The sequence below is a fragment of the Astatotilapia calliptera genome, chromosome 5 (assembly GCF_964374335.1).
Source record: "Astatotilapia calliptera chromosome 5, fAstCal68.1, whole genome shotgun sequence".
NCBI lineage: Eukaryota > Metazoa > Chordata > Actinopteri > Cichliformes > Cichlidae > Astatotilapia > Astatotilapia calliptera.
The window spans coordinates 30624880-30686534 of record NC_137426.1 but is presented as its reverse complement, the minus strand read 5'-3'; the positions used below and the strand labels follow the sequence as shown (position 1 = coordinate 30686534).

At 41.6% G+C, this 61655-nt stretch overlaps 3 protein-coding genes and 3 long non-coding RNA genes across 9 annotated transcripts in view; 1 reads left to right on the top strand and 5 right to left on the bottom strand.

The window, feature by feature from the left end:
* Positions 1–953: 953 nt before the first annotated feature.
* cxxc1b (CXXC finger protein 1b) lies at positions 954–8589 on the bottom strand. Its single transcript, XM_026168833.2, has 14 exons — positions 8275–8589; positions 6870–6985; positions 4518–4618; positions 4265–4401; positions 3926–4081; positions 3618–3764; positions 3282–3389; positions 3011–3189; positions 2689–2896; positions 2486–2596; positions 2355–2404; positions 2170–2266; positions 1901–2053; positions 954–1556 (listed from the first exon to the last, which is right to left on the bottom strand). The coding sequence occupies exons 1-14, from the start codon at positions 8275–8277 to the stop codon at positions 1410–1412; spliced, it is 1713 nt and encodes a 570-aa protein (XP_026024618.1). The 5' UTR covers positions 8278–8589; the 3' UTR covers positions 954–1409.
* Positions 8590–10407: 1818 nt separating this feature from the next.
* LOC113022907 (uncharacterized) lies at positions 10408–12759 on the bottom strand. The gene is made up of 3 exons (XR_013909067.1): positions 12618–12759; positions 12270–12538; positions 10408–11475 (listed from the first exon to the last, which is right to left on the bottom strand). It is a non-coding gene; the product is annotated as an uncharacterized LOC113022907 (long non-coding RNA).
* A 2829-nt stretch (positions 12760–15588) lies between these two features.
* LOC145428754 (uncharacterized) lies at positions 15589–20549 on the bottom strand. Its single transcript, XR_013909068.1, has 3 exons — positions 20408–20549; positions 20184–20328; positions 15589–16134 (listed from the first exon to the last, which is right to left on the bottom strand). It is a non-coding gene; the product is annotated as an uncharacterized LOC145428754 (long non-coding RNA).
* Positions 20550–23388: 2839 nt separating this feature from the next.
* On the bottom strand, positions 23389–25641 carry LOC113022908 (uncharacterized). The gene is made up of 2 exons (XR_003272467.2): positions 24968–25641; positions 23389–23934 (listed from the first exon to the last, which is right to left on the bottom strand). It is a non-coding gene; the product is annotated as an uncharacterized LOC113022908 (long non-coding RNA).
* A 28265-nt stretch (positions 25642–53906) lies between these two features.
* On the top strand, positions 53907–56453 carry LOC145428753 (uncharacterized). Of its 2 annotated transcripts, XM_080301437.1 has the most exons (5): positions 53907–54728; positions 55368–55538; positions 55617–55721; positions 55804–56037; positions 56141–56453. In XM_080301437.1, exons 2-5 carry the CDS (start codon positions 55403–55405, stop codon positions 56413–56415), a joined length of 750 nt encoding a protein of 249 aa, XP_080157563.1. In that variant the 5' UTR covers positions 53907–54728; positions 55368–55402; the 3' UTR covers positions 56416–56453. The 2 variants fall into 2 exon arrangements, with proteins under 2 accessions (XP_080157563.1, XP_080157564.1); XM_080301438.1 differs by lacking the exon at positions 53907–54728 and having other exon boundaries at positions 55343–55538.
* Positions 56454–57820: 1367 nt separating this feature from the next.
* The window catches only part of tfe3b (transcription factor binding to IGHM enhancer 3b), a 10309-nt gene continuing 6474 nt past the window's right edge, over positions 57821–61655 (bottom strand). For 2 of the 3 annotated variants that reach the window (XM_026168823.2, XM_080301435.1), the window contains exons 4-9: positions 61537–61632; positions 60749–60860; positions 60584–60640; positions 60316–60391; positions 60018–60165; positions 57821–58780 (exon numbers count right to left, since the gene is read on the bottom strand). In XM_026168823.2, coding sequence (XP_026024608.1) covers positions 58322–58780; positions 60018–60165; positions 60316–60391; positions 60584–60640; positions 60749–60860; positions 61537–61632 — 948 coding nt within the window. In that variant the 3' untranslated portion in view covers positions 57821–58321. The remainder of the gene's footprint in view (positions 58781–60017; positions 60166–60315; positions 60392–60583; positions 60641–60748; positions 60861–61536; positions 61633–61655) is intronic. The other variant, XM_080301436.1, reaches the window with a different exon arrangement.

Genomic DNA, 61655 nt, shown 5'->3' with positions numbered 1-61655 from the left:
TTGTTTAAAGCGTATTGCACACCGCTATATACTGCCCCCTTGTGGTCATCCTACAAACAATGTAGCATGCAGAAGCTGCATGTTGCATATAATGATGCGATGAGAATCCTTTGCAGGATACCTAGAAGTGGTAGTGCCAGCCAGATGTTTGTAGCTGTGGGTGTTTGGACTTTTAAAGCACTTTTAAGAAAGCTAATGTTCAATTTTAGAGAACGACTGGATGGTTCGAGTAACAGTATAATTTTAGCACTTACAGATCCGACACTGAGTGGTTCCCGTTACTCACCCAGTCTCAGAAAGCACTGGTTAAAGTGTTTGATGTTTTAGATACTTATTTATATACATATATATATTTAATGGTTTATACCTTGTGTTGGGGGGGTTGTGTGTGTGTGTTTTTTGTCTTGTTTTTTGTTTTTATGGACATGAAGTCTGCCAATAAAGATTGAATTGAATTGAAATAAAGTTGGATTGGATTTCAACATCTTCTGGCCTGAAGTAGGATTTCAGAAGGAAAACCTAAATGCAAAAACTTTGTAAAAGGAATTGTGCTATGCACACAACCACAAAAAAATTGGGTATTTCCTTAAAAGAAATACACAACATAAAATGTGTACAATTACAAAAATGGTGCTTGTTTTTGTCCAGTGTGAAAAAGTTGGCACACGTAAAAAAACTGAGGTGAGTCGTTAGTGTGAGTACTCTTCTTAAAGGACACGATCTGCATTGCAGTACCCTGAGTTTCAGTTCCCAATGCAGTCTTTCTGCAGCTTTTATTTTCCTCTCATTATATCCATTTATTTATGTATGTATGTGTTACTTCACACTACATAAACATTCTCAGTGAAGCTACATTAATATAATTATATCATTCTTATAAACCTTGATAGTCACATTCATAAAGTATGGAAATGAAGGAACAAGTAACACATAACTCTTACACACACACCTCATACACAACAGGTTTCAGGTGTTTATTCAGGGTAAACATAAAAAGAAAAGAAAAGAGCAGTTTTCAATCAGCAGTACTTCATCTACTACTATCAGGAAAATATATATTATCATACACACATTTTTAAAATAATTATCTAGTTAGAAAATCAGCCTCCATAAAATTGGTTGTTAATGTTTATACCCCTTACTTCTCAAAACTCGTGTTATGTAAAGTACGGGTGCACCAACATGTTAATTCCAGCTGTTCTGCCTGGCAAATGACACATTTACTGATTGCGGTGGATGATGTTTTTGTTTAAAATTTAAAGAAAAAGAAAGCGTGAAGATTTCTTTGTTTCCCTGAAACACATTATGGAATCAAATGTAAAAAAAAAAAAACACAAGAAGTCGTAAATTTCACAATCGGTGTATCCCAAACATACAGTGATCCACAGATCCAACAGTAGCAGAGCTGACTACCTATCCTTGTTGCTACGGAGATCGGTCGTCAACGGGTCGTGCTGAATAGTTTGGTGCAACATCAGAGCGAGGAGACCAGCTCTGTTGGTCATAGCAGTCCTGACATTACGTTCCTGTTCAAAGAGCTCGTCCAGCTTGTACCACTGTGTGGGGGGGAAGGAAAAGAAACAGACCAGTGTGGAAGAGCCAGTGTTAGTTATTTAAAATGACAAAGTCACAAAGAGATTTCCGTCTCATCCCGGGATTGAGCTGCTCTGCCTACTTTAAATCCTTTAATTTGCACAGGTGAATGTAAAGGCGACCCCCCACCCATTTCTACTACTCAGCCGATACAAATCTGCTGTAACCAGACCGTTTTTGGTCCACTACCTGCATTCCCCAGAAAGCTGCCCAACATCTCACCTGATCTGACACATGACTTTCTTTGACTTTGTTTGAACTGTGCAAGCTTTCCAAACTACCGCATCAATCGTGAAGTTGGACTCACCACCCTGACGCGCTCCAAGTCCACCTCGGCTCTCCTGAGCTTTTCCCAGTTGTAATGTTTGTTGCACTTTCTTTTGGAGACTCTGCAATATTCTCCTGTCGGCTCAAACACATTCTTCACTAGAGGGCACCCACACACCTCATCCACAGGCACCTGTGGACCGATCAAAAGAAAGACAGATTAAAGTCTCCACATTGACTGCACTTTATGCTTAGTGGCTTCCCGCTGCCACTTCTTTGCTTTTACACCAAGAAAGCTGTTTTTCTGACCTTTGGATCTCTAGAATGCTCTGGACACAAAACCTGAAGCCTCTTGCAATATGTCTTGCTTTGTGGATTGTACACGTCACAGAAGAGCCTGGTTGCGCTGCAAGAAAAAAAAAACATCATCTTAGTAAATCATCCAACTACAGAAACATTCAAAAAACCTAAAGGCAGCAATGAACTTCACTAACCCTTCTATCCTTGTAGGGTACATTGACCCGAAGGAAGTCTGGCTCTCATACTGTTAAATAATCAGAAAAATAAGTGTTTAGGAAAAGAATGAGCTTGCAGCAGTATCAAGAGAAATGAAAGAAATGATCACCTTTGCATAGCATCTCTCCATATGTCTGAGTGCCACTTTTGGATTGATCGGGTGACTGCAAGACACGCAGAAGATCTGCAGATCTGTGTCCTCGCTGTCGCCTTCATTTACCTGCAAACAGGAACCAAACCAAATCTAGGTGTTCCTTCTGTTCTTCATCTCCAGGTTCAAATAAACAATCAATGCCTGAGACGTGCGCTCACCTCCTCGTCCTGCTGAACCGCCTGCTGCTTCGCTTTGGCGATGATGCCCTCCAGTTCGTGGAAGCGTCGCTCCATCTCGGTGAGGCGGAGCCGGGCGTTCTGCTGTTCCCGGCGTATCCGCTCCAGCTGCTTCTTACCGTGTTCCTCGGCAATGCAGGGGCTCTGCTGCCACTGCTGGATACGCTGAGGGAGGATCTCATAGATCCGGCTGACAAGAACAAAGATTTTAAAACTTTAAAAAAGTGAAGTAAAGATGTCAAAGAAAATTCCAAACGCTTTTCCAGTAAGTTGAGACAAAACAAAAGCAAAAAGAAAGTCTTACTTGGCGGCCAACTTCATGCCGCAGTCCTCAGAGCAGTATTTGGAGTTGGGTCTTGCTCCCGCCACACAGTTCGGTCCCAGGCACTGACGCTGACCTCCGCTATCTCGCAAATCCCCCCTCTCACTGTGCCTGCTTCGGTCTTTGTGCTTCTGCTTCTGCTTGTGGCGACGTGACTCCTTCTGAATGTTTTTTTTCCAAAAACAGATGTTACCATTTTAACACGCGGCAGCTCTTAAAATATCATCATTTTCTATGAGAAAACCAGCCTTACTTTCTTCTCAAACTTCTTTTCTCGTCTCTTGACATGCTTCACCTTTATAGCTTTCTTACGCATGACAGGACTGAAGGGCACCTCGTCTTCGTCCTCACTGGCCCACGCCTGCATAAGAGGAGTGATTGAGTGAGTGCATGTAAAAGTGAGTTTTTTCTTCTCACTGTCGCCAAGTGCTCGCTCATATGGGGCTAACTGTTGGAGTTTTCTCTTTAATATTTACCTTACAGTATGAATCGCCTTCAGGCAACTATTGTTGTGATTTGGCACTATATAAATACAATGGAGTTGAACTGAATTGAACATGCAACAGCGTAATGTGAATCGTTCTCCTACCATGCTGTCGTCCAGTCCTGCCGTCTTGTACTGCTGGTAGAGTTCTGCCTCGCTGTCGTAGTCCTCAGAGTACCGCCTCCGTCTGTGGTGGGAATTGTCCCTCCTTTCTCTCAGAGAGAATTCCTCATCCTTCACACGCAGCATTTTCTGAACACAAGATTTATAGGAATTTAGAAAAACAAACAAACAAAAAACAACCTTTTGATTTACACCCTAGTTTTGATGTCCCTTGCACGTTAATGTGTAACTACTATACTATTACACTCTATGAGGCACTGTTAACACATTATGGAGCTAAAGGGACTTACCCTGGCTCGCACTTCACATTGCCTGAACCTGCACTTCTGTCTGATTTTGTTGGGGCCTCCAAACTTCTTCATGTCCTTGCAGAAATCACACTGAGCACAGTCTTCAGTCCTCCTGCAAGGCTCACATTCCCCGCACATCCTCACTGAACGCTTTACCTGGGGGAAATTAACAAGAGGCAATAAGAGCCAGGACATCCTGGAAAACAAAAAATGAAATCCAAAGCAAAAAATGTACAGACTTTACTAAATTACATAAGACTATGAGGAAGATCAGCCAACCCCAGCCATGCATGTAGCGAATCCACCTCTGCTTATAATGACCACAATAATACAACTTACTTTGGATCCACGCCGCCTTTCACTTCTATAGTCTGGAGTACTTGGAGTGCTGTACTGTCTTTCACCTCTGTCAGAGTCTGGTTCCTTGTCACGATTTTTCTTTGATCTGTATTTTACTTCCAACAAGGGGTTTTCTTCTGGTGATCACAAATACAAGGAAGAGGGATCTTGTTCATTTCCAGGTAAATAAAGAACCAGAGTGAATTTTATTTTATTTAAAAAAGCAAAAAATAAATAAATAAATTATCGTCACCTCTGCATCTCATGCAGTACCATTCCTGGATTGCCTTCGCTATTTTCTCAGTGATGTTAATGCAGTGGCCATGGAACCACTCATTACAGTTGTCACAGCCACTGTCGCCGAGAAACAAATGCATTTAATGAACAAGCATTTAATGTATGAAATACTTCTTCTGTGCCATATTAAACATGACAATAGGGGTATAAATTTTGAGGTGACATAAAAATGTCATATCATGTATGAGACCAAGACAAATTTAGATCTAAAAAGACAATGTTCAAGATAGCAACACACACACAAAAAACATAAGAAAACTTTTTCCAATAAAAGTGGGAACAACAAACATGTTTTCACCGCATAAGAGCGAAAAGAACCCACATCACGTACAACAAGGCTATGGAGGAGGAGATACTAGCAGCTGGTGGTGTGTGGCCCAGATGTAAAGAATTGACTCCCCCCAGGCCTCACTCGCACACTCACTAGTTTTGTACCGTCTGTCAGGAACAGGAAACAGTGGTTGGAAATTACCGTTGGTGTTACATGAGGGAAAAGAAAGGCTTTAAGCATCTGGGTAAAAACTAGAGATGGATCGATCCGATATTACGTATCGGTCCGATACTGACCTAAATCATTGGATTGGATATCGGAGAGAAATAAAAAATGTAACCCGATCCATTAAATATCACAAAAGCATCTAACAAAACTTGCGACATGGCGTGACCCACCTCTTGACCATAGCACGTCGGAGGAGTGCTAAGGTCGGAGGAGCGGCTGTGGTGTGCGAGACCTGTCGGTGGTCTGGTTGAGCATTTGGAGCCGCTATGAGCACCCAAAGCGGCATTTCATCTCCGAGAAAGTTATCCCAGAGAAGTAAAGCAAGTGTGTAAGTTAATTTCTGAAAGTTTGTAAAGAATTCCCACGCTAAGCTTCACAACCGATATATGGAGCGACCGCCTCTTCTTCTCTCCTCCTCCCTCTCCTGTTGTTACTTGAAATCATAAAACTGATCAATGATAGGCTGATCGGCTTTTCTGTTGCAAACTCCTGCAAACATCCCAGCCCTGACATCACTTCAGGGTTTCCGTAGTGTAGTGGTTGTCATGTTCACCTCACAGTCGAAAGGTCCCCGGTCCGTAACCGGGCGGAAACATGGGTCTTTGGGGCAGGGATAGCTCAGTAGGTAAAGTGTTGGCCCTGTGATCGGAAGGTCAGGGGTTCAATTCCCCTCAACGGCTATGGTACCGTCCCTACACACTGCTCAATAGCAGCCCGTTGCTTCACTGAGTGAATGTGTTAAATGCAGAGAGGAATTTCCCCACGGGGGAACAACCAAAGTTTTCATCTGATGTAAAATGTATAGAAATACATTATTGTATCTAGAAACTATTATTCTAATAGTTAGTAGGCTTGTCCTTTTTTCTTTGGGAAAGTACCATCTGTGCAGTCTGCAATTCTGTTGAAGAAAGATGTCAAATCTATTTAATTATTGTGGAAATATAATTGACGTCTGTGCATTTGTTTTACACATGCATTAAATTAAAGTCGATTACATTGATTAAGCATTATGAGATGGAGGGTGGGAGGGTGGTTCCCTATGTTTTTTGCTGCGAGTTGGCAACCCTATTAGTTAGGGGAAATATTAAACAACCTAAGTACTCTTTAAAATACCAGAATAGGGAGGATGGTGTAGGTTTAAGTTTATTAGAATGATCAGTATTGCTGAACTATGAAATATGGGTGCAGTGGATTTTTTGCATACAGGTATAACAGAATAGCTTTAGTTTTATTTTTTAAAACTTGAGTATGAGTTTTATTGATTATAAAACACACTATATCAGATTCATTTCGGTATCGGCAGATATCCAAATTTATTATATTGGTATCGGTCATTAAAAAGTGGTATCGTGCAATCTCTAGTAAAAACTGGACCCATGATGAAACACTACAACAAGTAAAAAATATTCTTCATTTTTAATATATGACAATACTGTGCAGACTGCTGATGAGTTACACTGCCTTGGCTACTTTTGTGCTTACATTTGATCTATGCTGGGTCACTACTTTTGCACTATAATGCTGCTGCTGACACCTTGGTTCACACTGACAATTAGAAAAAAGCTGATAGGAAAAGAAGGATGGAAAATGCCTGGAATTTAGTTACACTTGCAAATACTGCTGCCTCCAAACTGCAAGCATCAATAAAATGTTACAGTATTGTTTTCTAGATCTGTGCATATATCCTTATTGGTAGTTTTCTCGAAATAGAAGATCTTCATTTTTTTTTAAAAATCTCTGATAACATTGCTGAAGCTAGCGCCCACCCCTACTGCGCATACTGCAAATATAAAACTGATATATACTTACATCATGAAGCAGTTGATGTCTGGTTTCCGACAAATACAGTAAAGAGGTGCGTTCTCCCCCTCCATACCAGTGTTCTCAGGCACTGGTACATGGTCAGTGTCAGACACTTCACTGTCCTACAACATACCACATAGGACCACATTAGAAATGACATGTATGTAGACATGCTAATTATACCTGGCTAAATGGATGCAGTAACAAAATGTTACTAACTACTCTAGTTATTAGTTTCCAGATGTGTGCAGTTGCTCCAGTCTTACTGACAGTATACTGTTTCAAACACCAGTGCCAACATTTTATTTTTTAAATCTTAGTATGATTCTGCACCAAGACTTGTGGCCTGTTGCTCGGTAACTTATTGTCTGACTACATTAACTACAGTTCATAAACATCATTCATTTTCTCCTACTTATTTTATTCAGGTTGTATTTCAGCTGTCATAGGGCAAAAGTACACCCTGGACAGGTCGCCAGTCTGTTGGAGGGTTATTAGAGAGACTCAGACAACCACTCACACCAACAGCAACTAACCTAACCCCGCGCATGTCTTTGGAGTTCAACACCAGTCTGGCCGAATCACAGATAAGCAGGGTGTCTGTGCTGCAGAGCACAGCTGTGTCAGAGACTCTCGACATCAATGTAGCGTTAAGGATGCGGAGCGATGGGTGCACTAACACAATGTAAATATTAAAGTTCTCGCCATTGTCAATATGCTGTTGCGCTCTTGTTCGTATTATTGCAACCACATCTCGAGTCTAGCTTACCCTAAAAGTTTGGAGAGAATTGGTCTGTTAATAAACGCGATCGATTGTTTGGGACTGCTCTAGCCATCACGTCGCATAAACAACTCTACTTCCGGTGGGAAAACTAATTAAGGGTAAAGTCGCACTAATAACACCTACCACTCACGTTCATAAGCATACACTATGATCACTTCCACGCAGTAACGTTGTAATAAATATAATCCCCGGTAAAGTCAATTAGCGAACACTACTGGCATGTAATGCCAATGGCGACCATTTCACAAACTGTAGAAAATGCTCAAAATGTGGTCGGCACCAAAAGTGAAGGGCTGACAGTTGTGTTTATATACGAACCGTAAGCGCTAATGTTGGTTAGCATCAGCTAAAGCGAGGAAGTTTGACACTTGCAGAGGCAGTGAACGCAGAGAGAGCTTAAAAACGCATTGTGTTTTTGTTTTTTGTTTTTTGCATTAAGACGTTGCACACAAAATTACAGATATAACGGTGACTTAGCTGCTCGTTGGATAAACCCATGGACCTTAGAAAAGATCAACACTACTCGGATGTAAGCACCCGTGTATAACACAATAGGCAAAATTACGCTTGCTAACCTTTCCACATCACAGGCTTCACATTAAATAAACATTTTTTTCAAATACTCACCATGATCTGAGACCGTTTAAATATTTTGTTACTCTGCAAATATGGCAGTATGAAGCTAAACCTTTAGCTTGACGGCTAAAGCAATGCTAAGATTTACACGGAAACGATCAGCGGACATCGTCAAAGTACTATTGGTCTACATTCTTCTTCTATGGTAGCAGACTGGGCAGAGTAACAGCCAACTTTAAACTGCGCCATCTGTTGGCACCAATTACAGTAGAAAACATGATTGCGACAACACGTTTTTTGGGGAAAATAACAGAGATTGAAACTTTATTGATAATTTGTCCAAGTTGAAAAATGCCCTCCTCCAAAAGTATCACGTGACAACCTCATTGCCTTACAGAATTATGACGTCACACACGTAGAATCTTACCACCATTCTTTCCTTTGATCCAAAAACCTATAAATAGGGGTGAAGAGCAACGACTTTTAGTCCGTTTCTCGCAGCCTTGATGTGTGCAGCATTGAACCGTTTGCCAGAAAAGCCTTTTGAAATATTTGGATCCTTTGCAGTTGTAACTGTATCCAGAACCAACATGTCTCAAGCAAATCCAAAGGGACAAGAAGTTGACCCATACGCTCTTCCCTGGGATGAGCCACTAGACTCTTCCCTTTCCTCTCTTCCCTGGTGTGACCAAGTGGAACTAGAGGAAAAGCGTTTGGAAGAAATGGAGGATGAAGCGCTCAGAAACGCAGAGAAGATTAAGTTCTTGATGGAGGAAAATGAGCGAAAGAGCGCTGAAGTAAAAAAGTTGTCATACCAGCTTCAAGAAAAGGAAGCTATTATTGAGGAGAAACAACAGGATCTCCATGACATGGACAAAAAGAACCAGGAGCTCCAAGGAAAACTTGATGAAGCCCTGCAACAAAATAAAAAACTTGTCCAAGAGAAGAAACAAGACGGCATGAAGAAGAGAGGGCTGCACAGCAATCTCCAAGAAATGGAGCTAATGTACAGTGTAGACAAAAAAAGGCTTGATCGCACACTGCAAGAAAATGAAAAGCTTCTCAAAGAGAAAAGGCAAAAGGAGTTAAAAGAGAAAGAAATGCATTCCAAGCTTCAGAGCATCAAGCAACACATTGAAAGCTTGCAAGGAAAGCTTGATCAAGCTCTGCGACAAAATAGAAAACTCCTCCAAGAGAAGATGCAAGACAGCACGAAGAAGAGAGGGCTGCACTCCAAGCTCCGAGACATGGAGCTAATGTACAATGTTGACAAAAAAAGGCTTGATCGCACAGAGCAAGCAAATGAGAAGCTTCTCCAAGAGAAAAGGGAACAAGAAATCAAACAAAAAGAAATGGATTCCAATCTGCAGAGCATCAAGCAACAAAATGAAAGCTTGCAAGGAAAGCTTGATGAAGCTCTGCGACAGAATAAAGAAATCCTTCAAGAGAAAGAGCAGCTGGACAGAAAGCAGGGAGACATGGAGTGCCAACTCCAGCTCATGGAGGGAAACAACAGGATGCTGCAGGTAAAGTTCGAAGAGACACTGCACAAATATCAAGACCTGCTTCAAGAGAGAGAACAGCTGGTCAGTAAGCAGAGAGAAGAAAAACTTCTTCTCCAGGAGTTTGAGAAACAGGAGGCAACATCTAAAGTGCTGAAAGAAAGGTTGGAAGAAAAACAAGCTGAAATAGAAGAAGTGGAGAAAAAATGCAACAAGCTGCAGAAGCAAAACACCGAAACAATCGAGGAGCTGAAAATCCTCATCCTCGAGAAAAAGGTGCTCGTGGAAGAGCAGCTGAAGAAAAAGAAAAAACGCTTCTGCTTCTTCTGGAGGAGGAACACTCCTTCTTTCAGTACTGCCAATGTCACCTCTTCTTCCCCCACCTCTGTTCCAGCTTAATCCCCCCCCCCCCCCCCTTAACTACTAACACCTCTCCCATCTCCCTCCCCTCTTTTCACAATCACCCCCCAACCAGTCCCGACAGTTGACTGCCCCCTCTAGAGCCTGGTTCTGTCATAGGTTTCTTCCTTTAAAGGGAGTTTTTCCTATCCACTGTCGCCTAGTGCTTGCTCAGAGGGGATTGTTGGGGTTTTCTCTCCTCTCTCCCTTTACTTTCCATCCCACCCACCCCCACCTTTTCTTTTTTCTTAATAATTGAACAATAAAAACAATTGGCCGCTAATTAAATGTGTCAAATCAATGTCTTTATTCAAGAATACAAGAAATGGGTAATAGCTGCATGTGTGTTTGTGTGTGTGCATAATATGCATACTTTACGTGTTGGATCCAAATCCCACAAGGAATTAAATAAAACAAGAAGACAAACAAAAACAAATATTTCTCTCCCTTCCCAGGTCAGGAATCAGGATGAGGAAGAAATGAGGTCAGATCAGTGCAGGTTTTTGCACTACTGACATAAAGTTTCTGCTGATTAAAAAAAGTATGTCGATATTTCTGAAATACATTTGCAAACAAATAACTTTGACAACTTGTGTTTTTTCATAAAAGAAAAAAGAAAAATCAGAGAGCAGAGCTGGTAAAACAGCTTAGCTCCGCAGGTTACAGGAGATCAGATGCCAAATACTTTTCATGACAGTCTTCGTTATTGCATAAATCTCCCCTTTTATCATTGATCAGTAAATCACTGCATATACATTCATCTAACCGTTATAATTTCATGAGTAAAGATTCTCAGATGACTGAATGGCGGTTTTAGTAAATGTTGAACTTTATTGTGATTTCTATTTTTAGAATCAATAGCACACATTTTGATTTCGTTTTGCAAGCTGCTGATTTCACACAGATCCACTGCCCAAACGTGCCTTTGAGTTTTTCATCATTTAACAAGAATAGGCTCAGGCAATCATTGTGGAATTAGGCTTTGGGAAGGTCTGGGGACAGGTATGATGGTGGTGGTTTTAAAGCACTGTGGCACAACAGCTTGACTCAGGGAGATGTTAAAGATGCCCGCTAGGACATCAGTCAGCTGGTCAGCACGGGCTCCGAGCACGCGTCCAGGTATATTGTCTGGTCCAGCAGCTTTGTGTGGGTTGACTTTAGTGAGAGTCCTTCTCACACTGGCCGTGGACAGGGACAGCACTTGGTTGTCTGGCAAGCGGGTGGCCCTCTATAGTCCGTCTTGCGTCCCATTTAAGCAAGTGCGTGTTCACACTGCCCCTGGATGTCCTGGCCTCTGAGGTTAAGGTGTACGGCTCCTGGTTGTCAACTGACCAATTTATCATGGCAAAGCCTGTGGTGGACAAAAGATAAGAGGCTGATTATAAAAATGATCCATGCACGCCTTATGACCTACAGCATGTACAGTTAACACAGCTAAATGGCTGTGAAATTGTAAAATTACTTTTGAAATAAAGCTATTCAAAGTCAATTAACTGTGACTATAATAATAGCAATGTTAGCCAGCAAACAAAACGTTAGCACTAATTAAAATAAGCTGCTAGGTGATGTTACTGTTTCAAGTTCTCTCATTGTTTGACATGTAGGGCAGATATTTTGGTGACACTGAGATCAGCCAGACACTAAACAGCAGTGTAATATCAACGCTAGATTAGATGTTTTCTAATCCGATAAAATGACATTATTCCTGTTTATAGAAGATGTTTGTCGTCTGTTTGTTTGACTGACAGGAACAGGAAATAGTGGTTGGAAATTACTGTTGGTGTTACATGAGGGTAAAGAAGGGCTTTAAGCACCTGGGTAAAAACTGGACCCATGATGAAACACTACAACAAGTACAACATATTCTTCAGTTTTAATATGTGACCATACTGTGCAGACTGCTGATGAGTTACACGGTTACATTTCATTAATCATTGTTAAACTAAAGTGGTAAGCAGTTACTTTATCCTTTCACTTAAAATTTCCAGGAAAAACACTACCTTGGCTACTTTTGTGCTTACATTTGATCTATGCTGGGTCACTACTTTTGCACTATAATGCTGCTGCTGACACCTTGGTTCACACTGACAACTAGAAAAAAGCTGATAGGAAAAGAAGGATGGAAAATGCCTGGAATTTAGTTACACTTGCAAATACTGCTTCCTCCAAACTGCAAGCATCAATTGTCAGGCTCAGGAGAGACTCGGAGGCAGACCGTCACTTAAGTTCACAATTTATTTACACACAGACACCAGGTGCGGATATATACAGGTGAGGGGGCACAGGAAGAGGGTCTCCGGGGAACACAGGCACGGGAAGGGGATGGCTATGTACACAATCCTTCACTGGAGCTCAGGTAGCTCGGACTCCGGCTTTTAGCTCACCAAACGGCGGTCCTCAGGCTGGCGAGAAATCTGACACAGGGAGGAAAAACAGGTAAGTTGCGGCACGAAAGAAACTCGGGAAAAAGCTCAGATTGGCGATGACACTGACGAGTGTTACACAATAATCCAGCGAAGAAGCACTCTCAGCAGCCGCCTTAAGAAGTGGATGAGATGATTGTTTGCAGGTGTCCGAGCCAGGGGCTGGAGCCGTCATGACTCCGCCCCGGTAGAGCGCAGTGCGCGGGAGGGGAGAGAGATGCAGCACAACAAAAACACTTGTAGCCATACAGAGTCAGCCGAGAAGGCACAGGCTCATGACATCAATAAAATGTTACAGTATTGTTTTCTAGATCTGTGCATATATCCTTATTGGTAGTTTTCTCGAAATAGAAGATCTTCATTTTAAAAGAAAACCTCTGATAACATTGCTGAAGCTAGCGCCCACCCCTACTGCGCATACTGCAAATAGAAAACTGATATATACTTACATCATGGAGCAGTTGATGTCTGGTTTCCGACAAATACAGTAAAGAGGTGCGTTCTCCCCCTCCATACCAGTGTTCTCAGGCACTGGTACATGGTCAGTGTCAGACACTTCACTGTCCTACAACATACCACATAGGACCACATTAGAAATGACATATTACAGTAGAAAACATTATTGCGACAACACGTTTTTTGGGGAAAATAACAGAGATTGAAACTTTATTGATAATTTGTCCAAGTTGAAAAATGCCCTCCTCCAAAAGTATCACGTGACAACCTCATTGCCTTACAGAATTATGACGTCACACACGTAGAATCTTACCACCATTCTTTCCTTTGATCCAAAAACCTATAAATAGGGGTGAAGCGCAACGACTTTTAGTCCGTTTCTCGCAGCCTTGATGTGTGCAGCATTGAACCGTTTGCCAGAAAAGCCTTTTGAAATATTTGGATCCTTTGCAGTTGTAACTGTATCCAGAACCAACATGTCTCAAGCAAATCCAAAGGGACAAGAAGTTGACCCATACGCTCTTCCTTGGGATGAGCCACTAGACTCTTCCCTTTCCTCTCTTCCCTGGTGTGACCAAGTGGAACTAGAGGAAAAGCGTTTGGAAGAACTGGAGGATGAAGCGCTCAGAAACGCAGAGAAGATTAAGTTCTTGATGGAGGAAAATGAGCGAAAGAGCGCTGAAGTAAAAAAGTTGTCATACCAGCTTCAAGAAAAGGAAGCTATTATTGAGGAGAAACAACAGGATCTCCATGACATGGACAAAAAGAACCAGGAGCTCCAAGGAAAACTTGATGAAGCCCTGCAACAAAATGAAAAACTTGTCCAAGAGAAGAAACAAGACGGCATGAAGAAGAGAGGGCTGCACAGCAATCTCCAAGAAATGGAGCTAATGTACAATGTAGACAAAAAAAGGCTTGATCGCACACTGCAAGAAAATGAAAAGCTTCTCAAAGAGAAAAGGCAAAAGGAGTTAAAAGAGAAAGAAATGCATTCCAAGCTTCAGAGCATCAAGCAACACATTGAAAGCTTGCAAGGAAAGCTTGATCAAGCTCTGCGACAAAATAGAAAACTCCTCCAAGAGAAGATGCAAGACAGCACGAAGAAGAGAGGGCTGCACTCCAAGCTCCGAGACATGGAGCTAATGTACAATGTTGACAAAAAAAGGCTTGATCGCACAGAGCAAGCAAATGAGAAGCTTCTCCAAGAGAAAAGGGAACAAGAAATCAAACAAAAAGAAATGGATTCCAATCTGCAGAGCATCAAGCAACAAAATGAAAGCTTGCAAGGAAAGCTTGATGAAGCTCTGCGACAGAATAAAGAAATCCTTCAAGAGAAAGAGCAGCTGGACAGAAAGCAGGGAGACATGGAGTGCCAACTCCAGCTCATGGAGGGAAACAACAGGATGCTGCAGGTAAAGTTCGAAGAGACACTGCACAAATATCAAGACCTGCTTCAAGAGAGAGAACAGCTGGTCAGTAAGCAGAGAGAAGAAAAACTTCTTCTCCAGGAGTTTGAGAAACAGGAGGCAACATCTAAAGTGCTGAAAGAAAGGTTGGAAGAAAAACAAGCTGAAATAGAAGAAGTGGAGAAAAAATGCAACAAGCTGCAGAAGCAAAACACCGAAACAATCGAGGAGCTGAAAATCCTCATCCTCGAGAAAAAGGTGCTCGTGGAAAAGCAGCTGAAGAAAAAGAAAAAACGCTTCTGCTTCTTCTGGAGGAGGAACACTCCTTCTTTCAGTACTGCCAATGTCACCTCTTCTTCCCCCACCTCTGCTCCAGCTTAATTCCCCCCCCCCTCCCCTTAACTACTAACACCTCTCCCATCTCCCTCCCCTCTTTTCACAGTCACCCCCCAACCAGTCCCGACAGTTGACTGCCCCCTCTAGAGCCTGGTTCTGTCATAGGTTTCTTCCTTTAAAGGGAGTTTTTCCTATCCACTGTCGCCTAGTGCTTGCTCAGAGGGGATTGTTGGGGTTTTCTCTCCTCTCTCCCTTTACTTTCCATCCCACCCACCCCCACCTTTTCTTTTTTCTTAATAATTGAACAATAAAAACAATTGGCCGCTAATTAAATGTGTCAAATCAATGTCTTTATTCAAGAATACAAGAAATGGGTAATAGCTGCATGTGTGTTTGTGTGTGTGCATAATATGCATACTTTACGTGTTGGATCCAAATCCCACAAGGAATTAAATAAAACAAGAAGACAAACAAAAACAAATATTTCTCTCCCTTCCCAGGTCAGGAATCAGGATGAGGAAGAAATGAGGTCAGATCAGTGCAGGTTTTTGCACTACTGACATAAAGTTTCTGCTGATTAAAAAAAGTATGTCGATATTTCTGAAATACATTTGCAAACAAATAACTTTGACAACTTGTCTTTTTTCATAAAAGAAAAATCAGAGAGCAGAGCTGGTAAAACAGCTTAGCTCCGCAGGTTACAGGAGATCAGATGCCAAATACTTTTCATGACAGTCTTCGTTATTGCATAAATCTCCCCTTTTATCATTGATCAGTAAATCACTGCATATACATTCATCTAACCGTTATAATTTCATGAGTAAAGATTCTCAGATGACTGAATGGCGGTTTTAGTAAATGTTGAACTTTATTGTGATTTCTATTTTTAGAATCAATTGCACACATTTTGATTTCGTTTTGCAAGCTGCTGATTTCACACAGATCCACTGCCCAAACGTGCCTTTGAGTTTTTCATCATTTAACAAGAATAGGCTCAGGCAATCATTGTGGAATTAGGCTTTGGGAAGGTCTGGGGACAGGTATGATGGTGGTGGTTTTAAAGCACTGTGGCACAACAGCTTGACTCAGGGAGATGTTAAAGATGCCCGCTAGGACATCAGTCAGCTGGTCAGCACGGGCTCCGAGCACGCGTCCAGGTATATTGTCTGGTCCAGCAGCTTTGTGTGGGTTGACTTTAGTGAGAGTCCTTCTCACACTGGCCGTGGACAGGGACAGCACTTGGTTGTCTGGCAAGCGGGTGGCCCTCTATAGTCCGTCTTGCGTCCCATTTAAGCAAGTGCGTGTTCACACTGCCCCTGGATGTCCTGGCCTCTGAGGTTAAGGTGTACGGCTCCTGGTTGTCAACTGACCAATTTATCATGGCAAAGCCTGTGGTGGACAAAAGATAAGAGGCTGATTATAAAAATGATCCATGCACGCCTTATGACCTACAGCATGTACAGTTAACACAGCTAAATGGCTGTGAAATTGTAAAATTACTTTTGAAATAAAGCTATTCAAAGTCAATTAACTGTGACTATAATAATAGCAATGTTAGCCAGCAAACAAAACGTTAGCACTAATTAAAACTAGAAAGTGCATTTTCTGAAGAAACTGCAGTGTGAATGCTTGAATCTGAATGTATGCACTGAAATGAATTAATTGCTGAATTTTGAGTTAAAAATATTGAATGAGATTTAAAAAAAACAACAAAAAAAAATGAATTTAACCTGAAAACAAAGGTGCTGAACTGCTAAAAGCTGAAGGTTACACAGAAGAAGGAGTTGGAAAAAAACTGAAAATGTTTTAATTGTAAATTAGAAAAACCTAAGAAATGAGAAAAGAACATTTAGAGTCAGAAAACATCTGAAAGAATATTAAAAGGTCATATTCTTTGAATCACTGAATGACTAAAATGTGATCCCTCCACTTGGACCCACACAGTTTAAAAAGTTTACATCTCTGAGCTTTGAAAGACAAGATGTTGGAAAAAGAACAACGATGGCGACGTTTTGAGGGTAAAATGATGGCTGTAACACTGTGGACACAGCAGCAGTTGAAAGAGAAGTGCTTAAGATGAATCTTGGTACAGTGGCAGAGAGAGCTCGTTAAGCAGGCAGGTGTGAGCCTGGTTGCTATAGTGACCGCACCCAATGGCTCCATACACACGGACACAGACATGCACCTCACTTTTGCTGCTTAAAATGAACAGAAAAGTCAGGCCGAAACAAATCGTTCCCAAATGAAAAGTAAAAGTCGTATTGACAAAATTCTTTCACTGTGAGCGACAGCCATGTCTAGTCTACCAAATTCTCAGTTTTCATGCCTGTGGAGTTTATTATATGGACGTGGTGACAGTGGAAAGACACCATGCTCTTCTGATTTTCAAACGAACCTTCTGAGCCATTTTAACATTAGAGTCTATGGAAGAGTTGGAGGGAGGAGGCTGTGCATTGGTGACATTTATGAAAGAACCATAACACCTAGTACAATAGTAAACACATTGGATGAAAGAGGACAGCCATGGCTACGTTTTGAGGGTAAAATCATACCTGTAGAGCAAACGCTGCGGACACAGCAGCAGTTTTAAAAAAGATTTTAAGATTATTTTTTTTGCTCCTCTCACTCTAGCAGTTGAGCTGCCTCACTCTAGCCCCAACATTCCGTCCCATACACACCCATTATAAACTCTGAAACGGGTGAAAAAACATCATGAAACTTAAACTGGAACTGAAGAAAAAGTATAATAGATATTGAAAAGATAAATGCAAGTTGAATAGTTGAATGTCTTGTCTTCGTTTTAAAGTTTGAATGGTGGCTCTATGTCAATGTATGTGGAAGTAGTAAGAGTTTAAAAATGAGTAAGTTGAATGAGGATTTGAAGGGTCTCCCCATTGAAATACATTATAAATTTTTGTTGAATAAAGTTGAATAAAATTAAAAATATAAATGTTAAAAATATGAAAAATGGAAGCAGTGTTGTCCAAAAGAATAGGAATCTAACGGTGTTGGAATGGTTTTTCTAAGTTGAACGGTTTTGAAGGAGTAGGATTACAAAAAACGTACGGAATACAGAATAAAATATAATAATAATAATAATAATAATAATAATAACTAGAAAGTGCATTTTCTGAAGAAACTGCAGTGTGAATGCTTGAATCTGAATGTATGCACTGAAATGAATTAATTGCTGAATTTTGAGTTAAAAATATTGAATGAGATTAAAAAAAAACAAAAAAAAAAAACGAATTTAACCTGAAAACAAAGGTGCTGAACTGCTAAAAGCTGAAGGTTACACAGAAGAAGGAGTTGGAAAAAAACTGAAAATGTTTTAATTGTAAATTAGAAAAACCTAAGAAATGAGAAAAGAACATTTAGAGTCAGAAAACATCTGAATGAATATTAAAAGGTCATATTCTTTGAATCACTGAATGACTCAAATGTGATCCCTCCACTTTGATCCACACAGTTTAAAAAGTTTACATCTCTGAGCTTTGAAAGACAAGATGTTGGAAAAAGAACAACGATGGCGACGTTTTGAGGGTAAAATGATGGCTGTAACACTGTGGACACAGCAGCAGTTGAAAGAGAAGTGCTTAAGATGAATCTTGGTACAGTGGCAGGCAGAGCTCGTTAAGCAGGCAGGTGTGAGCCTGGTTGCTATAGTGACCGCACCCAATGGCTCCATACACACGACACAGACATGCACCTCACTTTTGCTGCTTAAAATGAACAGAAAAGTCAGGCCGAAACAAATCGTTCCCAAATTAAAAGTACAAGTCGTATTGACAAAATTCTTTCACCGTGAGCGACAGCAGCTTCTAGTCTACCGAATTCTCAGTTTTCATGCCTGTGGAGTTTATTATATGGACGTGGTGACAGTGGAAAGACACCATGCTCTTCTGATTTTCAAACGAACCTTCTGAGCCATTTTAACATTAGAGTCTATGGAAGAGTTGGAGGGAGGAGGCTGTGCATTGGTGACATTTATGAAAGAACCATAACACCTAGTACAATAGTAAACACATTGGATGAAAGAGGACCGCCATGGCTACGTTTTGAGGGTAAAATCATACCTGTAGAGCAAACGCTGCGGACACAGCAGCAGTTTTAAAAAAGATTTTAAGATTAATTTTTTTGCTCCTCTCACTCTAGCAGTTGAGCTGTCTCACTCTAGCCCCAACATTCCGTCCCATACACACCCATTATAAACTCTGAAACGGGTGAAAAAACATCATGAAACTTAAACTGGAACTGAAGAAAAAGTATAATAGATATTGAAAAGATAAATGCAAGTTGAATAGTTGAATGTCTTGTCTTCGTTTTAAAGTTTGAATGGTGGCTCTATGTCAATGTATGTGGAAGTAGTAAGAGTTTAAAAATGAGTAAGTTGAATGAGGATTTGAAGGGTCTCCCCATTGAAATACATTATAAATTTTTGTTGAATAAAGTTGAATAAAATTAAAAATATAAATGTTAAAAATATGAAAAATGGAAGCAGTGTTGTCCAAAAGAATAGGAATCTAACGGTGTTTGAATGGTTTTTCTAAGTTGAACGGTTTTGAAGGAGTAGGATTACAAAAAACGTACGGAATACAGAATAAAATATAATAATAATAATAAAGATTACAACAACAATACTGTGAATGCTTTTCAAGCATTCACACTAATAAAGATTACAACAACAATACTGTGAATGCTTTTCAAGCATTCACACTAATAAGCTGCTAGGTGATGTTACTGTTTCAAGTTCTCTCATTGTTTGACATGTAGGGCAGATATTTTGGTGACACTGAGATCAGCCAGACACTAAACAGCAGTGTAATATCAACGCTAGATTAGATGTTTTCTAATCCGATAAAATGACATTATTCCTGTTTATAGAAGATGTTTGTCGTCTGTTTGTTTGACTGACAGGAACAGGAAATAGTGGTTGGAAATTACTGTTGGTGTTACATGAGGGTAAAGAAGGGCTTTAAGCACCTGGGTAAAAACTGGACCCATGATGAAACACTACAACAAGTACAACATATTCTTCAGTTTTAATATGTGACCATACTGTGCAGACTGCTGATGAGTTACACGGTTACATTTCATTAATCATTGTTAAACTAAAGTGGTAAGCAGTTACTTTATCCTTTCACTTAAAATTTCCAGGAAAAACACTACCTTGGCTACTTTTGTGCTTACATTTGATCTATGCTGGGTCACTACTTTTGCACTATAATGCTGCTGCTGACACCTTGGTTCACACTGACAACTAGAAAAAAGCTGATAGGAAAAGAAGGATGGAAAATGCCTGGAATTTAGTTACACTTGCAAATACTGCTTCCTCCAAACTGCAAGCATCAATTGTCAGGCTCAGGAGAGACTCGGAGGCAGACCGTCACTTAAGTTCACAATTTATTTACACACAGACACCAGGTGCGGATATATACAGGTGAGGGGGCACAGGAAGAGGGTCTCCGGGGAACACAGGCACGGGAAGGGGATGGCTATGTACACAATCCTTCACTGGAGCTCAGGTAGCTCGGACTCCGGCTTTTAGCTCACCAAACGGCGGTCCTCAGGCTGGCGAGAAATCTGACACAGGGAGGAAAAACAGGTAAGTTGCGGCACGAAAGAAACTCGGGAAAAAGCTCAGATTGGCGATGACACTGACGAGTGTTACACAATAATCCAGCGAAGAAGCACTCTCAGCAGCCGCCTTAAGAAGTGGATGAGATGATTGTTTGCAGGTGTCCGAGCCAGGGGCTGGAGCCGTCATGACTCCGCCCCGGTAGAGCGCAGTGCGCGGGAGGGGAGAGAGATGCAGCACAACAAAAACACTTGTAGCCATACAGAGTCAGCCGAGAAGGCACAGGCTCATGACATCAATAAAATGTTACAGTATTGTTTTCTAGATCTGTGCATATATCCTTATTGGTAGTTTTCTCGAAATAGAAGATCTTCATTTTAAAAGAAAACCTCTGATAACATTGCTGAAGCTAGCGCCCACCCCTACTGCGCATACTGCAAATAGAAAACTGATATATACTTACATCATGGAGCAGTTGATGTCTGGTTTCCGACAAATACAGTAAAGAGGTGCGTTCTCCCCCTCCATACCAGTGTTCTCAGGCACTGGTACATGGTCAGTGTCAGACACTTCACTGTCCTACAACATACCACATAGGACCACATTAGAAATGACATATTACAGTAGAAAACATTATTGCGACAACACGTTTTTTGGGGAAAATAACAGAGATTGAAACTTTATTGATAATTTGTCCAAGTTGAAAAATGCCCTCCTCCAAAAGTATCACGTGACAACCTCATTGCCTTACAGAATTATGACGTCACACACGTAGAATCTTACCACCATTCTTTCCTTTGATCCAAAAACCTATAAATAGGGGTGAAGCGCAACGACTTTTAGTCCGTTTCTCGCAGCCTTGATGTGTGCAGCATTGAACCGTTTGCCAGAAAAGCCTTTTGAAATATTTGGATCCTTTGCAGTTGTAACTGTATCCAGAACCAACATGTCTCAAGCAAATCCAAAGGGACAAGAAGTTGACCCATACGCTCTTCCTTGGGATGAGCCACTAGACTCTTCCCTTTCCTCTCTTCCCTGGTGTGACCAAGTGGAACTAGAGGAAAAGCGTTTGGAAGAACTGGAGGATGAAGCGCTCAGAAACGCAGAGAAGATTAAGTTCTTGATGGAGGAAAATGAGCGAAAGAGCGCTGAAGTAAAAAAGTTGTCATACCAGCTTCAAGAAAAGGAAGCTATTATTGAGGAGAAACAACAGGATCTCCATGACATGGACAAAAAGAACCAGGAGCTCCAAGGAAAACTTGATGAAGCCCTGCAACAAAATAAAAAACTTGTCCAAGAGAAGAAACAAGACGGCATGAAGAAGAGAGGGCTGCACAGCAATCTCCAAGAAATGGAGCTAATGTACAGTGTAGACAAAAAAAGGCTTGATCGCACACTGCAAGAAAATGAAAAGCTTCTCAAAGAGAAAAGGCAAAAGGAGTTAAAAGAGAAAGAAATGCATTCCAAGCTTCAGAGCATCAAGCAACACATTGAAAGCTTGCAAGGAAAGCTTGATCAAGCTCTGCGACAAAATAGAAAACTCCTCCAAGAGAAGATGCAAGACAGCACGAAGAAGAGAGGGCTGCACTCCAAGCTCCGAGACATGGAGCTAATGTACAATGTTGACAAAAAAAGGCTTGATCGCACAGAGCAAGCAAATGAGAAGCTTCTCCAAGAGAAAAGGGAACAAGAAATCAAACAAAAAGAAATGGATTCCAATCTGCAGAGCATCAAGCAACAAAATGAAAGCTTGCAAGGAAAGCTTGATGAAGCTCTGCGACAGAATAAAGAAATCCTTCAAGAGAAAGAGCAGCTGGACAGAAAGCAGGGAGACATGGAGTGCCAACTCCAGCTCATGGAGGGAAACAACAGGATGCTGCAGGTAAAGTTCGAAGAGACACTGCACAAATATCAAGACCTGCTTCAAGAGAGAGAACAGCTGGTCAGTAAGCAGAGAGAAGAAAAACTTCTTCTCCAGGAGTTTGAGAAACAGGAGGCAACATCTAAAGTGCTGAAAGAAAGGTTGGAAGAAAAACAAGCTGAAATAGAAGAAGTGGAGAAAAAATGCAACAAGCTGCAGAAGCAAAACACCGAAACAATCGAGGAGCTGAAAATCCTCATCCTCGAGAAAAAGGTGCTCGTGGAAAAGCAGCTGAAGAAAAAGAAAAAACGCTTCTGCTTCTTCTGGAGGAGGAACACTCCTTCTTTCAGTACTGCCAATGTCACCTCTTCTTCCCCCACCTCTGCTCCAGCTTAATTCCCCCCCCCCTCCCCTTAACTACTAACACCTCTCCCATCTCCCTCCCCTCTTTTCACAGTCACCCCCCAACCAGTCCCGACAGTTGACTGCCCTCTCTAGAGCCTGGTTCTGTCATAGGTTTCTTCCTTTAAAGGGAGTTTTTCCTATCCACTGTCGCCTAGTGCTTGCTCAGAGGGGATTGTTGGGGTTTTCTCTCCTCTCTCCCTTTACTTTCCATCCCACCCACCCCCACCTTTTCTTTTTTCTTAATAATTGAACAATAAAAACAATTGGCCGCTAATTAAATGTGTCAAATCAATGTCTTTATTCAAGAATACAAGAAATGGGTAATAATAGCTGCATGTGTGTTTGTGTGTGTGCATAATATGCATACTTTACGTGTTGGATCCAAATCCCACAAGGAATTAAATAAAACAAGAAGACAAACAAAAACAAATATTTCTCTCCCTTCCCAGGTCAGGAATCAGGATGAGGAAGAAATGAGGTCAGATCAGTGCAGGTTTTTGCACTACTGACATAAAGTTTCTGCTGATTAAAAAAAGTATGTCGATATTTCTGAAATACATTTGCAAACAAATAACTTTGACAACTTGTGTTTTTTCATAAAAGAAAAAAGAAAAATCAGAGAGCAGAGCTGGTAAAACAGCTTAGCTCCGCAGGTTACAGGAGATCAGATGCCAAATACTTTTCATGACAGTCTTCGTTATTGCATAAATCTCCCCTTTTATCATTGATCAGTAAATCACTGCATATACATTCATCTAACCGTTATAATTTCATGAGTAAAGATTCTCAGATGACTGAATGGCGGTTTTAGTAAATGTTGAACTTTATTGTGATTTCTATTTTTAGAATCAATAGCACACATTTTGATTTCGTTTTGCAAGCTGCTGATTTCACACAGATCCACTGCCCAAACGTGCCTTTGAGTTTTTCATCATTTAACAAGAATAGGCTCAGGCAATCATTGTGGAATTAGGCTTTGGGAAGGTCTGGGGACAGGTATGATGGTGGTGGTTTTAAAGCACTGTGGCACAACAGCTTGACTCAGGGAGATGTTAAAGATGCCCGCTAGGACATCAGTCAGCTGGTCAGCACGGGCTCCGAGCACGCGTCCAGGTATATTGTCTGGTCCAGCAGCTTTGTGTGGGTTGACTTTAGTGAGAGTCCTTCTCACACTGGCCGTGGACAGGGACAGCACTTGGTTGTCTGGCAAGCGGGTGGCCCTCTATAGTCCGTCTTGCGTCCCATTTAAGCAAGTGCGTGTTCACACTGCCCCTGGATGTCCTGGCCTCTGAGGTTAAGGTGTACGGCTCCTGGTTGTCAACTGACCAATTTATCATGGCAAAGCCTGTGGTGGACAAAAGATAAGAGGCTGATTATAAAAATGATCCATGCACGCCTTATGACCTACAGCATGTACAGTTAACACAGCTAAATGGCTGTGAAATTGTAAAATTACTTTTGAAATAAAGCTATTCAAAGTCAATTAACTGTGACTATAATAATAGCAATGTTAGCCAGCAAACAAAACGTTAGCACTAATTAAAATAAGCTGCTAGGTGATGTTACTGTTTCAAGTTCTCTCATTGTTTGACATGTAGGGCAGATATTTTGGTGACACTGAGATCAGCCAGACACTAAACAGCAGTGTAATATCAACGCTAGATTAGATGTTTTCTAATCCGATAAAATGACATTATTCCTGTTTATAGAAGATGTTTGTCGTCTGTTTGTTTGACTGACAGGAACAGGAAATAGTGGTTGGAAATTACTGTTGGTGTTACATGAGGGTAAAGAAGGGCTTTAAGCACCTGGGTAAAAACTGGACCCATGATGAAACACTACAACAAGTACAACATATTCTTCAGTTTTAATATGTGACCATACTGTGCAGACTGCTGATGAGTTACACGGTTACATTTCATTAATCATTGTTAAACTAAAGTGGTAAGCAGTTACTTTATCCTTTCACTTAAAATTTCCAGGAAAAACACTACCTTGGCTACTTTTGTGCTTACATTTGATCTATGCTGGGTCACTACTTTTGCACTATAATGCTGCTGCTGACACCTTGGTTCACACTGACAACTAGAAAAAAGCTGATAGGAAAAGAAGGATGGAAAATGCCTGGAATTTAGTTACACTTGCAAATACTGCTTCCTCCAAACTGCAAGCATCAATTGTCAGGTTCAGGAGAGACTCGGAGGCAGACCGTCACTTAAGTTCACAATTTATTTACACACAGACACCAGGTGCGGATATATACAGGTGAGGGGGCACAGGAAGAGGGTCTCCGGGGAACACAGGCACGGGAAGGGGATGGCTATGTACACAATCCTTCACTGGAGCTCAGGTAGCTCGGACTCCGGCTTTTAGCTCACCAAACGGCGGTCCTCAGGCTGGCGAGAAATCTGACACAGGGAGGAAAAACAGGTAAGTTGCGGCACGAAAGAAACTCGGGAAAAAGCTCAGATTGGCGATGACACTGACGAGTGTTACACAATAATCCAGCGAAGAAGCACTCTCAGCAGCCGCCTTAAGAAGTGGATGAGATGATTGTTTGCAGGTGTCCGAGCCAGGGGCTGGAGCCGTCATGACTCCGCCCCGGTAGAGCGCAGTGCGCGGGAGGGGAGAGAGATGCAGCACAACAAAAACACTTGTAGCCATACAGAGTCAGCCGAGAAGGCACAGGCTCATGACATCAATAAAATGTTACAGTATTGTTTTCTAGATCTGTGCATATATCCTTATTGGTAGTTTTCTCGAAATAGAAGATCTTCATTTTAAAAGAAAACCTCTGATAACATTGCTGAAGCTAGCGCCCACCCCTACTGCGCATACTGCAAATAGAAAACTGATATATACTTACATCATGGAGCAGTTGATGTCTGGTTTCCGACAAATACAGTAAAGAGGTGCGTTCTCCCCCTCCATACCAGTGTTCTCAGGCACTGGTACATGGTCAGTGTCAGACACTTCACTGTCCTACAACATACCACATAGGACCACATTAGAAATGACATATTACAGTAGAAAACATTATTGCGACAACACGTTTTTTGGGGAAAATAACAGAGATTGAAACTTTATTGATAATTTGTCCAAGTTGAAAAATGCCCTCCTCCAAAAGTATCACGTGACAACCTCATTGCCTTACAGAATTATGACGTCACACACGTAGAATCTTACCACCATTCTTTCCTTTGATCCAAAAACCTATAAATAGGGGTGAAGAGCAACGACTTTTAGTCCGTTTCTCGCAGCCTTGATGTGTGCAGCATTGAACCGTTTGCCAGAAAAGCCTTTTGAAATATTTGGATCCTTTGCAGTTGTAACTGTATCCAGAACCAACATGTCTCAAGCAAATCCAAAGGGACAAGAAGTTGACCCATACGCTCTTCCCTGGGATGAGCCACTAGACTCTTCCCTTTCCTCTCTTCCCTGGTGTGACCAAGTGGAACTAGAGGAAAAGCGTTTGGAAGAACTGGAGGATGAAGCGCTCAGAAACGCAGAGAAGATTAAGTTCTTGATGGAGGAAAATGAGCGAAAGAGCGCTGAAGTAAAAAAGTTGTCATACCAGCTTCAAGAAAAGGAAGCTATTATTGAGGAGAAACAACAGGATCTCCATGACATGGACAAAAAGAACCAGGAGCTCCAAGGAAAACTTGATGAAGCCCTGCAACAAAATAAAAAACTTGTCCAAGAGAAGAAACAAGACGGCATGAAGAAGAGAGGGCTGCACAGCAATCTCCAAGAAATGGAGCTAATGTACAGTGTAGACAAAAAAAGGCTTGATCGCACACTGCAAGAAAATGAAAAGCTTCTCAAAGAGAAAAGGCAAAAGGAGTTAAAAGAGAAAGAAATGCATTCCAAGCTTCAGAGCATCAAGCAACACATTGAAAGCTTGCAAGGAAAGCTTGATCAAGCTCTGCGACAAAATAGAAAACTCCTCCAAGAGAAGATGCAAGACAGCACGAAGAAGAGAGGGCTGCACTCCAAGCTCCGAGACATGGAGCTAATGTACAATGTTGACAAAAAAAGGCTTGATCGCACAGAGCAAGCAAATGAGAAGCTTCTCCAAGAGAAAAGGGAACAAGAAATCAAACAAAAAGAAATGGATTCCAATCTGCAGAGCATCAAGCAACAAAATGAAAGCTTGCAAGGAAAGCTTGATGAAGCTCTGCGACAGAATAAAGAAATCCTTCAAGAGAAAGAGCAGCTGGACAGAAAGCAGGGAGACATGGAGTGCCAACTCCAGCTCATGGAGGGAAACAACAGGATGCTGCAGGTAAAGTTCGAAGAGACACTGCACAAATATCAAGACCTGCTTCAAGAGAGAGAACAGCTGGTCAGTAAGCAGAGAGAAGAAAAACTTCTTCTCCAGGAGTTTGAGAAACAGGAGGCAACATCTAAAGTGCTGAAAGAAAGGTTGGAAGAAAAACAAGCTGAAATAGAAGAAGTGGAGAAAAAATGCAACAAGCTGCAGAAGCAAAACACCGAAACAATCGAGGAGCTGAAAATCCTCATCCTCGAGAAAAAGGTGCTCGTGGAAAAGCAGCTGAAGAAACAGAAAAAACGCTTCTGCTTCTTCTGGAGGAGGAACACTCCTTCTTTCAGTACTGCCAATGTCGCCTCTTCCTCTCCCACCTCTGCTCCAGCTTAATTCCCCCCCCCCTCCCCTTAACTACTAACACCTCTCCCATCTCCCTCCCCTCTTTTCACAATCACCCCCCAACCAGTCCCGACAGTTGACTGCCCCCTCTAGAGCCTGGTTCTGTCATAGGTTTCTTCCTTTAAAGGGAGTTTTTCCTATCCACTGTCGCCTAGTGCTTGCTCAGAGGGGATTGTTGGGGTTTTCTCTCCTCTCTCCCTTTACTTTCCATCCCACCCACCCCCACCTTTTCTTTTTTCTTAATAATTGAACAATAAAAACAATTGGCCGCTAATTAAATGTGTCAAATCAATGTCTTTATTCAAGAATACAAGAAATGGGTAATAGCTGCATGTGTGTTTGTGTGTGTGCATAATATGCATACTTTACGTGTTGGATCCAAATCCCACAAGGAATTAAATAAAACAAGAAGACAAACAAAAACAAATATTTCTCTCCCTTCCCAGGTCAGGAATCAGGATGAGGAAGAAATGAGGTCAGATCAGTGCAGGTTTTTGCACTACTGACATAAAGTTTCTGCTGATTAAAAAAAGTATGTCGATATTTCTGAAATACATTTGCAAACAAATAACTTTGACAACTTGTGTTTTTTCATAAAAGAAAAAAGAAAAATCAGAGAGCAGAGCTGGTAAAACAGCTTAGCTCCGCAGGTTACAGGAGATCAGATGCCAAATACTTTTCATGACAGTCTTCGTTATTGCATAAATCTCCCCTTTTATCATTGATCAGTAAATCACTGCATATACATTCATCTAACCGTTATAATTTCATGAGTAAAGATTCTCAGATGACTGAATGGCGGTTTTAGTAAATGTTGAACTTTATTGTGATTTCTATTTTTAGAATCAATAGCACACATTTTGATTTCGTTTTGCAAGCTGCTGATTTCACACAGATCCACTGCCCAAACGTGCCTTTGAGTTTTTCATCATTTAACAAGAATAGGCTCAGGCAATCATTGTGGAATTAGGCTTTGGGAAGGTCTGGGGACAGGTATGATGGTGGTGGTTTTAAAGCACTGTGGCACAACAGCTTGACTCAGGGAGATGTTAAAGATGCCCGCTAGGACATCAGTCAGCTGGTCAGCACGGGCTCCGAGCACGCGTCCAGGTATATTGTCTGGTCCAGCAGCTTTGTGTGGGTTGACTTTAGTGAGAGTCCTTCTCACACTGGCCGTGGACAGGGACAGCACTTGGTTGTCTGGCAAGCGGGTGGCCCTCTATAGTCCGTCTTGCGTCCCATTTAAGCAAGTGCGTGTTCACACTGCCCCTGGATGTCCTGGCCTCTGAGGTTAAGGTGTACGGCTCCTGGTTGTCAACTGACCAATTTATCATGGCAAAGCCTGTGGTGGACAAAAGATAAGAGGCTGATTATAAAAATGATCCATGCACGCCTTATGACCTACAGCATGTACAGTTAACACAGCTAAATGGCTGTGAAATTGTAAAATTACTTTTGAAATAAAGCTATTCAAAGTCAATTAACTGTGACTATAATAATAGCAATGTTAGCCAGCAAACAAAACGTTAGCACTAATTAAAATAAGCTGCTAGGTGATGTTACTGTTTCAAGTTCTCTCATTGTTTGACATGTAGGGCAGATATTTTGGTGACACTGAGATCAGCCAGACACTAAACAGCAGTGTAATATCAACGCTAGATTAGATGTTTTCTAATCCGATAAAATGACATTATTCCTGTTTATAGAAGATGTTTGTCGTCTGTTTGTTTGACTGACAGGAACAGGAAATAGTGGTTGGAAATTACTGTTGGTGTTACATGAGGGTAAAGAAGGGCTTTAAGCACCTGGGTAAAAACTGGACCCATGATGAAACACTACAACAAGTACAACATATTCTTCAGTTTTAATATGTGACCATACTGTGCAGACTGCTGATGAGTTACACGGTTACATTTCATTAATCATTGTTAAACTAAAGTGGTAAGCAGTTACTTTATCCTTTCACTTAAAATTTCCAGGAAAAACACTACCTTGGCTACTTTTGTGCTTACATTTGATCTATGCTGGGTCACTACTTTTGCACTATAATGCTGCTGCTGACACCTTGGTTCACACTGACAACTAGAAAAAAGCTGATAGGAAAAGAAGGATGGAAAATGCCTGGAATTTAGTTACACTTGCAAATACTGCTTCCTCCAAACTGCAAGCATCAATTGTCAGGCTCAGGAGAGACTCGGAGGCAGACCGTCACTTAAGTTCACAATTTATTTACACACAGACACCAGGTGCGGATATATACAGGTGAGGGGGCACAGGAAGAGGGTCTCCGGGGAACACAGGCACGGGAAGGGGATGGCTATGTACACAATCCTTCACTGGAGCTCAGGTAGCTCGGACTCCGGCTTTTAGCTCACCAAACGGCGGTCCTCAGGCTGGCGAGAAATCTGACACAGGGAGGAAAAACAGGTAAGTTGCGGCACGAAATAAACTCGGGAAAAAGCTCAGATTGGCGATGACACTGACGAGTGTTACACAATAATCCAGCGAAGAAGCACTCTCAGCAGCCGCCTTAAGAAGTGGATGAGATGATTGTTTGCAGGTGTCCGAGCCAGGGGCTGGAGCCGTCATGACTCCGCCCCGGTAGAGCGCAGTGCGCGGGAGGGGAGAGAGATGCAGCACAACAAAAACACTTGTAGCCATACAGAGTCAGCCGAGAAGGCACAGGCTCATGACATCAATAAAATGTTACAGTATTGTTTTCTAGATCTGTGCATATATCCTTATTGGTAGTTTTCTCGAAATAGAAGATCTTCATTTTAAAAGAAAACCTCTGATAACATTGCTGAAGCTAGCGCCCACCCCTACTGCGCATACTGCAAATAGAAAACTGATATATACTTACATCATGGAGCAGTTGATGTCTGGTTTCCGACAAATACAGTAAAGAGGTGCGTTCTCCCCCTCCATACCAGTGTTCTCAGGCACTGCTACATGGTCAGTGTCAGACACTTCACTGTCCTACAACATACCACATAGGACCACATTAGAAATGACATATTACAGTAGAAAACATTATTGCGACAACACGTTTTTTGGGGAAAATAACAGAGATTGAAACTTTATTGATAATTTGTCCAAGTTGAAAAATGCCCTCCTCCAAAAGTATCACGTGACAACCTCATTGCCTTACAGAATTATGACGTCACACACGTAGAATCTTACCACCATTCTTTCCTTTGATCCAAAAACCTATAAATAGGGGTGAAGAGCAACGACTTTTAGTCCGTTTCTCGCAGCCTTGATGTGTGCAGCATTGAACCGTTTGCCAGAAAAGCCTTTTGAAATATTTGGATCCTTTGCAGTTGTAACTGTATCCAGAACCAACATGTCTCAAGCAAATCCAAAGGGACAAGAAGTTGACCCATACGCTCTTCCCTGGGATGAGCCACTAGACTCTTCCCTTTCCTCTCTTCCCTGGTGTGACCAAGTGGAACTAGAGGAAAAGCGTTTGGAAGAACTGGAGGATGAAGCGCTCAGAAACGCAGAGAAGATTAAGTTCTTGATGGAGGAAAATGAGCGAAAGAGCGCTGAAGTAAAAAAGTTGTCATACCAGCTTCAAGAAAAGGAAGCTATTATTGAGGAGAAACAACAGGATCTCCATGACATGGACAAAAAGAACCAGGAGCTCCAAGGAAAACTTGATGAAGCCCTGCAACAAAATAAAAAACTTGTCCAAGAGAAGAAACAAGACGGCATGAAGAAGAGAGGGCTGCACAGCAATCTCCAAGAAATGGAGCTAATGTACAGTGTAGACAAAAAAAGGCTTGATCGCACACTGCAAGAAAATGAAAAGCTTCTCAAAGAGAAAAGGCAAAAGGAGTTAAAAGAGAAAGAAATGCATTCCAAGCTTCAGAGCATCAAGCAACACATTGAAAGCTTGCAAGGAAAGCTTGATCAAGCTCTGCGACAAAATAGAAAACTCCTCCAAGAGAAGATGCAAGACAGCACGAAGAAGAGAGGGCTGCACTCCAAGCTCCGAGACATGGAGCTAATGTACAATGTTGACAAAAAAAGGCTTGATCGCACAGAGCAAGCAAATGAGAAGCTTCTCCAAGAGAAAAGGGAACAAGAAATCAAACAAAAAGAAATGGATTCCAATCTGCAGAGCATCAAGCAACAAAATGAAAGCTTGCAACGAAAGCTTGATGAAGCTCTGCGACAGAATAAAGAAATCCTTCAAGAGAAAGAGCAGCTGGACAGAAAGCAGGGAGACATGGAGTGCCAACTCCAGCTCATGGAGGGAAACAACAGGATGCTGCAGGTAAAGTTCGAAGAGACACTGCACAAATATCAAGACCTGCTTCAAGAGAGAGAACAGCTGGTCAGTAAGCAGAGAGAAGAAAAACTTCTTCTCCAGGAGTTTGAGAAACAGGAGGCAACATCTAAAGTGCTGAAAGAAAGGTTGGAAGAAAAACAAGCTGAAATAGAAGAAGTGGAGAAAAAATGCAACAAGCTGCAGAAGCAAAACACCGAAACAATCGAGGAGCTGAAAATCCTCATCCTCGAGAAAAAGGTGCTCGTGGAAAAGCAGCTGAAGAAACAGAAAAAACGCTTCTGCTTCTTCTGGAGGAGGAACACTCCTTCTTTCAGTACTGCCAATGTCACCTCTTCTTCCCCCACCTCTGCTCCAGCTTAATTCCCCCCCCCCTCCCCTTAACTACTAACACCTCTCCCATCTCCCTCCCCTCTTTTCACAATCACCCCCCAACCAGTCCCGACAGTTGACTGCCCCCTCTAGAGCCTGGTTCTGTCATAGGTTTCTTCCTTTAAAGGGAGTTTTTCCTATCCACTGTCGCCTAGTGCTTGCTCAGAGGGGATTGTTGGGGTTTTCTCTCCTCTCTCCCTTTACTTTCCATCCCACCCACCCCCACCTTTTCTTTTTTCTTAATAATTGAACAATAAAAACAATTGGCCGCTAATTAAATGTGTCAAATCAATGTCTTTATTCAAGAATACAAGAAATGGGTAATAGCTGCATGTGTGTTTGTGTGTGTGCATAATATGCATACTTTACGTGTTGGATCCAAATCCCACAAGGAATTAAATAAAACAAGAAGACAAACAAAAACAAATATTTCTCTCCCTTCCCAGGTCAGGAATCAGGATGAGGAAGAAATGAGGTCAGATCAGTGCAGGTTTTTGCACTACTGACATAAAGTTTCTGCTGATTAAAAAAAGTATGTCGATATTTCTGAAATACATTTGCAAACAAATAACTTTGACAACTTGTGTTTTTTCATAAAAGAAAAAAGAAAAATCAGAGAGCAGAGCTGGTAAAACAGCTTAGCTCCGCAGGTTACAGGAGATCAGATGCCAAATACTTTTCATGACAGTCTTCGTTATTGCATAAATCTCCCCTTTTATCATTGATCAGTAAATCACTGCATATACATTCATCTAACCGTTATAATTTCATGAGTAAAGACTCTCAGATGACTGAATGGCGGTTTTAGTAAATGTTGAACTTTATTGTGATTTCTATTTTTAGAATCAATAGCACACATTTTGATTTCGTTTTGCAAGCTGCTGATTTCACACAGATCCACTGCCCAAACGTGCCTTTGAGTTTTTCATCATTTAACAAGAATAGGCTCAGGCAATCATTGTGGAATTAGGCTTTGGGAAGGTCTGGGGACAGGTATGATGGTGGTGGTTTTAAAGCACTGTGGCACAACAGCTTGACTCAGGGAGATGTTAAAGATGCCCGCTAGGACATCAGTCAGCTGGTCAGCACGGGCTCCGAGCACGCGTCCAGGTATATTGTCTGGTCCAGCAGCTTTGTGTGGGTTGACTTTAGTGAGAGTCCTTCTCACACTGGCCGTGGACAGGGACAGCACTTGGTTGTCTGGCAAGCGGGTGGCCCTCTATAGTCCGTCTTGCGTCCCATTTAAGCAAGTGCGTGTTCACACTGCCCCTGGATGTCCTGGCCTCTGAGGTTAAGGTGTACGGCTCCTGGTTGTCAACTGACCAATTTATCATGGCAAAGCCTGTGGTGGACAAAAGATAAGAGGCTGATTATAAAAATGATCCATGCACGCCTTATGACCTACAGCATGTACAGTTAACACAGCTAAATGGCTGTGAAATTGTAAAATTACTTTTGAAATAAAGCTATTCAAAGTCAATTAACTGTGACTATAATAATAGCAATGTTAGCCAGCAAACAAAACGTTAGCACTAATTAAAATAAGCTGCTAGGTGATGTTACTGTTTCAAGTTCTCTCATTGTTTGACATGTAGGGCAGATATTTTGGTGACACTGAGATCAGCCAGACACTAAACAGCAGTGTAATATCAACGCTAGATTAGATGTTTTCTAATCCGATAAAATGACATTATTCCTGTTTATAGAAGATGTTTGTCGTCTGTTTGTTTGACTGACAGGAACAGGAAATAGTGGTTGGAAATTACTGTTGGTGTTACATGAGGGTAAAGAAGGGCTTTAAGCACCTGGGTAAAAACTGGACCCATGATGAAACACTACAACAAGTACAACATATTCTTCAGTTTTAATATGTGACCATACTGTGCAGACTGCTGATGAGTTACACGGTTACATTTCATTAATCATTGTTAAACTAAAGTGGTAAGCAGTTACTTTATCCTTTCACTTAAAATTTCCAGGAAAAACACTACCTTGGCTACTTTTGTGCTTACATTTGATCTATGCTGGGTCACTACTTTTGCACTATAATGCTGCTGCTGACACCTTGGTTCACACTGACAACTAGAAAAAAGCTGATAGGAAAAGAAGGATGGAAAATGCCTGGAATTTAGTTACACTTGCAAATACTGCTTCCTCCAAACTGCAAGCATCAATTGTCAGGCTCAGGAGAGACTCGGAGGCAGACCGTCACTTAAGTTCACAATTTATTTACACACAGACACCAGGTGCGGATATATACAGGTGAGGGGGCACAGGAAGAGGGTCTCCGGGGAACACAGGCACGGGAAGGGGATGGCTATGTACACAATCCTTCACTGGAGCTCAGGTAGCTCGGACTCCGGCTTTTAGCTCACCAAACGGCGGTCCTCAGGCTGGCGAGAAATCTGACACAGGGAGGAAAAACAGGTAAGTTGCGGCACGAAAGAAACTCGGGAAAAAGCTCAGATTGGCGATGACACTGACGAGTGTTACACAATAATCCAGCGAAGAAGCACTCTCAGCAGCCGCCTTAAGAAGTGGATGAGATGATTGTTTGCAGGTGTCCGAGCCAGGGGCTGGAGCCGTCATGACTCCGCCCCGGTAGAGCGCAGTGCGCGGGAGGGGAGAGAGATGCAGCACAACAAAAACACTTGTAGCCATACAGAGTCAGCCGAGAAGGCACAGGCTCATGACATCAATAAAATGTTACAGTATTGTTTTCTAGATCTGTGCATATATCCTTATTGGTAGTTTTCTCGAAATAGAAGATCTTCATTTTAAAAGAAAACCTCTGATAACATTGCTGAAGCTAGCGCCCACCCCTACTGCGCATACTGCAAATAGAAAACTGATATATACTTACATCATGGAGCAGTTGATGTCTGGTTTCCGACAAATACAGTAAAGAGGTGCGTTCTCCCCCTCCATACCAGTGTTCTCAGGCACTGGTACATGGTCAGTGTCAGACACTTCACTGTCCTACAACATACCACATAGGACCACATTAGAAATGACATATTACAGTAGAAAACATTATTGCGACAACACGTTTTTTGGGGAAAATAACAGAGATTGAAACTTTATTGATAATTTGTCCAAGTTGAAAAATGCCCTCCTCCAAAAGTATCACGTGACAACCTCATTGCCTTACAGAATTATGACGTCACACACGTAGAATCTTACCACCATTCTTTCCTTTGATCCAAAAACCTATAAATAGGGGTGAAGAGCAACGACTTTTAGTCCGTTTCTCGCAGCCTTGATGTGTGCAGCATTGAACCGTTTGCCAGAAAAGCCTTTTGAAATATTTGGATCCTTTGCAGTTGTAACTGTATCCAGAACCAACATGTCTCAAGCAAATCCAAAGGGACAAGAAGTTGACCCATACGCTCTTCCCTGGGATGAGCCACTAGACTCTTCCCTTTCCTCTCTTCCCTGGTGTGACCAAGTGGAACTAGAGGAAAAGCGTTTGGAAGAACTGGAGGATGAAGCGCTCAGAAACGCAGAGAAGATTAAGTTCTTGATGGAGGAAAATGAGCGAAAGAGCGCTGAAGTAAAAAAGTTGTCATACCAGCTTCAAGAAAAGGAAGCTATTATTGAGGAGAAACAACAGGATCTCCATGACATGGACAAAAAGAACCAGGAGCTCCAAGGAAAACTTGATGAAGCCCTGCAACAAAATAAAAAACTTGTCCAAGAGAAGAAACAAGACGGCATGAAGAAGAGAGGGCTGCACAGCAATCTCCAAGAAATGGAGCTAATGTACAGTGTAGACAAAAAAAGGCTTGATCGCACACTGCAAGAAAATGAAAAGCTTCTCAAAGAGAAAAGGCAAAAGGAGTTAAAAGAGAAAGAAATGCATTCCAAGCTTCAGAGCATCAAGCAACACATTGAAAGCTTGCAAGGAAAGCTTGATCAAGCTCTGCGACAAAATAGAAAACTCCTCCAAGAGAAGATGCAAGACAGCACGAAGAAGAGAGGGCTGCACTCCAAGCTCCGAGACATGGAGCTAATGTACAATGTTGACAAAAAAAGGCTTGATCGCACAGAGCAAGCAAATGAGAAGCTTCTCCAAGAGAAAAGGGAACAAGAAATCAAACAAAAAGAAATGGATTCCAATCTGCAGAGCATCAAGCAACAAAATGAAAGCTTGCAAGGAAAGCTTGATGAAGCTCTGCGACAGAATAAAGAAATCCTTCAAGAGAAAGAGCAGCTGGACAGAAAGCAGGGAGACATGGAGTGCCAACTCCAGCTCATGGAGGGAAACAACAGGATGCTGCAGGTAAAGTTCGAAGAGACACTGCACAAATATCAAGACCTGCTTCAAGAGAGAGAACAGCTGGTCAGTAAGCAGAGAGAAGAAAAACTTCTTCTCCAGGAGTTTGAGAAACAGGAGGCAACATCTAAAGTGCTGAAAGAAAGGTTGGAAGAAAAACAAGCTGAAATAGAAGAAGTGGAGAAAAAATGCAACAAGCTGCAGAAGCAAAACACCGAAACAATCGAGGAGCTGAAAATCCTCATCCTCGAGAAAAAGGTGCTCGTGGAAGAGCAGCTGAAGAAAAAGAAAAAACGCTTCTGCTTCTTCTGGAGGAGGAACACTCCTTCTTTCAGTACTGCCAATGTCACCTCTTCTTCCCCCACCTCTGCTCCAGCTTAATTCCCCCCCCCCTCCCCTTAACTACTAACACCTCTCCCATCTCCCTCCCCTCTTTTCACAATCACCCCCCAACCAGTCCCGACAGTTGACTGCCCCCTCTAGAGCCTGGTTCTGTCATAGGTTTCTTCCTTTAAAGGGAGTTTTTCCTATCCACTGTCGCCTAGTGCTTGCTCAGAGGGGATTGTTGGGGTTTTCTCTCCTCTCTCCCTTTACTTTCCATCCCACCCACCCCCACCTTTTCTTTTTTCTTAATAATTGAACAATAAAAACAATTGGCCGCTAATTAAATGTGTCAAATCAATGTCTTTATTCAAGAATACAAGAAATGGGTAATAGCTGCATGTGTGTTTGTGTGTGTGCATAATATGCATACTTTACGTGTTGGATCCAAATCCCACAAGGAATTAAATAAAACAAGAAGACAAACAAAAACAAATATTTCTCTCCCTTCCCAGGTCAGGAATCAGGATGAGGAAGAAATGAGGTCAGATCAGTGCAGGTTTTTGCACTACTGACATAAAGTTTCTGCTGATTAAAAAAAGTATGTCGATATTTCTGAAATACATTTGCAAACAAATAACTTTGACAACTTGTGTTTTTTCATAAAAGAAAAAAGAAAAATCAGAGAGCAGAGCTGGTAAAACAGCTTAGCTCCGCAGGTTACAGGAGATCAGATGCCAAATACTTTTCATGACAGTCTTCGTTATTGCATAAATCTCCCCTTTTATCATTGATCAGTAAATCACTGCATATACATTCATCTAACCGTTATAATTTCATGAGTAAAGATTCTCAGATGACTGAATGGCGGTTTTAGTAAATGTTGAACTTTATTGTGATTTCTATTTTTAGAATCAATAGCACACATTTTGATTTCGTTTTGCAAGCTGCTGATTTCACACAGATCCACTGCCCAAACGTGCCTTTGAGTTTTTCATCATTTAACAAGAATAGGCTCAGGCAATCATTGTGGAATTAGGCTTTGGGAAGGTCTGGGGACAGGTATGATGGTGGTGGTTTTAAAGCACTGTGGCACAACAGCTTGACTCAGGGAGATGTTAAAGATGCCCGCTAGGACATCAGTCAGCTGGTCAGCACGGGCTCCGAGCACGCGTCCAGGTATATTGTCTGGTCCAGCAGCTTTGTGTGGGTTGACTTTAGTGAGAGTCCTTCTCACACTGGCCGTGGACAGGGACAGCACTTGGTTGTCTGGCAAGCGGGTGGCCCTCTATAGTCCGTCTTGCGTCCCATTTAAGCAAGTGCGTGTTCACACTGCCCCTGGATGTCCTGGCCTCTGAGGTTAAGGTGTACGGCTCCTGGTTGTCAACTGACCAATTTATCATGGCAAAGCCTGTGGTGGACAAAAGATAAGAGGCTGATTATAAAAATGATCCATGCACGCCTTATGACCTACAGCATGTACAGTTAACACAGCTAAATGGCTGTGAAATTGTAAAATTACTTTTGAAATAAAGCTATTCAAAGTCAATTAACTGTGACTATAATAATAGCAATGTTAGCCAGCAAACAAAACGTTAGCACTAATTAAAATAAGCTGCTAGGTGATGTTACTGTTTCAAGTTCTCTCATTGTTTGACATGTAGGGCAGATATTTTGGTGACACTGAGATCAGCCAGACACTAAACAGCAGTGTAATATCAACGCTAGATTAGATGTTTTCTAATCCGATAAAATGACATTATTCCTGTTTATAGAAGATGTTTGTCGTCTGTTTGTTTGACTGACAGGAACAGGAAATAGTGGTTGGAAATTACTGTTGGTGTTACATGAGGGTAAAGAAGGGCTTTAAGCACCTGGGTAAAAACTGGACCCATGATGAAACACTACAACAAGTACAACATATTCTTCAGTTTTAATATGTGACCATACTGTGCAGACTGCTGATGAGTTACACGGTTACATTTCATTAATCATTGTTAAACTAAAGTGGTAAGCAGTTACTTTATCCTTTCACTTAAAATTTCCAGGAAAAACACTACCTTGGCTACTTTTGTGCTTACATTTGATCTATGCTGGGTCACTACTTTTGCACTATAATGCTGCTGCTGACACCTTGGTTCACACTGACAACTAGAAAAAAGCTGATAGGAAAAGAAGGATGGAAAATGCCTGGAATTTAGTTACACTTGCAAATACTGCTTCCTCCAAACTGCAAGCATCAATTGTCAGGCTCAGGAGAGACTCGGAGGCAGACCGTCACTTAAGTTCACAATTTATTTACACACAGACACCAGGTGCGGATATATACAGGTGAGGGGGCACAGGAAGAGGGTCTCCGGGGAACACAGGCACGGGAAGGGGATGGCTATGTACACAATCCTTCACTGGAGCTCAGGTAGCTCGGACTCCGGCTTTTAGCTCACCAAACGGCGGTCCTCAGGCTGGCGAGAAATCTGACACAGGGAGGAAAAACAGGTAAGTTGCGGCACGAAAGAAACTCGGGAAAAAGCTCAGATTGGCGATGACACTGACGAGTGTTACACAATAATCCAGCGAAGAAGCACTCTCAGCAGCCGCCTTAAGAAGTGGATGAGATGATTGTTTGCAGGTGTCCGAGCCAGGGGCTGGAGCCGTCATGACTCCGCCCCGGTAGAGCGCAGTGCGCGGGAGGGGAGAGAGATGCAGCACAACAAAAACACTTGTAGCCATACAGAGTCAGCCGAGAAGGCACAGGCTCATGACATCAATAAAATGTTACAGTATTGTTTTCTAGATCTGTGCATATATCCTTATTGGTAGTTTTCTCGAAATAGAAGATCTTCATTTTAAAAGAAAACCTCTGATAACATTGCTGAAGCTAGCGCCCACCCCTACTGCGCATACTGCAAATAGAAAACTGATATATACTTACATCATGGAGCAGTTGATGTCTGGTTTCCGACAAATACAGTAAAGAGGTGCGTTCTCCCCCTCCATACCAGTGTTCTCAGGCACTGCTACATGGTCAGTGTCAGACACTTCACTGTCCTACAACATACCACATAGGACCACATTAGAAATGACATATTACAGTAGAAAACATTATTGCGACAACACGTTTTTTGGGGAAAATAACAGAGATTGAAACTTTATTGATAATTTGTCCAAGTTGAAAAATGCCCTCCTCCAAAAGTATCACGTGACAACCTCATTGCCTTACAGAATTATGACGTCACACACGTAGAATCTTACCACCATTCTTTCCTTTGATCCAAAAACCTATAAATAGGGGTGAAGCGCAACGACTTTTAGTCCGTTTCTCGCAGCCTTGATGTGTGCAGCATTGAACCGTTTGCCAGAAAAGCCTTTTGAAATATTTGGATCCTTTGCAGTTGTAACTGTATCCAGAACCAACATGTCTCAAGCAAATCCAAAGGGACAAGAAGTTGACCCATACGCTCTTCCTTGGGATGAGCCACTAGACTCTTCCCTTTCCTCTCTTCCCTGGTGTGACCAAGTGGAACTAGAGGAAAAGCGTTTGGAAGAACTGGAGGATGAAGCGCTCAGAAACGCAGAGAAGATTAAGTTCTTGATGGAGGAAAATGAGCGAAAGAGCGCTGAAGTAAAAAAGTTGTCATACCAGCTTCAAGAAAAGGAAGCTATTATTGAGGAGAAACAACAGGATCTCCATGACATGGACAAAAAGAACCAGGAGCTCCAAGGAAAACTTGATGAAGCCCTGCAACAAAATAAAAAACTTGTCCAAGAGAAGAAACAAGACGGCATGAAGAAGAGAGGGCTGCACAGCAATCTCCAAGAAATGGAGCTAATGTACAGTGTAGACAAAAAAAGGCTTGATCGCACACTGCAAGAAAATGAAAAGCTTCTCAAAGAGAAAAGGCAAAAGGAGTTAAAAGAGAAAGAAATGCATTCCAAGCTTCAGAGCATCAAGCAACACATTGAAAGCTTGCAAGGAAAGCTTGATCAAGCTCTGCGACAAAATAGAAAACTCCTCCAAGAGAAGATGCAAGACAGCACGAAGAAGAGAGGGCTGCACTCCAAGCTCCGAGACATGGAGCTAATGTACAATGTTGACAAAAAAAGGCTTGATCGCACAGAGCAAGCAAATGAGAAGCTTCTCCAAGAGAAAAGGGAACAAGAAATCAAACAAAAAGAAATGGATTCCAATCTGCAGAGCATCAAGCAACAAAATGAAAGCTTGCAACGAAAGCTTGATGAAGCTCTGCGACAGAATAAAGAAATCCTTCAAGAGAAAGAGCAGCTGGACAGAAAGCAGGGAGACATGGAGTGCCAACTCCAGCTCATGGACGGAAACAACAGGATGCTGCAGGTAAAGTTCGAAGAGACACTGCACAAATATCAAGACCTGCTTCAAGAGAGAGAACAGCTGGTCAGTAAGCAGAGAGAAGAAAAACTTCTTCTCCAGGAGTTTGAGAAACAGGAGGCAACATCTAAAGTGCTGAAAGAAAGGTTGGAAGAAAAACAAGCTGAAATAGAAGAAGTGGAGAAAAAATGCAACAAGCTGCAGAAGCAAAACACCGAAACAATCGAGGAGCTGAAAATCCTCATCCTCGAGAAAAAGGTGCTCGTGGAAAAGCAGCTGAAGAAACAGAAAAAACGCTTCTGCTTCTTCTGGAGGAGGAACACTCCTTCTTTCAGTACTGCCAATGTCACCTCTTCTTCCCCCACCTCTGCTCCAGCTTAATTCCCCCCCCCCTCCCCTTAACTACTAACACCTCTCCCATCTCCCTCCCCTCTTTTCACAATCACCCCCCAACCAGTCCCGACAGTTGACTGCCCCCTCTAGAGCCTGGTTCTGTCATAGGTTTCTTCCTTTAAAGGGAGTTTTTCCTATCCACTGTCGCCTAGTGCTTGCTCAGAGGGGATTGTTGGGGTTTTCTCTCCTCTCTCCCTTTACTTTCCATCCCACCCACCCCCACCTTTTCTTTTTTCTTAATAATTGAACAATAAAAACAATTGGCCGCTAATTAAATGTGTCAAATCAATGTCTTTATTCAAGAATACAAGAAATGGGTAATAGCTGCATGTGTGTTTGTGTGTGTGCATAATATGCATACTTTACGTGTTGGATCCAAATCCCACAAGGAATTAAATAAAACAAGAAGACAAACAAAAACAAATATTTCTCTCCCTTCCCAGGTCAGGAATCAGGATGAGGAAGAAATGAGGTCAGATCAGTGCAGGTTTTTGCACTACTGACATAAAGTTTCTGCTGATTAAAAAAAGTATGTCGATATTTCTGAAATACATTTGCAAACAAATAACTTTGACAACTTGTGTTTTTTCATAAAAGAAAAAAGAAAAATCAGAGAGCAGAGCTGGTAAAACAGCTTAGCTCCGCAGGTTACAGGAGATCAGATGCCAAATACTTTTCATGACAGTCTTCGTTATTGCATAAATCTCCCCTTTTATCATTGATCAGTAAATCACTGCATATACATTCATCTAACCGTTATAATTTCATGAGTAAAGACTCTCAGATGACTGAATGGCGGTTTTAGTAAATGTTGAACTTTATTGTGATTTCTATTTTTAGAATCAATAGCACACATTTTGATTTCGTTTTGCAAGCTGCTGATTTCACACAGATCCACTGCCCAAACGTGCCTTTGAGTTTTTCATCATTTAACAAGAATAGGCTCAGGCAATCATTGTGGAATTAGGCTTTGGGAAGGTCTGGGGACAGGTATGATGGTGGTGGTTTTAAAGCACTGTGGCACAACAGCTTGACTCAGGGAGATGTTAAAGATGCCCGCTAGGACATCAGTCAGCTGGTCAGCACGGGCTCCGAGCACGCGTCCAGGTATATTGTCTGGTCCAGCAGCTTTGTGTGGGTTGACTTTAGTGAGAGTCCTTCTCACACTGGCCGTGGACAGGGACAGCACTTGGTTGTCTGGCAAGCGGGTGGCCCTCTATAGTCCGTCTTGCGTCCCATTTAAGCAAGTGCGTGTTCACACTGCCCCTGGATGTCCTGGCCTCTGAGGTTAAGGTGTACGGCTCCTGGTTGTCAACTGACCAATTTATCATGGCAAAGCCTGTGGTGGACAAAAGATAAGAGGCTGATTATAAAAATGATCCATGCACGCCTTATGACCTACAGCATGTACAGTTAACACAGCTAAATGGCTGTGAAATTGTAAAATTACTTTTGAAATAAAGCTATTCAAAGTCAATTAACTGTGACTATAATAATAGCAATGTTAGCCAGCAAACAAAACGTTAGCACTAATTAAAATAAGCTGCTAGGTGATGTTACTGTTTCAAGTTCTCTCATTGTTTGACATGTAGGGCAGATATTTTGGTGACACTGAGATCAGCCAGACACTAAACAGCAGTGTAATATCAACGCTAGATTAGATGTTTTCTAATCCGATAAAATGACATTATTCCTGTTTATAGAAGATGTTTGTCGTCTGTTTGTTTGACTGACAGGAACAGGAAATAGTGGTTGGAAATTACTGTTGGTGTTACATGAGGGTAAAGAAGGGCTTTAAGCACCTGGGTAAAAACTGGACCCATGATGAAACACTACAACAAGTACAACATATTCTTCAGTTTTAATATGTGACCATACTGTGCAGACTGCTGATGAGTTACACGGTTACATTTCATTAATCATTGTTAAACTAAAGTGGTAAGCAGTTACTTTATCCTTTCACTTAAAATTTCCAGGAAAAACACTACCTTGGCTACTTTTGTGCTTACATTTGATCTATGCTGGGTCACTACTTTTGCACTATAATGCTGCTGCTGACACCTTGGTTCACACTGACAACTAGAAAAAAGCTGATAGGAAAAGAAGGATGGAAAATGCCTGGAATTTAGTTACACTTGCAAATACTGCTTCCTCCAAACTGCAAGCATCAATTGTCAGGCTCAGGAGAGACTCGGAGGCAGACCGTCACTTAAGTTCACAATTTATTTACACACAGACACCAGGTGCGGATATATACAGGTGAGGGGGCACAGGAAGAGGGTCTCCGGGGAACACAGGCACGGGAAGGGGATGGCTATGTACACAATCCTTCACTGGAGCTCAGGTAGCTCGGACTCCGGCTTTTAGCTCACCAAACGGCGGTCCTCAGGCTGGCGAGAAATCTGACACAGGGAGGAAAAACAGGTAAGTTGCGGCACGAAAGAAACTCGGGAAAAAGCTCAGATTGGCGATGACACTGACGAGTGTTACACAATAATCCAGCGAAGAAGCACTCTCAGCAGCCGCCTTAAGAAGTGGATGAGATGATTGTTTGCAGGTGTCCGAGCCAGGGGCTGGAGCCGTCATGACTCCGCCCCGGTAGAGCGCAGTGCGCGGGAGGGGAGAGAGATGCAGCACAACAAAAACACTTGTAGCCATACAGAGTCAGCCGAGAAGGCACAGGCTCATGACATCAATAAAATGTTACAGTATTGTTTTCTAGATCTGTGCATATATCCTTATTGGTAGTTTTCTCGAAATAGAAGATCTTCATTTTAAAAGAAAACCTCTGATAACATTGCTGAAGCTAGCGCCCACCCCTACTGCGCATACTGCAAATAGAAAACTGATATATACTTACATCATGGAGCAGTTGATGTCTGGTTTCCGACAAATACAGTAAAGAGGTGCGTTCTCCCCCTCCATACCAGTGTTCTCAGGCACTGGTACATGGTCAGTGTCAGACACTTCACTGTCCTACAACATACCACATAGGACCACATTAGAAATGACATATTACAGTAGAAAACATTATTGCGACAACACGTTTTTTGGGGAAAATAACAGAGATTGAAACTTTATTGATAATTTGTCCAAGTTGAAAAATGCCCTCCTCCAAAAGTATCACGTGACAACCTCATTGCCTTACAGAATTATGACGTCACACACGTAGAATCTTACCACCATTCTTTCCTTTGATCCAAAAACCTATAAATAGGGGTGAAGAGCAACGACTTTTAGTCCGTTTCTCGCAGCCTTGATGTGTGCAGCATTGAACCGTTTGCCAGAAAAGCCTTTTGAAATATTTGGATCCTTTGCAGTTGTAACTGTATCCAGAACCAACATGTCTCAAGCAAATCCAAAGGGACAAGAAGTTGACCCATACGCTCTTCCCTGGGATGAGCCACTAGACTCTTCCCTTTCCTCTCTTCCCTGGTGTGACCAAGTGGAACTAGAGGAAAAGCGTTTGGAAGAACTGGAGGATGAAGCGCTCAGAAACGCAGAGAAGATTAAGTTCTTGATGGAGGAAAATGAGCGAAAGAGCGCTGAAGTAAAAAAGTTGTCATACCAGCTTCAAGAAAAGGAAGCTATTATTGAGGAGAAACAACAGGATCTCCATGACATGGACAAAAAGAACCAGGAGCTCCAAGGAAAACTTGATGAAGCCCTGCAACAAAATAAAAAACTTGTCCAAGAGAAGAAACAAGACGGCATGAAGAAGAGAGGGCTGCACAGCAATCTCCAAGAAATGGAGCTAATGTACAGTGTAGACAAAAAAAGGCTTGATCGCACACTGCAAGAAAATGAAAAGCTTCTCAAAGAGAAAAGGCAAAAGGAGTTAAAAGAGAAAGAAATGCATTCCAAGCTTCAGAGCATCAAGCAACACATTGAAAGCTTGCAAGGAAAGCTTGATCAAGCTCTGCGACAAAATAGAAAACTCCTCCAAGAGAAGATGCAAGACAGCACGAAGAAGAGAGGGCTGCACTCCAAGCTCCGAGACATGGAGCTAATGTACAATGTTGACAAAAAAAGGCTTGATCGCACAGAGCAAGCAAATGAGAAGCTTCTCCAAGAGAAAAGGGAACAAGAAATCAAACAAAAAGAAATGGATTCCAATCTGCAGAGCATCAAGCAACAAAATGAAAGCTTGCAACGAAAGCTTGATGAAGCTCTGCGACAGAATAAAGAAATCCTTCAAGAGAAAGAGCAGCTGGACAGAAAGCAGGGAGACATGGAGTGCCAACTCCAGCTCATGGAGGGAAACAACAGGATGCTGCAGGTAAAGTTCGAAGAGACACTGCACAAATATCAAGACCTGCTTCAAGAGAGAGAACAGCTGGTCAGTAAGCAGAGAGAAGAAAAACTTCTTCTCCAGGAGTTTGAGAAACAGGAGGCAACATCTAAAGTGCTGAAAGAAAGGTTGGAAGAAAAACAAGCTGAAATAGAAGAAGTGGAGAAAAAATGCAACAAGCTGCAGAAGCAAAACACCGAAACAATCGAGGAGCTGAAAATCCTCATCCTCGAGAAAAAGGTGCTCGTGGAAGAGCAGCTGAAGAAAAAGAAAAAACGCTTCTGCTTCTTCTGGAGGAGGAACACTCCTTCTTTCAGTACTGCCAATGTCACCTCTTCTTCCCCCACCTCTGCTCCAGCTTAATTCCCCCCCCCCTCCCCTTAACTACTAACACCTCTCCCATCTCCCTCCCCTCTTTTCACAATCACCCCCCAACCAGTCCCGACAGTTGACTGCCCCCTCTAGAGCCTGGTTCTGTCATAGGTTTCTTCCTTTAAAGGGAGTTTTTCCTATCCACTGTCGCCTAGTGCTTGCTCAGAGGGGATTGTTGGGGTTTTCTCTCCTCTCTCCCTTTACTTTCCATCCCACCCACCCCCACCTTTTCTTTTTTCTTAATAATTGAACAATAAAAACAATTGGCCGCTAATTAAATGTGTCAAATCAATGTCTTTATTCAAGAATACAAGAAATGGGTAATAGCTGCATGTGTGTTTGTGTGTGTGCATAATATGCATACTTTACGTGTTGGATCCAAATCCCACAAGGAATTAAATAAAACAAGAAGACAAACAAAAACAAATATTTCTCTCCCTTCCCAGGTCAGGAATCAGGATGAGGAAGAAATGAGGTCAGATCAGTGCAGGTTTTTGCACTACTGACATAAAGTTTCTGCTGATTAAAAAAAGTATGTCGATATTTCTGAAATACATTTGCAAACAAATAACTTTGACAACTTGTGTTTTTTCATAAAAGAAAAAAGAAAAATCAGAGAGCAGAGCTGGTAAAACAGCTTAGCTCCGCAGGTTACAGGAGATCAGATGCCAAATACTTTTCATGACAGTCTTCGTTATTGCATAAATCTCCCCTTTTATCATTGATCAGTAAATCACTGCATATACATTCATCTAACCGTTATAATTTCATGAGTAAAGATTCTCAGATGACTGAATGGCGGTTTTAGTAAATGTTGAACTTTATTGTGATTTCTATTTTTAGAATCAATAGCACACATTTTGATTTCGTTTTGCAAGCTGCTGATTTCACACAGATCCACTGCCCAAACGTGCCTTTGAGTTTTTCATCATTTAACAAGAATAGGCTCAGGCAATCATTGTGGAATTAGGCTTTGGGAAGGTCTGGGGACAGGTATGATGGTGGTGGTTTTAAAGCACTGTGGCACAACAGCTTGACTCAGGGAGATGTTAAAGATGCCCGCTAGGACATCAGTCAGCTGGTCAGCACGGGCTCCGAGCACGCGTCCAGGTATATTGTCTGGTCCAGCAGCTTTGTGTGGGTTGACTTTAGTGAGAGTCCTTCTCACACTGGCCGTGGACAGGGACAGCACTTGGTTGTCTGGCAAGCGGGTGGCCCTCTATAGTCCGTCTTGCGTCCCATTTAAGCAAGTGCGTGTTCACACTGCCCCTGGATGTCCTGGCCTCTGAGGTTAAGGTGTACGGCTCCTGGTTGTCAACTGACCAATTTATCATGGCAAAGCCTGTGGTGGACAAAAGATAAGAGGCTGATTATAAAAATGATCCATGCACGCCTTATGACCTACAGCATGTACAGTTAACACAGCTAAATGGCTGTGAAATTGTAAAATTACTTTTGAAATAAAGCTATTCAAAGTCAATTAACTGTGACTATAATAATAGCAATGTTAGCCAGCAAACAAAACGTTAGCACTAATTAAAATAAGCTGCTAGGTGATGTTACTGTTTCAAGTTCTCTCATTGTTTGACATGTAGGGCAGATATTTTGGTGACACTGAGATCAGCCAGACACTAAACAGCAGTGTAATATCAACGCTAGATTAGATGTTTTCTAATCCGATAAAATGACATTATTCCTGTTTATAGAAGATGTTTGTCGTCTGTTTGTTTGACTGACAGGAACAGGAAATAGTGGTTGGAAATTACTGTTGGTGTTACATGAGGGTAAAGAAGGGCTTTAAGCACCTGGGTAAAAACTGGACCCATGATGAAACACTACAACAAGTACAACATATTCTTCAGTTTTAATATGTGACCATACTGTGCAGACTGCTGATGAGTTACACGGTTACATTTCATTAATCATTGTTAAACTAAAGTGGTAAGCAGTTACTTTATCCTTTCACTTAAAATTTCCAGGAAAAACACTACCTTGGCTACTTTTGTGCTTACATTTGATCTATGCTGGGTCACTACTTTTGCACTATAATGCTGCTGCTGACACCTTGGTTCACACTGACAACTAGAAAAAAGCTGATAGGAAAAGAAGGATGGAAAATGCCTGGAATTTAGTTACACTTGCAAATACTGCTTCCTCCAAACTGCAAGCATCAATTGTCAGGCTCAGGAGAGACTCGGAGGCAGACCGTCACTTAAGTTCACAATTTATTTACACACAGACACCAGGTGCGGATATATACAGGTGAGGGGGCACAGGAAGAGGGTCTCCGGGGAACACAGGCACGGGAAGGGGATGGCTATGTACACAATCCTTCACTGGAGCTCAGGTAGCTCGGACTCCGGCTTTTAGCTCACCAAACGGCGGTCCTCAGGCTGGCGAGAAATCTGACACAGGGAGGAAAAACAGGTAAGTTGCGGCACGAAAGAAACTCGGGAAAAAGCTCAGATTGGCGATGACACTGACGAGTGTTACACAATAATCCAGCGAAGAAGCACTCTCAGCAGCCGCCTTAAGAAGTGGATGAGATGATTGTTTGCAGGTGTCCGAGCCAGGGGCTGGAGCCGTCATGACTCCGCCCCGGTAGAGCGCAGTGCGCGGGAGGGGAGAGAGATGCAGCACAACAAAAACACTTGTAGCCATACAGAGTCAGCCGAGAAGGCACAGGCTCATGACATCAATAAAATGTTACAGTATTGTTTTCTAGATCTGTGCATATATCCTTATTGGTAGTTTTCTCGAAATAGAAGATCTTCATTTTAAAAGAAAACCTCTGATAACATTGCTGAAGCTAGCGCCCACCCCTACTGCGCATACTGCAAATAGAAAACTGATATATACTTACATCATGGAGCAGTTGATGTCTGGTTTCCGACAAATACAGTAAAGAGGTGCGTTCTCCCCCTCCATACCAGTGTTCTCAGGCACTGCTACATGGTCAGTGTCAGACACTTCACTGTCCTACAACATACCACATAGGACCACATTAGAAATGACATATTACAGTAGAAAACATTATTGCGACAACACGTTTTTTGGGGAAAATAACAGAGATTGAAACTTTATTGATAATTTGTCCAAGTTGAAAAATGCCCTCCTCCAAAAGTATCACGTGACAACCTCATTGCCTTACAGAATTATGACGTCACACACGTAGAATCTTACCACCATTCTTTCCTTTGATCCAAAAACCTATAAATAGGGGTGAAGCGCAACGACTTTTAGTCCGTTTCTCGCAGCCTTGATGTGTGCAGCATTGAACCGTTTGCCAGAAAAGCCTTTTGAAATATTTGGATCCTTTGCAGTTGTAACTGTATCCAGAACCAACATGTCTCAAGCAAATCCAAAGGGACAAGAAGTTGACCCATACGCTCTTCCTTGGGATGAGCCACTAGACTCTTCCCTTTCCTCTCTTCCCTGGTGTGACCAAGTGGAACTAGAGGAAAAGCGTTTGGAAGAACTGGAGGATGAAGCGCTCAGAAACGCAGAGAAGATTAAGTTCTTGATGGAGGAAAATGAGCGAAAGAGCGCTGAAGTAAAAAAGTTGTCATACCAGCTTCAAGAAAAGGAAGCTATTATTGAGGAGAAACAACAGGATCTCCATGACATGGACAAAAAGAACCAGGAGCTCCAAGGAAAACTTGATGAAGCCCTGCAACAAAATAAAAAACTTGTCCAAGAGAAGAAACAAGACGGCATGAAGAAGAGAGGGCTGCACAGCAATCTCCAAGAAATGGAGCTAATGTACAGTGTAGACAAAAAAAGGCTTGATCGCACACTGCAAGAAAATGAAAAGCTTCTCAAAGAGAAAAGGCAAAAGGAGTTAAAAGAGAAAGAAATGCATTCCAAGCTTCAGAGCATCAAGCAACACATTGAAAGCTTGCAAGGAAAGCTTGATCAAGCTCTGCGACAAAATAGAAAACTCCTCCAAGAGAAGATGCAAGACAGCACGAAGAAGAGAGGGCTGCACTCCAAGCTCCGAGACATGGAGCTAATGTACAATGTTGACAAAAAAAGGCTTGATCGCACAGAGCAAGCAAATGAGAAGCTTCTCCAAGAGAAAAGGGAACAAGAAATCAAACAAAAAGAAATGGATTCCAATCTGCAGAGCATCAAGCAACAAAATGAAAGCTTGCAACGAAAGCTTGATGAAGCTCTGCGACAGAATAAAGAAATCCTTCAAGAGAAAGAGCAGCTGGACAGAAAGCAGGGAGACATGGAGTGCCAACTCCAGCTCATGGACGGAAACAACAGGATGCTGCAGGTAAAGTTCGAAGAGACACTGCACAAATATCAAGACCTGCTTCAAGAGAGAGAACAGCTGGTCAGTAAGCAGAGAGAAGAAAAACTTCTTCTCCAGGAGTTTGAGAAACAGGAGGCAACATCTAAAGTGCTGAAAGAAAGGTTGGAAGAAAAACAAGCTGAAATAGAAGAAGTGGAGAAAAAATGCAACAAGCTGCAGAAGCAAAACACCGAAACAATCGAGGAGCTGAAAATCCTCATCCTCGAGAAAAAGGTGCTCGTGGAAGAGCAGCTGAAGAAAAAGAAAAAACGCTTCTGCTTCTTCTGGAGGAGGAACACTCCTTCTTTCAGTACTGCCAATGTCACCTCTTCTTCCCCCACCTCTGCTCCAGCTTAATTCCCCCCCCCCTCCCCTTAACTACTAACACCTCTCCCATCTCCCTCCCCTCTTTTCACAATCACCCCCCAACCAGTCCCGACAGTTGACTGCCCCCTCTAGAGCCTGGTTCTGTCATAGGTTTCTTCCTTTAAAGGGAGTTTTTCCTATCCACTGTCGCCTAGTGCTTGCTCAGAGGGGATTGTTGGGGTTTTCTCTCCTCTCTCCCTTTACTTTCCATCCCACCCACCCCCACCTTTTCTTTTTTCTTAATAATTGAACAATAAAAACAATTGGCCGCTAATTAAATGTGTCAAATCAATGTCTTTATTCAAGAATACAAGAAATGGGTAATAGCTGCATGTGTGTTTGTGTGTGTGCATAATATGCATACTTTACGTGTTGGATCCAAATCCCACAAGGAATTAAATAAAACAAGAAGACAAACAAAAACAAATATTTCTCTCCCTTCCCAGGTCAGGAATCAGGATGAGGAAGAAATGAGGTCAGATCAGTGCAGGTTTTTGCACTACTGACATAAAGTTTCTGCTGATTAAAAAAAGTATGTCGATATTTCTGAAATACATTTGCAAACAAATAACTTTGACAACTTGTGTTTTTTCATAAAAGAAAAAAGAAAAATCAGAGAGCAGAGCTGGTAAAACAGCTTAGCTCCGCAGGTTACAGGAGATCAGATGCCAAATACTTTTCATGACAGTCTTCGTTATTGCATAAATCTCCCCTTTTATCATTGATCAGTAAATCACTGCATATACATTCATCTAACCGTTATAATTTCATGAGTAAAGACTCTCAGATGACTGAATGGCGGTTTTAGTAAATGTTGAACTTTATTGTGATTTCTATTTTTAGAATCAATTGCACACATTTTGATTTAGTTTTGCAAGCTGCTGATTTCACACAGATCCACTGCCCAAACGTGCCTTTGAGTTTTTCATCATTTAACAAGAATAGGCTCAGGCAATCATTGTGGAATTAGGCTTAGCATATGTGACAGTACATGGCACAAAATAAACAAGAGGTTTCAATGTATCTAAATTTTTGTTGACTATAATGAAAATATATACTCTTTAGTATATATTAACCACTGGATGCAAAGTAATATATACAAAGGAAAACTTTCTGAATCACATATTCGTATCTGTAAATGAAAATATATGTAGTGTGTATATATTGTTTTTTGTTTTATATGTCTGAAACAAATAAAGATACAATACAATACAATACAATACAACAATACATTTAGTTTTACATTTCAGATCACCATAATAGGATAACCACAATCCACAAATCATTCTATGTTTGAGTAGTTTACAGAACCAGTAGTTAGTAACTACTGGTTCTGCTAACTACTAGTTAGCAGCCGCAAGTCTGCTGCTTCAATTCAAGCATTGTAAGCATTCCTTTATACACAGCATTTCAGTCAGGTTGAGGTCTGGGCTTCCATGCTGCAGATTTCCTGCTGTACTTGGGGTCATTATCCTTGTGCACGGCCTAATTTAGGAGAAGCTTTAGCTGTCGGACAAACGGCCTCACATTTGAGTCTAGAAAACTTTGTCATGCAGAGGAGTTTGTCACCTTGCAGCTGACAATCTCTTGTGGCTGCAGAACGAGCTCAAATCATGACTGTTACGTTTCGGTGTTGTCAGTGTTTTGTTTTTGCGTGACTGTCATGTGTTTCCTGTTTTATTTTGAAGGTCTGTTGTTATCTTAGTGTGTTCAGTTTACGTTTCCTTGTCTCGTCAGGTCTAATTTGCCCCAGCTGTGTTTCCCTCCTGTGGTCCATTCCCTGATTGCTCCTTCTATGTATTTAAGCCCTGTGTGTCAGTTGGTCATGGTCGCGATCTCCCCCGTGTTGTAAATAGTTTGGTGGTTTGATGTAAATAAATAGTCTGTTGTAAATAGCTGTCAATGGGTTTGTTAATATTTTCGTTTGAGACACCTTCGTTTTGGGATTTTGGTGGAGAGCTTTAGTTTGTTTCTCGTGTGTTTTTTTTCTTATTTTTATTTTCATACGTTGCACGCCGGTTGCCTAGGCCGGGGTGTAACAATGACCCTTAAACCAGCATGCTTGACAGCTGGTTTGAGCATCCGCTATGTTTTACATACAGGGAGTGCAGAATTATTAGGCAAGTTGTATTTTTGAGGAATAATTTTATTATTGAACAACAACCATGTTCTCAATGAACCCAAAAAACTCATTAATATCAAAGCTGAATGGTTTTGGAAGTTGTTTTTAGTTTCAGCTATTTTAGGGGGATATCTGTGTGTGCAGGTGACTATTACTGTGCATAATTATTAGGCAACTTAACAAAAAACAAATATATACCCATTTCAATTATTTATTTTTACCAGTGAAACCAATATAACATCTCCACAATCACAAATATACATTTCTGACATTCAAAAACAAAACAGAAACAAATCAGCGACCAATATAGCCACCTTTCTTTGCAAGGACACTCAAAAGCCTGCCATCCATGGATTCTGTCAGTGTTTTGATCTGTTCACCATCAACATTGCGTGCAGCAGCAACCACAGCCTCCCAGACACTGTTCAGAGAGGTGTACTGTTTTCCCTCCTTGTAAATCTCACATTTGATGATGGACCACAGGTTCTCAATGGGGTTCAGATCAGGTGAACAAGGTGGCCATGTCATTAGTTTTTCTTCTTTTATACCCTTTCTTGCCAGCCACGCTGTGGAGTACTTGGACGCGTGTGATGGAGCATTGTCCTGCATGAAAATCATGTTTTTCTTGAAGGATGCAGACTTCTTCCTGTACCACTGCTTGAAGAAGGTGTCTTCCAGAAACTGGCAGTAGGACTGGGAGTTGAGCTTGACTCCATCCTCAACCCGAAAAGGCCCCACAAGCTCATCTTTGATGATACCAGCCCAAACCAGTACTCCACCTCCACCTTGCTGGCGTCTGAGTGGGACTGGAGCTCTCTGCCCTTTACCAATCCAGCCACGGGCCCATCCATCTGGCCCATCAAGACTCACTCTCATTTCATCAGTCCATAAAACCTTAGAAAAACCAGTCTTGAGATATTTCTTGGCCCAGTCTTGACGTTTCAGCTTGTGTGTCTTGTTCAGTGGTGGTCGTCTTTCAGCCTTTCTTACCTTGGCCATGTCTCTGAGTATTGCACACCTTGTGCTTTTGGGCACTCCAGTGATGTTGCAGCTCTGAAATATGGCCAAACTGGTGGCAAGTGGCATCTTGGCAGCTGCACGCTTGACTTTTCTCAGTTCATGGGCAGTTATTTGGCGCCTTGGTTTTTCCACACGCTTCTTGCAACCCTGTTGACTATTTTGAATGAAACGCTTGATTGGTCGATGATCACGCTTCAGAAGCTTTGCAATTTTGAGACTGCTGCATCCCTCTGCAAGATATCTCACTATTTTTGACTTTTCTGAGCCTGTCAAGTCCTTCTTTTGACCCATTTTGCCAAAGGAAAGGACGTGACAACATGCATGAAGAAGATGATGTGGACAAAATACTCATTTGCCTAATAATTCTGCACTCCCGGTACGTCTGTAGACAGCTCTCCTGACCTCCTCTGCATATGATGATGATGATTTAGACTAAATTTGGAGTCATCACTCCATCAAACCTTTTGCCCCTGACTTTCAGTCCAGTACCTGATTAACTTGGCATACTTCAGCTTCTTTTCCTTGTTTGCATCCCCTAACACAATCCCTGCTAATGATACCATGTCCCAGCAGTCTGTCTTTTCCTATCAAGTGTTAAACTTTGAGTTTTTGTTCTTTCTTTTGAGATATATATGTATTCAGTCATTGGTTGACACACCATTTAGTCACTGATAGGCTGATACAATAATATGGCTTCACGATTTCTTGTTAAGATTTGCTTATTTATAGTAAATGTAGGCACTACAGTAGTATAAAAGTACCACTAATATTAGGTAGGACGTAAAAGGTTATTTACATAAGCAAATATATTACATTTTCGGTGTGTCTCCCCCACTCACCTAACGCAAACACACTCACAGAGAGGGAAAGAGAGAGAGATGGAGAGAGACAGAAAGTGAGAGAGATTGTGCACGACGATGGCAGCAGTTACACCTCCACCACTGAGAGATGTGATTAAGGCTGCGTGTTGGATTGTCCTCTACAAAATGCTGTGAAATGTAAGTATGCCTTGTTTCCTATGAAGCTAATAAGGAGAAATAAACTTGACAGACTTTGTAGATGCTGACATATTTCCAAAGCACAGTGTTCAAGTATTTATGGCTTGTGACTAATAATCTTCAAATGTATTAAATATACCAATCTAAATATGTTACTTTTGACACATTGCTTTTTACTTATTCTCGCGTGCCCTTACCTTACCTTGTAGATTTTCTCTGTCATAAATTTCATCAAAAAGCAGAAATGTGGATAAAATGTTCTGTGTGAAAAATGTCAAAGATGGTAAGCACTACTTCAAGAAATTAATTTTTAATGAGTGCAAACTCAAGATCTCACTTCGTCATATTGCTGTCAGGATATGAGTGTACTAGCTTTCATCTACATTATGAATGTATCTAAAATGGAGATAAATAATAGATTAACTTCCCAAGATGTCCACTCATTACTGACAGCTACAAAACCTCAGCTAGAGACTCTGGCTCTCTGGTAGTGGCACAGAATGATGGAAATGGCTTTTCATTACAGCATTACAAAGTCATCTATTCCAGTTTAAGAGGAGAAATGATCTAAACATAATAATCACCGCTAATCTTTAATTAAATATGTCATTTAAACATTGTTTTCCATATTTTACAAAGACAGAGGCAGATGACATATTCAAGTGATTGCAACGATGGATGACATGCTCAAATCTGCAGATACGACTGAAAAAACGTACAATAGAAATGCTGACAAAGCAGAGCTCCACGATCCACTACCTGCTATCTCAAAGTTGCCCGTTACACGTGATTCCACTGCAGACCTTACAGGTATGCTCACATGAAACCGATAATAATGAAAACACACATGCTTAGTAACCCGATTCCTCCTTGTTTCTGTGCCTCCAGAATCTTTGATTGAAGTCAATAGTTTTTCAGAGCAGATCTCCACTGAGGACACCGAATTATCTTCAGTGGACCTCTCTACGAATGTCTTCCCCCATAGAACAGTAGGTACGGTGACCTGTGAGTTCTTTGTTTGTAATTTTATCCTCTGAAAAAATGTTTTCACAAGAATTTCCTCTGTCTCACACAGAAGCTCCCAAAAAATGTAACATGCAAAATATACCGAAGTCAGGAGTGACCAGAGCAGTATCTATCTGCAGTCCACAATCTGTGGAAAAGGAGCAGCCAAAACCTCGCAGCGCCTTGCTGCCGTCCTCTCTGGAGGCCAGCACAGTCCATGAATTGAACCATCCACCCAAACCAAAGGGCAAGAGCCAAGAAAGCCTTAAAACCACTTCTGCTCACACCGACCCAGGCGCAGAGGGTAAGGACAATAAACTTTAGTGAAATCCTATTTCAACTTATTGTTCCCACATATCTGTTTTCTCTCTGCATCTTTCCTCACTAACCCTTCTCTTCTATGCGAGACCTTTGTGCTGCAATCCTCATGGCCTGCCTCTTCTGCCACCCACTGGACTGCATCCTGTCCACGCTGAGGGGGTTTAACGGGTGCGCCTGGTGGCTGTGCTCGTCCTTCTACGACTGCGAGCCTCTCCTGGGGGTGATGCACCACTGCAACCTCTGCGGGTGTCTGGGTGTTTCTCGCTGCTTCCAGAGCGACTGTCCGCTGTGCGACTTGTGCCTCCAGGCTACAGAATGCCTGGACCTCGCTATGGAAATCTCTCAGATGCTTTACCACTGACGCCCGCTGCCAGAAAATAAAGCACATCCACACACGAACCGATGGCAATCATTTATTTGTTAAAAATCTCAAAGCCAAATTGCAGGGACAAGACATGTTGCTTTGTAGTTAACAGTCGGTGTGAGTATGAGTCACTGTGTATATGCCTGGTTAAGACAGGGTTAATATTGTGGAGAAGAGTAAAAGCTGAATAAGTACACAAGTTCTACTCCGTGATTTACGGGAACACGATGAGAAACGCTGAGTGATGGAGTGGAGCTGCTTTAAGCTGAAAGGTACCTCCAACGCTCTGAACGATCAGTGGAGAGCTTAAAAAATTATTGTAACCACCAATCAATGCCACTCAAAGCTATGATCTAAATATATTTTTGGCTGTTTTAACTAAAAACAGCACCATCAGTGTTAGAAAAAACAAAAAAATACTCAAACACACATTCATTAACTGTACACAAGGTTCGGTAAGCATGTGATGAAAATAAACCCTTTCTAACGTTTGTGACTATTTAATGGAATAATAATTACCTTGAGGTTTCATTCAACAAAACATCATACATTGTTATAACAGAAGTGAGACTAGTGGTTGGTTTAAAAAAAGGAGGTCTGAGCCAACTGAATTCAGACTACAATGAGCAGGAATCCATTATTAGATTATATCACTTTTCATCATCCAAAAAAACAAACAAACAAAAAACACCCCACATATTTATTAGAACATGCTAACTGGTTAAAAAAATTACTCAGTGATTACCAAAGTTAATGGAGACAAACTGACAACACACATTAGTCTGCAGAAACTACTTATCAAATGATCAGGTATAAAAAAAATTGTAATGAACTACAGTACTTTTGTAAAAGGAGAAAATTGTTCTGCATTCCCACTGACTTTAAAGAAAAAAAATAAAAATAAAAAAAAAATAAAAAATTATATATATATATATATATATATATATATATATATATATATATATATATATATATATATATATATATATATATATATAAAAATGCTGATTTGCAATTTGTAGCTACTCTGGAAGAAATCCTGCTTTGGCTAACTAGCTGCAGCAGCATGTGAAGTTTTTTCACGGCCTTTAAGGTTTTATTACAAATACATGCGACCTGGGCCTTAGTTGTCCGCTGTATGTAGTAGTAATAAAAACAGACACAAGCTTTCTTAAAATGCATAGACTGCCATAAAATAAGGTGCAAAGAACTTGCTCAAAATAAAAGACTCTTATTTACAATGTGCTGTAACTACTACACAATGTGCCAATTCACTTTTTTACAGAGATCCCTTCTGTAGTTGCTGGTGATACAACCCAACACGCATGAGTATGCAACTGCTTTTAACAAACCCTGATTCCAGTCAGTCTGAAGAAAAACAAAAAACAAAAACACACACACATGAAATATATGCTATATATTGGCATTTCTTGACAAGTTAGTTGTGCCAAACATGTCCTGTCACGAAAAAGAAACCTCACAGCTTTCTTCCCTACAAATATGCATATAATAAATTCAAGCAAACCATATATCCCTCTTAAAATCTCTGAAGAAATCTTAACAACTATTTAAGAATGTATCATTTCTTAATGCTAGGTCCATGCCCCTATTGTACAATATTGCATTTTATACTAAGATTGCATTCAGAAACTCAGACATAATCATCTGATGTCTGACTGGCTCCAAACAGGAACAATTATAATGAATTTGTGTAGCAAAAAACAAACAAACAAACAAAGAAAAAATTGCTGTCTTCTGGTGTTAGTTTTGTTCATAATTATAGTTAAATTTGACTTTTTAAAGTTCAGTTGTGCAGTTCTATAAATAGGCTATAGTTGTTTAAGGATAAACTGCACTTCCTGACATTCTTGTCCCTACGGAGTCTCTGACCACACGCAAATCATCACAAGTCCTCATCCATCTCAAGGCTGCTCCTGCGACTGCTGGTTTTAGAGGCACCCGGTGACAAAGGAGAAAACAGTGGCTCGCCAATCCTCTCTGGAGACAGAGTGCACCCGTCATCCATAAGTATGTCTCCCAAACCCATATCGGAGTAGAGGGCGGAGGCCGGGGGGTCATCGAGCTCAGCGAAGCTCAGGCTGCCCAGGTCCAGCGGACTACTTATGGTGAGTCCGGCGGGAGAGTCTGAGGAGGGTGGGGACAGGAAGGAGGCAGGCAAAGGCTGTCCAATGGCTGCCGGACCGAGGAGGTTCTGGTTGGAGGCTCCTCCTGTGTTGGGAGCCAGAGACTGGCTACTCTGTGGAACTGTGGACTGCTGCTGGAGCAGAGAGGGGTCGGAGCTCAGAGCAGAGACGCTGTTGGAGTTTGAGAGGCCGTGAAGCCGTGCCTGCATTTCCAGTTCCTGAAAACAAGAACAGCATGTTTTCTAATCAGATGGCCAGAAATCACTCATGTCATTATTGCATAATCTATTGCACTCCTATATTGCATAGCTCCTTTTATGTTTTTGCATTGAAAAATTCATTCCACGTGTTAAACTTTACACCCAAAAAACTGTCTAAACAAGATGAAACACAGATGGAACAAAGCAAGTCTGAATTTTTGGTTGATCCAAATTTGCAATAAGGAAGAAAAATAAATAGTTGAGAACTAGATGAGAACTAAATAAAGCAAACATAACATTTTGTGGATTTCACCTACAGTATTTTGTGCAAACTTTATGTCTGAGTAAACCAACAGGATGAGTGCAGACACTTCACAGACTTACTGTATGTATTACAGTAGTGACGACAGTTACACTGACATTTCTTCAGCAAGACAAAGACCTTCTTTGTTTAGAAAAAATATGAGTGAAAAGACAACAACAGAGCAGGGCCAAGGACGTGGAAGTCACTACATTTATGAAGACAAGCAGTTCACGCCCTGCTTACATTTCTGTCTACACCTAAACAGCAAAGGTGGACAAATGGCTTTTGATTTTCTTTGACTTTCAAGGAATATGCACCATTGTTCCCCAGACACATCCATTCAGATCCATTCCTATTTAGACGCATTCTTAGTCTGGATGGCACTACCTTGGCCTCCTGTAACACTCTGAAGAATCAATTATTTTTGACCAAGAATGTTTTCTTTAACAAGAAAATTAAGAAAGCCTTCTTTTCTTTGCCGAGTAAATCGGAGGCATCCTTTTTCGGAGTGATGTTGAAATACTTGTTCATACATAAGCTTCTAAGATGCACTATTCTATTACTTATTATAAGGCTGTTCTAAAAGCTCCCTGAAAAGCCTTCAGAAGATGGAACTCAAGAGAGCATATATGTCCATACTAGATATTTGTTTTTAATGGCTGTAAAATCCACAGTTAGCAAGCCCTCGAAGATCAAGCCATATCATGACCTCACTGCAAACCCACCACATCAACCCAACAAAGCCATGACCGCAATCTGGTCATGGCAGATGTCTGCCCATTGTCAAGTCTGGTTCTGTTAGAGATCTCTTCCTGTTAAAATGGAGCTTTCTCATACAGCCTCATCCGATTGTCAGGATTCTCTCACTAATGTCTTCATCTTACAACAAAACACACTTTGAGATAACCATTCCTGTAAAACAGCGCTACATAAATAAAACTGAACACCGACCTGGATGCGTAACATTAAGGAGTGGTTGGCTTGCTCCAGCTTCTTCTGCCTCATCTCAACATCCTTGGCTCTCTGCTGCTCCTTCTGCAATTTCCTGATGTAGTCTACAGAAGCCTTGAGAATGGTACCTTTATTCCAGCGCATCTCTCTGTCATTGTTGCGATGTCAGTAAAGACAGGAAAGACAACAGAAGCAGAGGACAAGATCATGATTTATACACCGCATGTGTGGCCCCAAGGCATTAAAATTCAAACAGTGTAACTTCATGTGAGCAGTGGAAAATGAATATCCCACTTACGGGTCTGATGACTTCGGTATCAAAGCGCCCAACTCCTTTATGCGGTCATTGATATTGAATCGACGCCTCCTCTCAACTGCAACCAACAAAGAGAGGAAGCAAAGGCACACGAGGTTATCTCTAACAATCAGCTGGTATTAAGCAGAAGTGTACGAATAAGTAAATAGGATGTTGTGATTCTGAATCTGCATTGCGGTCTATATTTTTATTGTAATCATATTCAAACAAGAAGTTAAAAAAAATGACCTCAAACAAAGGTTTGACTTACTGAGGTTATGATTGTCTTTCTTCTGCCTTTCTTTCATTATTGCTTTGGCATCTGCATCTGACAGACAAAATGTTAGCGTTCATGTTACGAAAAGCTAAACTGTTTATTAAAAAACAAATAAATAAATGAAACAGGACACGTGTTTATAAAAAGAAGTTACTATACCAGTAATTTCCCTTTTAATTTTTGGAAGATCAGCAGGGCAGGAGTTGCTGACAGTAAGAGTAGGCGCTGCCATTCCCGGGCTATGGTACACATCCAAGAGGTTTCCTGGGAGCTGCACAACAAACAACATGTTCCAATATAGATCTTAAATAGTACCTGACTACTCTGAAGCAAATGCTGCTGCTTTCATTTAGAGCAATCGGTTCTGTGAGTTCAAAATAGACTCAAAGCAGGTTTCTGTGGATCAGACAAATGCTATCAAAAAGAAATGGCTGCTACATAATAACAGCAAAGAAAAACCCCACCATTTATATTCTATTGCATATCAAAGATGAAGACTACCCAGTGCCAATTCAAAAATCAGAAAAAGCCTTTTTACCTCAGTCAGCTTCTTTTTCTGGCCCTCCAAAATCATCACCATAATCCTCATTTTTTGCTTTGCGGTGAAATTTTGGAAACCTGTTTCTTCCCTGCAGATTACTTCTTGACCTGGCCGTGTACTTTTTATGACTTTGTCTCACTTCTCTATGTCTTGTATCCACTGATAGCTTTACCCTGCCCATGAAACACTTCTGTGACAAATGGTAACTGAGTGCTACAAGTGTATATTTGCTCTTACAACTTTCAGAATTCCACACATGAAAGAGACCGCCCATTCACAGAGCGTACTCACTTGGAGCTGTCTGCGTTATTCTGTTACTGCACTATTAAAGAAGAAGCTCTAAACTGGAGAGGAACCTTCAAAAAGGAAGTTCAGGAGAGAACAATAAATGCATAGTTCTTCATACCGTGCTAGGCAGCTGAAGACCTGAGTCTATCAACGTAATGATGTCGTCATTAAAACTGGATTCAAGGCTAATAATGTCATCGATCACATCGTCAATCTAGAAAAACAGACAATGAGACA

Coding starts and splice junctions, on each gene's coding strand:
- cxxc1b (XM_026168833.2), bottom strand. Junction 4,402..4,517: donor GTACTGCATGAGATGCAGAG/GTGACGATAATT, acceptor TGTGATCACCAG/AAGAAAACCCCTTGTTGGAA. Junction 2,597..2,688: donor CGGTTCAGCAGGACGAGGAG/GTGAGCGCACGT, acceptor TCCTGTTTGCAG/GTAAATGAAGGCGACAGCGA.
- LOC145428753 (XM_080301437.1), top strand. CDS start 55,403: ATGGATGACATGCTCAAATCTGCAGATACGACTGAAAAAACGTACAAT. Junction 55,539..55,616: donor TTCCACTGCAGACCTTACAG/GTATGCTCACAT, acceptor CTGTGCCTCCAG/AATCTTTGATTGAAGTCAAT. Junction 55,722..55,803: donor CTTCCCCCATAGAACAGTAG/GTACGGTGACCT, acceptor TGTCTCACACAG/AAGCTCCCAAAAAATGTAAC.